This window comes from Cavia porcellus, unplaced genomic scaffold (assembly GCF_034190915.1).
Source record: "Cavia porcellus strain 051 isolate PalLab524CR breed Dunkin Hartley unplaced genomic scaffold, mCavPor4.1 scaffold_4, whole genome shotgun sequence".
Classification (NCBI taxonomy): domain Eukaryota; kingdom Metazoa; phylum Chordata; class Mammalia; order Rodentia; family Caviidae; genus Cavia; species Cavia porcellus.
The window spans coordinates 47,783,339-47,855,253 of record NW_026947487.1 but is presented as its reverse complement, the minus strand read 5'-3'; the positions used below and the strand labels follow the sequence as shown (position 1 = coordinate 47,855,253).

Sequence of the window (71,915 nt, the reverse complement as noted above, 5' to 3'; positions counted from 1 at the left end):
CACCTGCCAAGCCTGGCTCCGCCTTCCCTCCTGCATCCAGATGCCAGCCCTGTTCTTTAAGACTGGGCAAAAAGAAACTGGGAAGGGAGTGGGCAAACTCATAACCCATAAGCACAACATCCAGGATATCCATCAGTGACCTCCACGTTCCTACAAAGAGCAAGAAGTTTGAAACAACAAAAGCCTTCCACTTTTCCTCTCATTGCCCAGAAAATGCCTTTTACTTGAGTTTTCAAGCATTCTCTTGGGAGAAGAGAACCTAGAAGTGGTTGACCTAGAAATAATTGAGTCTTGCCAAGATGCCTGAGCCCAGACATTAGCCAAAGCCAAAAGGGACCTTTTAGGACCATTTATAACTAGATCAATATGTCAAGGGTCCTGCCCTCAACCCACTCAAGTTTTAGTGGGAATCAAAAGATCAACCCAGAAAGGAAACAGCCAGAAGCGCAATGGCTGGAGATAATGTAAAGAGATGAATCTGTTTTCTTGTCTTCCTTTCCCTTCCTAAAATGGTCCAAGACCACGCTAAGAAGATATACACCCTGGACATGTTTTTATTCTCTATGACTAGCAGAACGCCTGGCAATAGAAAATTCTCCACTATGATTATTAAAAAAAAAAAACTCACTCAATGACTGAATAGTTTCCTAAAGGCTAGAAAAGGAGTAGAATAAGTCTATGCCATCCAACCAAATGATGCTCTTTGCTCTTTGAAGGGCCCCGAGAGAGATGAAAAATATATGCCATTAGCTAGAGATGTGACTCGATTTGTGTGGTGGGCTGATACCTGGTGGTCAGCTTGTAACACCAGAGGAACTGAATCAGCGTGGTGCTGAGCATGCATGGCCCACCAGAGGACTGTTGCCAAGGTAAAGAGAACTGGAGAGGAAGAGGTAGTGTCATTGGTCCTCTTGTTGCCATTGGTTCTCCTGGAGAAGCTTGTCAAGTTTCTTCCCTGATGCGACCTCAGCTGTTCTCATTATCGGTGGAGTATGGGACCTCGTTGTCACTGAGGATGGCTGTGGTACTTTTGGGAAAGCTCTGGTCCTTACTCTGAGCGTCATTTCCTGAATCCAGTGCTCAACCCTCAGCCCAATGGCACAGCTCCTTCACCCCACTGGTGTAGTCTTTCTAGGTTTCACGGCTGACCTTCAGGCCCTCCCAGTGCAGATCTGTGAAAGAGACCTGCACAGGTCATTGTCACAGGCTCTAGTCTTCAGCTGGACTGTCATGGGATTTCAAATTTCCTGCACTCTTTCTTCTTGTATTTAACTCTTGAGCAACTGTTACAAAATGCTACTATAATTTTGCATCCTGTAGGTAACTGTTTTTCTTGCAATCCCTGACTATACTTTTGCATCTACTCCACGGTGAAATGCTTACTAACACCTACGGTAAACCAGGCCCTGTGCAGGCGGGCGCTTGACCACTAAGATAAAGCACATTGCCTCTGCCTCTGTGAGCAGTCAGTTCAGTTAAAAAAGGGAGACTCCGCTACAAACAGATGTTAAAGCTGCTGCTCCAAGCTACAGCGAGGGGAGGATGGGGGCTGCATTTGAGCTCGGTCTCTGTGCACCCATCAGGGACCCGGATGAGAAAGAAAATGAGTCACAGGAGAGTGGGAGCTCGCAGGAGAGGAAGCAGCTCTATGGCAAAGGATGCTAAGGCCAGTAGAGGATCAGTTTGATCACCTCGCCTCCCCCACCAGGGATTGGCAGAGCACAAGCCAGCTGGTGGTCACCGCGGTGTGGCCTGGGGTCTATCTGGTCCCTTGCGCCTTCCTCTCTGGCCCTGTGCCTCTGCCCCGGTCCTGCTTGCCGTGAACCGAGCCTCTGCTCTGCCAGGCCTTTCCACCATGATGGTCTCACCCTGGAGCCAGCTGACTGTGGACAGGATCCCCTTGACAGTGTTCACCCAGTTACACCCCTCTGCTTTGAAACTGTGGATAGTGGTCTTGGTGTCCCAGTGACACAAATGCTGACCCACGTGGGTAGAGGGTGACAGAGGTGAAAGGGACAGAAGGAAAGGAAACAGGACCGGGACTGAAAAACCTGGACTCCGTTGTTTAACCAGGGCCTGATTTAACACGAGGGTGGACTCCAGCCTATGGTGCCAGCACACAGGCGTTTGCAGGACAGAGGTAACCTGACCAGACTCCGTGAGGACAGGTTTGCCACTCTGGTCAGCACAGCTCCATCCTTTTGTTCTTCATCCATTCCTACAGGATCTTCTGGAAGCTTCTAAGGAGTGTTTCCAGATAGCCACTATGACGTTTGTTTCTTAAAAAATAACAAAGAGGAGCTCCATATCAGGGGTCACCTATGGGATACAAACTTCAGCAGAAGAAGTGAGAGGAGTTCAAAGATCTATTTATATGTGAGTATGGTAGTAATAATGTATTTTATTCTTGAAAATTGCTAACAGAGTGGGTTGTTAAGTGTTCTCGCCACAAAAAAGGACAAATGTATTAGGGTAATCCCATGTACCTAGTTCATTTCACCATTCCACAGTGTGTACATATGTCAAATCAACCTATTTATACACAATAATTATGAAAATTTTTATTTGGACAATTTTTTATTTTTATTTGGAAAATTTTTTATATGGACAATTTTAAATTTTTAAAATACAGCAATGTATAGGAAATGGGTCAAAGTAGAAGAACAATGAAGTCGGGAAGAATGTCCGCAAGTGTGAGCCGATTTAAACTTTCCCTCTTGTGGGTATTGGACGTGCTTTCTTTAAGGGCAGTGTTGGGGAGGTAAACCTGGTTAGCCTGGATGGGATTCTGAAGTCTGAAGGGAAAGAGGTATCTCTGAGGTTCCTAGCCAGGGCCACCGAACGGCTGATGAAACGCTTATTGAAAGGAGACTACACTCTCTATTTTTAACTCCAGAAAAGAGACCCGTGGCTCTCAAAATAGTCTCAAAATTATCCGTCATCACACTGAACTATTTATATGCTTAAAGATATGATCAGGATATGTTCCCTGCATCAGAAAAGAGCCAGAAATACTATAATCCAGAGGGGCCTTGTGGAGATCAAGGGAAGTATTATCTTACAATGTTATAATTTCACCCAGGTGAGGTCGCGTTTTCTGGGCTACCCTGGAATTATGGGTGAAAATACATGTCAGTGGTAAAACCCCCAATCACTCTCTCTCCATTTCCTGATTTTTAATGCACTCCCAATTTTACCTTACTAGAAGGAGAGAATATATTTGGTCTCATTAGGAAAGCTTTGGTTCAAAATGAGCGCAGACATTCCAGGCCCAGACATGTGGAACCAGGACAGGAGAGAGACGCATGTTTCTGTGCGTGTGAGGCCATGGGTCCTGCATCACCATTAACCCCTCCTGGGCCTCGGCCTCCTCAGCCTTGAGCCTCGGGGACCCACACCTGTACATTATTCATTTTGCCTTGAGCACCCAGAGAACGCATTTTCAAACTTATGGGCAGATGGGTGGACAGAGCTGGGCTAATAGTCAATGCCCTCTGCAAAATGTACCTGAAAATCACATTGCCCAAGCTTCCCCTCGGGCACTTCTAACACTCAAAACCAAATAGGTTTTTCAATTTTGCACTGAAGTTAGCAAGTACTCTGTTATGCAGGAGTTTCTTTCAACTCCAAGAGGAAACGGTACTTGTAAAAAGTTATATGTGATTTACATATGATTTTGCACAATAAGCTCTTTCATTTGGGTTTTAATCAGTATCAAAATGAGAGAGGGGGCAAAAAGTTTACTGCTTCCTAACTGATTTTAGTAAAGGTTTTATTCTATGTCCTCACTCTCTTTTCTTCCCCAAAGCCAGGAAATTAAGGATAAAATGGGAATTAGTGGTGTTTATGTTACCAATGCAAACACAGGGATGCCCAGCTACATTTCAATAAGGTTCTCATACTCGTTTTAATTCATTCATGATGTGCTCGTGCAAAAACCCTACATCCTTGCACCATTTTCCACGTACAAAGCTCCTTGAGGAGTGGGTAGTCTGTAACTTCTTGTCTCCAAAGAGATTCTTAGTCTTTGCCTGTATTGACTTGAATCTGTTCCCATGGAACCTATCACAGAAAAAGCTTGATTTTTCTTATTGTTTTGCTAAGCGACACCAACCAGGAAAGCCAGACAAATGGACTTCACAATTTCCTCTCCCTCCACTGGAACCATTTTCTGTCTTCCCAGCTTGCTGTCTGAAAGCTGCCAAAGGGGACGGGAAGCAGAAGTGCACTTAAGCCCCACAGGAATTGCCCCTCACACTTGTGTTTTGCCTTGACTATCAAGCAGGACTTTTTCTAATGAATTCTTGTAAATATAAAATCTTTGAAGAAAGCAGATGCACAAACGAAGCATCCTGCCAAGTAGCACCCTGAGCAGAAGATAGGCCGACTGCTGGCTCCGTCTGCCCTGTACCAGATTTACCAGTGGCCCAGAATTTCATCTTCCTGTGCCCTGCACTGAGCGCTTTAGGATCTAAGGCCCAAGCCACAGATTTTTTGAAGTCTAATCACAGCTCCCTGGCTATACTGCTGTTAGACTTCTAAAATGCCAAACTAGCTTGCTAGCGTGATTACAAGTTTCTACAGTGCTTAAAACAGGAATTTCAACCTCACTCCCTTTTGGAGTCAGTAGCAAAGGTATCTTCCAAATGACAGTCATGAAAACCTTGAGAATTCATTATTAAATTGCTTCCAAAAGAAAGGAAAAAGAAAAATGTGATGATCACACAATGTAGCAATAGTCTTCCACCTAATAAAAAGTAAAATCCAAGAGAACAAAGGCCACACCAGCAGACAAGTCCAGACTGGGAACCAGCGCCATGCAGGGGCCACCACCAGACTGGGAACAGCCAGTCTCCAACCCCTTCCAGCACACAGGCTAGCAAACAAGAAGTACCAACCCCTACTGCTAAGCCATGGGCTAATGCAGAGAAGCACAGGCTGTGGTGATAGCTATTGAGGTGAAACGCCATTGGAAACCTGTGGTGCTCTGGTGTCTCACTAATATTGCAGGTCTAGGGCCAGTGGTCTGATTGTGTGTTCAGAGGGTAACAGCAGGTAGTGCGGCATCTCGGGGGGGGATCGCCTTCTAAGGGTTGCAGCCATTGTTGATTACCTGTGGTCTTGTTTTGAGGTCTTATACCATTTCCATTGTTTTCTTGGTTTGGGTTTTATTTTCTTTTGTTTTGTTTGATTATGTTAAATCCAATGTCAGGAGAAGCTATTTCAAGGATAGCAAGATATATTATGGTAGCAATTTTAGATTTACTATTGGCTTGTTTTGAAATCCTTTATTATATTCATTGTTTTGTTTTTATTGTTTCTATTCTATTCTGTCTTGTTTGATTTTTACTGTGTCTGAAATTATCTGCAGCTATTTTGAAGACATCAAAAGGACTTATGGTAATTATTGTTGATTTCATAATGTTTTGAAGTCTTGTGTCTCTTACACTGGTTTGTTTTGATTGGTTTATTCTGTTTTATCCTCTTTCAAATAAAATTAAAAAGTTAATTTAAAAAGTAAAATTTAATGTATGCAGATATTGGCCAAGATAAAGGAAAGAAGTTAAGTCTAACGAAAGCTTCTCACCTAAGTGGTCACTTTTATTTGACAATATTTAGCTTGTGAACAATAAATTAATTTAACATTTCTCTGCACCCGTTTCCGTAAAGGACTTGGAAGAGCTTAAGAGAAAATGGTAAGTTGATTTTTCAAGAGAAATAATCTTTTTATAGGGAATTAAAATTTAAAACTATATTTTAAAAACTTAAAAGGCTTTCCCCAGAAATGTCTTGGGGCCTGTCTTTTACTTGTGGCTACGTTTATCAATAGAAATAATGAATATGGTAGGAATCTGCCTCACTGACACAGGCCTGAGGCCATGGGTGAGGGTTCTCAGGGCTCAGATGGTCTCAGCCATCTCTCAGTCCGCAGAGGGCCAGGGCCCTACAAGCGGGAAAAGAATACTAGGTACTGATGGTAATGCTACTGCCTGCCTCAGACCAAGAATTCTCTGCCGTTTGTTACAAAGCCAAACAATGCTTTAGAGCTCTCGAACAATCTAAAGAGCAGACCCATGCTAAGACTGGTATTAACACTCTCCACACTGAAGAAAATGGAACATACCAATTTGTTCTTGATCTTAAAAAAACAAATGAGAAGTATAATATTTTACACCAGCGTTGCCACTCATACATGTTTCCATGTGAAATGTACACGAAGTCGGGAAATTCAGCTCAACTAAAATAGGGGCTTAAAGATGCCAACTTCTGGCCGTGTGCTACTTTGAATTGTAAGATTTCAGTGTTGAGTTGCTAAGAGCTCTTTCAAAAAAGCAAAGTTCTAAAACAATTTTGTCACTAATACTTAAATTGAACTTTCTGGAGAAAACATAAAAGCTTTTAAGACATTATTGATGATCACTTTCAAATTCCCTAAATGACTCTATAGACACAGGAAAATGTCCAGAGCCAAATATGAAGTTCATGTCCCTTAGAGGGAGCCAAGCTCAGGTCATTCCCCAGCTCCTTGCAGATGACTGTTCCCTCCGACCTATTCCATAATCCTTGCTTGTGTTTGAGTAATTTCAGCAGTTATCAAAAGGTAAACACTAGACCCTGAAATTGCAAGACTAGTAAGTGTTTGAGTTGACACAGGGCAGGAATTTCCACAGGAAATCTAACATTTTATATTGTCCCTGGATGACCCTTCCATGCACACCTGTGGGTTCCAACACGACATTTCCAAATGAAGTCAGAATCTTGAAAGAACACTTCTTAGTCCCCACCATATCTACAAAGTGCCTTGTTATGTTAGCAAAATAGTAAAAATATTCAGAAAGAAGGCTCCCCACTGGAGACCATGTCTGCAGCAATGCCTCAGGCTGGGGAGACCACGATTTAAAACATAATATTGAGGAACCATGGTGTGTATTAGAAGGATAATTAAGATTGCAAAGGTAACATCAGATGACAAAAGACTGGAAAAGAATTGGAGAGGTTTAAAATGAGAGACATTAGCAGACAGGCTGTCTTCTGCTTTTCTCGTTGCAATTTTATCAAAAGGGTTTGTTTTGCATAGGAAAGGCATATATTTTGTTAGTTACAAGAGGCGAGCAGGTTTTAGCTTAATATTAGGAAGCCCGCTCTTCTAATTAGAAGATACTGTTTTGTCAGAGTTAGAGCCCTTCTCCCTGGAAGAATTGCTGTTCACCATCTGTTAGCCATACTTTCACACTAAATGAGAGAGTAGACTCCTAACCTCTAAGGTAGCGTTAAATTCCAGGTTTCTAATCGTCTATCTGTTAAGTTAATTCACAACATACTTAAAAGTTGTTTTGCATGAAAATTCTGAATCGTTGCTGGAGCCAAGAGTTTCCTCTAACGCAATGCAATAAACCAAATGTACTTGATCTGATGCCAGGAGACATCCATTCCCCTTAGCTTATAGATTGGGTCACTGATAAAAGCGTGAAAGCATGGACCTGAATGTTAGATTTAGGTTCCAGTCACTCTTTTACCATTTATAACCTGCTGTTACCTAAGTCTCTTAAACCTCACTAAGCTTTAATTCCGTCATCTGCAGAATGGGATGATTTAGTTCATGTTTGAGAATGCTGTCCACAAGATCATCGTGAATGTACACAATGAAAATAATGAACTTGGCTCAAAGAAAGCCTGTGTTGTACACCTGGATATTTTACACACACACACACACACACACACACACACACACACATGCAGGCACGCACGCACACACACATGCACACCACTCTTTTTCTATTCTTACTTTTCATTTTAGGTAATCATAGATCTGCATGTACAGTAATTGTAAAGCACAATGCTGACCATCCCTTTTACCCACCACACATACGTTTTGATGTCACTCAATTTTATACATTGTTAAGCCTTGTCAGTGTTTTGTCCTCCATCCAATTTAGTGACACAGGCAAATGCTGGAAATGATAAAAGGCTCTGAACTGATGTGGCTGTCACAGCACAGAGACCCTCAGAGCCATACACCCTGGAGACCCCTACGGGGCACAAAGCTTTTCCCTTTAGCTGCAACATCATTCCTGGGGACGCTGCCTTTGTGGACAGCACCTAGCCAGGACTTCATGACCACTGGATCCCCAGTGCTGACGGCCAGTGTCTGCAGTTCCTGGAAATGGTTGAGCTGTGGTTTGTTGAACAAAGGTTGCAGTGTGTGTCTCACATAGTAATACTCCAATTTCTATCGATTAGTATTCTATCTATCAATTAGTATTTCAGTGCTAGAGGGAGGTAAATGGTTGTTTTCCTCCAAAAATGATTCTTCCGTATTGGCTGAGCTCCAGAACTGTATCCTAGAAGATAGCTGAAGTTACTTTCAATACAGTTGAAGTCTTTCATGTGGAAAATTCTCCATTTAGCAATTATATGCATGGAGAAAATTTGGAATTCAAAAGTGGTTCAGTAAATTACAAGCCAGGAAGAGCACAGTAACAGCCAAAGAGAAAGTCTGGCTATGATTAGTCACAGACACCAACCCAGTATTTCCCCAAAAATGTCCGATCGGCAAAATTTTGGGGAGCATTATATTAAAAAAGCATAGATTTCTGCACCAAAATGGGGCTATGTCATCCGCTGTTGGTTCTTGTTGAAAGCGTCTCTATACAGCCTTGAGGCAGTTCTGCTTGACACAAGATTGAGAACCAATGCTCAGAATCACTGCATTTGAAAGTGACAACTGTGTCCACCCAACATTGAGAAAGAGAGAACGAGGAGCTCCCTTCACCCTCACCTCCAGAACTTCCCCATCACCTCATGTTACAGTTGTTTCACTGTGATGAAGATGATGATGATGAAGATGAATTCTAATTTCTCATGGAGACTTTTGGTTGAGGATGCTATAAAGTTATTTCATAGAAGAATATGATTTTAATTTATCACAAGTTTGGAGAGAAAATACATGATAGGTTACCATTGGAATATTTTACATGCACCTGAAAAAATGTCTCACTGGTGCCAGTCACCCTCTAGCCCACCATGTAGGTGGCAACGGGACAAACAGGACGCTTGCCTAGAACAATCTATGGTGATGAAATCGAGAGCTCTTCTTAGGTGAGTTTCTGCCTGCCCTACCTCAATTTTGAAAAATTCCTTTGTGCCAGCACAAATCCACCAATGCTGTCATTATTTGGCTTTATTAGAACTTTGTAAACTGGGAGCCAAATCTCCAGGGCTACAAGCATCAATGTATTGTTTAGTTAAGAGCCTGAGTATGAAATTTTACATACCATTGAACTAACATGAAGTATTACCACTGTCTGTTCTTTAATAGCTCACATGCATTTTGTATTCCGAATCCCCGATTTAAAATTTCAAGAAATTACTCTCTTACTTTTTCACTACAAAATAATCTCTCCAAGATTTTTCTTACATCCTTTTTACAACATAGACTACATATATCCTTGCTTAAAATGTCAGATTGAAGTCTTCAAAAACATACATAAACTTAAAAGAATGTTAAGTACAAACAAAAAGTTTAACCAGTTCCACAAAATGGTGAATAAAGTCATAAAGGGTGATCAAAAAAGCGGTGTATGTTTAAATAAATTTTATTTTATATTACAGTAAAAGACGTCACAATCAAGCTCCCTGTGTTAGTTACTTTTCTTGTTGCTGGGACAAAATACTTAATACTCAAAGTTAAAACAGGAAAGGTTTGTCTCTCTCTCTCTCTCTCTCTCTCTCTCTCTCTCTCTCTCTCTCTTTCTCTTTGTCTGTCTGTCTGTCTCTGTCTGTCTCATATATCACATCCTGTCTACTGGACTAGGGCAGTGCCAATCCAGTCAATGGACTGGTACAACAATCACCTACCCTTAACCCCAGCACTGCACCACCAATCAATCACATACTCTAGATTCAGCTGCCTCAGCAAAAGGCCCACCAAAAACTGCATAAGACTTTGGGGGGACATCTAGACTGAAGCCATAACACCCCATCCAAACACTTCCTTTCATTTCAAATACATTTATCCTGTCTCTTTGGCACTTTGGGAGGCAGGTCTTTTTTGAGTGTCTTCAGGAGGTGCAGCCCATGAGTCAGCAAATACTGCTGCACTGAGTGCTCTCCAGTGGAAAGGCAGGCTCATAAAAAACATAATGTCCGTCCTCATCTGCCTTACCTGGCACTAGGCAGCAGCTGGTTCTTTGCCAACATCCTAATGACCACAAAAGATAAACCTTTTGGATTCAGGACATTCAGCCACAACAGCTCACCAAAGACATTCACAAAAAAGTACTTCAAGCATTGCTTAGAACACTGCAAGAGTGGTGGGACACGTGTTCAAAGTAAAGGATAATATTTTGAAGTGGGTTAACAGCAACGCATCTTTTGCTAGAGCAAATTTCTGAACTGTAAACATTTGTTGTATTTTTTTCAATCACAACACGTATCTCCCCAGTGCCTGGGAAGGATGGCACCTGGCAGGATAAGTCACAGAAGGCCTCATGGAGGAGAGGGGGAAGACACCATGGAGCTTCAGACCCAGAGGACCGGAGAGTTCGAGGAGACAGGGCAACAGCTCTGCAGAGCCGGCTCCCCTGTGTCTGGAAGCCCACACCTCACAGGACTCACACTGAAGTCTGGAAGGGGCGCAGGTCTCAGCCTGGCCCCCAGGGCAGCAGCCTCCCCTGGAACTCAGTAGCAGCCCAAATTCCTAGGCCAACTCCAGGCCCAGTGAGTGAGAAGCTCTGGACTGGGGCTCAGCAAGCGATGGTTTTAGGAAACCTCTGGTGATTCAGATGCATACTCAAGGCTGAGAACCATAGATCATAAGGCACAGCTGTCTCTCCAGATGTTGTCTCTCCAGCTGTGAGCTTTAAGGCCTCTCTTCCCACCTCAGATTGGTCTCTTCCTGCTCCATCTGTCCATGTTGTTCCTCCTTTCCTGCTACCCCACCTCAGACACACAGGTGCACACGCACTCCCATTTATGATCAGCCAAACCCCAGTTACAGTGTTCAGAGAAAGAAACTAGCCCCTCTTTCCTTCTCTGGACTCTTCATTTCCTGATGTGCACCTACTGAGGTGAGGGGCAGAATCTTAACAATGGCTGGCTAGGAAGCAACACCACCTCCGCAGCACGTTGTGCTGTGGTATGTTTACCGCTCACCATTCTACATATAATTTTTAGTAATTCAGTTCACTTGTTTAAATCACTTCTTTTTATCTGCATTTTTTCGTTCAGAAGGGAGAGGTTTATTCTACAGACCACTGGGGCCTCTGGTGGCAACTGCATGTAATTTCTGACTGGGATTTTTATTCTGGGAGTTTTAGGGAAAGGACATCCACGTCCTTAAATTTTCACCTATTTGATAGAAACATGAAATAGTATCAAAGCAAGAATTTTATCCAGCTAGATCAAATCAGCCTCTGAGGCAAAATTTCTCCCAGTGTTGGCTTTGGTGTCTTGCATGTATCAGGCTGCACACAGAGTGTGCACATCAAGGTGACATTAGCCAAGTGGAGTGCACACGGTTTTGCACTAAAATGATAACGGTGGTACACACACACACACATGCACACACTTCTTCCTCTATGATAAAATCATGGGCTTTGAATTTTAAAAAGAGACAGCTAGGAAGCTCGGGCAAGGTGGCACATGCTTGTAATTTTGGTGTCTGGAAGACTGAGGCAGGAGGATCACACATTCAAACACAGCCTGGCCAATTTAATGACTTAGTCAAATCCTATCTCAAAATAAAAATAAATTTTAAAGGGCTGGGGATATAACTCAGTGTGAGATACCCTGGATTTGATCTCCAGGACTTTAAAAAAAAAGACAATCAGCAGGCTTCCGGTTCTGTGGCTTAACACAAAACCAGCTGGGAACACACACACTGAGAAGGGTGCCTGACAGCTTGAGCCTGCGTCCCTCCCTCCTGGCCTTGGTAGAGACTACACTGAGCCGACACTCCCCTCAGATGCTTTGAACGCGTCATTTAAATAGGTCCCTCCTCCGGGCTCTGGAACATTCCTTGGCTCTCAGCCGACCCTGGCTCTGGGGGTGGTCAGCCCAGGATGACCCCCTCCAACACCAGGGTGGCAAATAGCACTGCCCATTCCTGCGTCAGCTTACAGCTGTCACCTGTCGAGCGCTTTGGCCAGGCTGTGAAGCTTACTCTGCAATATCCACCTGCCAGGGGCAGGGCCTGTCGTGCCCCAATCTCGGGCTAAAGGACACCTACAGCCATCTCTCCTTTGGCAAGGACTCTGCTGCCCAAAGCACCGTGGCCTTGCAGCCTCCTCATCTGCAGTCTGCTGCCTCCATCTCAGTTCACCTGTGTGGCCACCCCAAAAGATGCCTGCCTCGGAGGTTCGGGGGCCCACTGTCCTCATTCATCCCCAAGATTAACTCTGCTGATGCAGACAGTCTCATGCCTAGTAACAGGCCACAAACACAGCACCCCCTGTAAGCTGCCCGTAAACATATCAGATGCGGTTCTCAAGTTCAGCCCCATCCCTTGGCTGTCTCTTCTGCAGGGTCACCTGAGGCCACTGTGAGCTTCATTCACTCCATCTAAGGGTTCTTTCAAGAAAAGACAGTTTTCACTTGCTCCTCACCAAGTCCTTCCCTTGAGGAGGTCCTCTTCATCCCGCACCCAGCTGCTTTAAGATCGACGTCTATCTCTACATCAATTTGTCTGTGTGTCTAATACGCCTTGCAAAGAAAAATGCATTCAAGCCTTTGCCGCGTGTGTGCTTACATTTATAACATTGGACTCTTGACAGATTCTTGATGAAGAGGGGTTCATATCCCCAGGTGCATCTCAGGTGCATCCATCTTGAGCTAATCTGTGCTTGGGAGGCAAACAAAGATGCTATTCACTAAATCAGCAGCTCCCCTTTCACTGGGATCAAGTTCAAACTGAGAGTTTCCTTGCAGAGCTTAAGGGGAATATTCCAAAAAGAACACAGGCTGCAGTGCTGGAGGGAAGGACGTCCCCAGGCCACCTGTCACCTGGGGAAGATGCTCCCTCCCTGAGCCTCAGAATTTTCAGATGTAAATGAGGCAAACGCCTTTGGAGTGCTGGGAAGATTCTGGGAGATGCTGTACTGTAAATCACTAACACAGACCTGCTAGCGCTGGGTATTCCACTGACGGGGTTATTATTCCAGCATGCTTTGACAGAAGCCACAATTTTCCCACTGAGCACTTCAAACAGGCACTCTCCTCAGCCTTTGAGGCGCAGCAGCATTCGCTGCTCCTCTGAAGCATCTGACCCTTCTCTGCACTCAGCCTTCGCCCTCCACCTCCTCTACCTGGGGCCTGGGGTAGGTTAGGTGGCCCCTGTCTCCCAACACCCCTCAAGGCTGCGTTTGCTGATGTTGCTCAACTGTGCCCTTGATTCCTCTACCTGTGTGCATCTTCACTGAAGTACAAGTGCCCAGGAGCACTCGCTATGTCTGCAGGCCTTGGTTGGCACAATGTGGGTCAGAAAGACACAGGGAAGGAAAGGAGGAAGGAAGGAAGGAAGGAAGGAAGGAAGGAAGGAAGGAAGGAAGGAAGGAAGGAAGGAAGGAAAGAAACAAACAAACAAACAAACAAAGAAACAAAGAAGGAAAGGAAGGAGGGAGACAGAATAAACTATTAGCCAGTTCCTTCAGGAAGAAAAAGTAAAATCCAAGGAAATTAACAGCTGCATTAACTATTTTGTATTCTCATGAATGTTTCCTTGAAAAACAAAATCAAGGCCAAGAGTTTAGTTCAGTGGCCCAAGCACCTGCTAGGAAAGCGCAAGGTCGTGAGTTCAATCCCAGGTACAAAATTAATTAATTAATTATAATTAATTTCAATTATAATTAATTATAATAAAAACAAAATCAAACAGAACAAAACAAACATTAAATCTGTCCCCAAGAACTCTAGTGTCCCAAAATGCTGCATAGAATTACTCAATTTCTCTTTCTGACCGTTGTAAACTGTGCTTATCATGTTTGATATCCTTCTAATTCTTAAATTGACTTAGTCACGGAACTCCTAAAGAAGGAGCATGTCTTTAGCTGAAGAGAGTTAATAATTTACTAGTTGCAAACTGTACTTTTACCCTGAAGACCAAGTGGGAAAAAAAACATTACTCACGTTTTTTAATCTAAGAATTTCATACATTTTTATGGCCCATCCTTTGAGCTTATTTATGACTGTTTGTGACAAAAAGACTACTTTTTCCATTATGATTTATACTCTATCAACAAAGGAAACACAGGGAGAAATAAGAAACCCAAATTAAATCATGACACTAGATAAAAATCTCAAATTAAATCAAGATGCTAAAAAAATTGACGGTAAGGGGCTGACTCGTCATTTAAAATTAAAACAAAGAAGTCTTATAGACATTAATGACTGTGAACAAAGAAAATTTCAAACCAACCCTACAAAATCTAACATTTGCCAAATTTGTAAAAATCTACATCTTGTATTTTGGATATCATGAAATAAGACTTGAATATAAAATATTTACATTTTAATCTGTTTTTGCCCCTGCATCTGTTTGAAAAAAATCCAGTATTTTTGGTGTCATAAATTGGCATCGGTTGGCAACAGTACTTTTCTATACTTTCCATTAACACTAGTTACCACAAACTTGACCTAGATATCTGTTTTCATCTTTTAGTGACCCCTTTAAAAGTTCCTTGATGGTGAAAGCCAATTCTAAAACTTGATTGGATTTCATAGAAAGACAATTGACTTAGAAGAAAGAAATTGAAAGAATCAAGAGGGAAATGCCTGCCCTTGAGCTTGCTGAATGAAAGCATTGTTTATGATGGAGGCCAAGGGTTAGTTCAATAGAATAAGTCGTCAATAGTGTGTGCTTAGCAATCTAAATACTACACAGCTATCCACCACCTGAATAAAAGATAACACCCAGCTTAGGAACCCTTAATAAGTGGAGTTAATATAACCTCAGAGCTAATTAAGGACAACCATGGTCACAGAGGACACCTGGTTCCACTAAAACTACCATCTATTTGTACAGAACATGGCCTTCCAATGTGCATGGACCTTGGAAGCTGAGCAAACACTGGCCACAGACTTACAGATAATGTGTTACACTTCATTTCTCACCACGCATCCGAAGGACAAAATCTGGGCATGGTGCTCAATTGTGAGTCACTTCCTGGCTTCCTACATAAGATAAAAAGAACTGGGTCCGCAGACATAGAGACAAAATGCCTGTAGTTTTTAAATTTTGTTTTGCATATACCCCCAACACACACATACACGCACACTTGTCTTAGTTACTTTTCTTCTTGCTGAGACAAATACTCAACACCAAAAGTTAGAAAAGGAAAAGTTTATTGTAGCACAACCAGCTCCAACGCACTGCAGAGCAGAAAACAGTCCACAGCAGGCAGAAGGCAGCAAAGCACCAAGTTGCAAGTGATGGCAGCAGCCTCCCTTCTGTCCCTTGTATTCTATCCAAGCTACCGGCCCTTGGGGAGGAGTAGAGAGGTTGCCCTCACACCCAGAGTGGACCTTCTCATTATCTACATGCAGAACTATATCAAACCAATCAATGGACTAATTTAGTAATCACACACTTTTAATCCCAGCATCACATAAGCTACAAAAGACCTATCTATGACCACATGAGGCTTTGGGGGGACATCTAGACACAAGCCATAACACTTTTGCAACTGCAATTACTTTCTCCTCCATTCTCAATTTTGTTTCCCATTACTGCCATATAATTTGGTTTAAAAATACATATACTTGACAATTTTTATTTCCTCCACATATGGATTTCCATGAAAAGCAAATTAAAATAAAGTATCAAGAAGCATCCTATACTAATTTTCTCTTAGTCCTACCAAGAAGCTTGCTCATCTGGTTTGCTTAAGGTAGACTGAATTTAACCCTTTTATACTTACAATCCAAGGTTTCTTGGCTTGTTTTCAAAGTTAGTGCATGCAAATCTCTTCTTGTATCAAAACCGTATCCAGGGGATGTGTTTCACTTCCAAAGGATAGTTGGAATTATTTATCTGTTTACAAGCAAATGACACTGCTTAAAAAAAGTTAAGCCTGCCCTGTAAAGATGGGGCATTCAAAAAGAACACCAACCACCTAAAATTTTAGGCCTTAAAGCAAAACAGGAATCTTCTATTCTATTTTGTTGCTTTCTTTTTCTTCTCCCACAACACTCGTTGGTTGCAAATCTGTTAGAAAATAACCCAGTGCCACCCATTCTTTATCCTAAAAAACAGAACAGAAGGTGAATAGCAGGAAAAGACATTTTAAGTCTGGTAGTGAAAAAGTGGTAGAAGTGAAAGAAATGTATCATTAAAGTCTATAAAAGAAGAGCCTGGAACTCAAAACTCTTGGCCCCCTGTTGTCCTTCTCAGTGGCTGACCTTGCCCACAAGTGGGGCCATCTTCCATGAAGTATTCACTATGTACCTTTCATAAAACCTGGACCATCCACATGCCCATCCTATGGAATCCCAGAACGTTACCACGAGAAGTGGACTAGGGTTTTTAAATAACATAATCTGACTTGTTAAAAAAAAAAGATACAAAAGCATAAAAATTCAAAGTAAAACTCCTTTGGATTGAAATTCACAAATCAATTCCTATTCACATAAAAAGACATTGTAAGACAGAAAGACAATTACATCTTTTGAAATTCAAACCTAGAAAACCATGGAGAAACTGCAGCAAAAGATAAAAGAGTTGATAAGTGCTAGAATGCAGTGAGACATATGAGGCCTGGCTCGCACGGGTGGGTGTAAAAGTTTGCAAGTGATGCTATAAACAGAATAAAACAATGGAATGGAACCTTGCGTTTGACAGACTGGCTGCTAGGGAAAGAGGGACTTGGAAGAACCATGTGGTCTGTTCAGAGCTCACACTTTCATTAAAGAACACTTTATCCATTCTACTTAAAAATAACTTAGAAATGAAATGCAAACACGCTTTTCACAGAAAAATCCACGTGTTTTCATTTGTTATTTCCAAGGTCCATGCTGCTGCACCCACATAACTCAGGCACTGAACATCTTTGAGGCGACTTTCGGGAATCTGAGGACTCTATTAGCCAGCTCCAAAATCAACTGTGGCACTAAACTCCTATCAACAGGTATGACTATAACTGAGGAGAGGAACAGAACCTCAAAAGAAACCCCCAACCTGTGTCTAATCTCTTAATGTCCACGTGCCTCAGGACTGACCTTGTTATGGCTTGTGTCTACATGTCCCCCTAAAGCCTCATTCAGTCACAGGTGGGGCTTTTCAGAGGTGGCAGGACCTAGAGTATGGTGCTGGGATTAAAGATGTGTGGTTATTAAATCCATCCACTGATTGGTTTGGCACTGCCCTAATCCTGGCAGCCTAGACAGAGAATAAAAGAGGTGTAAGAAACTGCTGAGGTCCCTTGCTGCTTTGCTCTGTTCTGCCCATCGTGAACTGCTTCTCCTCTGAGACACCTGTCTGCCATGCCACCCTGCCTGGGAACCAGCTGACTATGAACTGAAACCTCTACAAACTGTGACCTAAATAAACCTTTCCTTCTTTCCACTGTGGCTGTCAGGTATTTTGTCTCAGCAATGCGTGAAAAGTAACTAAGACGGTCCTCATTTTACTGTTCCTCACTCCCTGAAAGAGCTTCACAAATTGCGAAGCTCTTTCTAAGGTGGTGACCCTCCGGCCGTGTCCTGTGATGCAGCCCGCATGCTTCCAAGTCAGCCTCTCATGCACTCCACACCCAGTGTGGCAGGAGGACTGGGGCTCTGGCTTCCAAACCTACCTAGAGCAGGCTGATTCCCCCACCTCCTGGGTAGATTAAGCTACCAGCTGCTACCCTGGGCCTGGGTAGCCGCCTCAGCCTCCAAGCTGATCTTTCAGCCCCTACATGTTAGTCCCAAAGAGTCTACCTGAGTGGTCCTCACTGGAAGGGACATCATGTCACTCCTCCATTCAGAACCACCCAGTGATGCGTCATCTCACTGGAGGAAAGCCACAGGTCTTTCAGTGGCTTCAAAGGCCATGGTGAACACTGGCATCTTTCCCAGATCGCCTTCAGAGTGACCAAAACACAGCTGTTGGAAGTGCTCTTGGAAGACAGACCACAGCTGTCACCACCTTCAGAGATGGCCTGAGCGGGCAGGTTGCCACATCTAAGGTCAAGGAGTCATCCCAGGACTGCAGCATGGATACCACATGCAGTTACCCACACCCGGACACCTCCTCAAGGTGAGACCACTTCAAAAGGCCACTTGAGGTCCACTCTGCAGGGGTCGGCTGAATGGCTCCTGGGCCCATGCTGTGACTGGACCCCTACTTCCCTCCTGCTTCCTTCACTCCTGCCCTTAAGTCTCCATCCCAAAAGCACTGCCAGCAAATGGCCTGCATGTGCACTCCATGTCCTCACCTGCCCCTGCAGAGTCAGCTTGCAATAAGGCCATCCGTGATCCACTCCCCACGCCTCTCTCTCGCCAAACCCCTGCTCACCCAGCAAGCTCTGCCTTTCCCTACAGAGGACAGGCGTGGCTCTGCCTGGGGTCCCTGCCCAGAGCTGCCTCTGCCTGGAACCCATTCCTCTCACCTCCTTCCAGTTCTGCTCAGGTGTCCCCCTTTCTGCACAAGTCAACCGTGATCCACCTGAGGAAGGAGCAAGAGCATAGTTCTGAGGAGGAGCAGTTCTCATTTGCCCCATGTATTTGCTTATGTTTCTGGGGTATGTTTCCTTTGGAAGAAATGACAGTCATTCTCTAAAAAGGAGTTTGAAAACTGGTGTTTTAAATGCACAGAGACAGACCAGGCAGGAGTACAGGCTTTGGCCTCACACAGACATGGGCTTGAGAGGGGCCCTTAGGCTCTTCGCCTCGTTTCTCTGTCTCTGAAGAAGGAGTGACAGTGTCACCTTCTCAGAATGGCTGTGAAGATTAAATGACTTTGCATAGGTAACAGGCTATGACAAAGAGTCATGTAAAGCTTAGATTTGTTGCATCATGGTCCAAAGGAAACCCACACGCCAAGAGCTCCATGGAGGGCACCTGCAATTGGGCATAGACAGGGTCCCAGGAAATCACCTTCCCAGTCAGTGATCGGCAAGCAGAGAGGACGATTCCTGGAGAAGCAAGTGTCACGCGGGGCACAGTGAGCCAGCCGGTGACATTGCACAGGAGCTGCCAAATAGAACAGTTCAGGTGGTTACAGCACAAAATCCCAGCTGTTTGCTCTTTTTTCATGGACTTCAATTACTTCAGACTTTATTCTAATCTCTGAGGCCCACATAGAATTTCAAATCTCTGGTCTATATATATGTTCATCAGAAGAGCTTTAAACTTTAAAACCAGCCATATGCCTGGTTTTTTAGATTAGAGGCCTAAATCTTTTCATGTACTTTCAACCCAAGTTTTTGGTGTGCTTTTTTTTTTGTCCATTTCTGTAAAATAAATTAACTTTACTTGATTTAAAAATAAGACAATAACTCCTCTAACATCTCAGCTATTCTTACGTGGCTCCCATCCATTTTTTATCTAGTAGTGTGAAATGTCCTTGTCTACAACCTCAATTCCCATGCTTGGCTGACTTTAAGAGGTCAGACAGCGCCCCAGCCTGCCCAGCAGAGATAACAGACCACCTACAAGCTGGCACCACCGGAAACCATGAAAGCACAGCACCTACTGTTTCTCCGTATCTACCTTCACAGATTTATCTGTGGATCTTATGATAGTCAGTTTCTGTATTTCCAGGTAGTGAGCCAAACCTGTGTTTAAAAGAATTGACATTTATTTTGGAGATGTCATTGTTGAAGCTACGATTTTGCAATTACACATTAAAGGAATAATTGTGCAATTTTTAAATAATAATAATAAACAGTTCCAAAAAAGGGACAAAGACAGAAGATGATGACCCCACAGTGCAACTTTGCTGAGAATTGCTACCCCGTGTGATTAGAAGATCTAGGGAGCTGACAGAGATCGACTCAGCCCAGCCACAGATGCTGCTGTCATATGTAGAAATATCACTGCCTAGAGTCACGTAAATTTGGGAAACTTTCTGTTCTCATAGTAGACTTGTGTGTGTGTGTGTTTCCTCTTGGGAAAGTCAGTAGTACACCAGATTATTCGGGATTTCTTTAAGTAATAATCTAGAAGTTGCTAAGTTATTATATGAGGATGTTACGCACTTCTCCGGTTTTTCTTCATAGCTTTATACAACTTAATATCCAGGCTTGGGAAACTAGAGAGTTCTTCCAGGTCAAACAACTCCTTAAATCTATCTACGAATTTATTCTCTTTCTCCAACCTGAATTTCATCACCCAGAGGATGACGGTAGTTTCTTTGCACAGATGGTCAAAGGTAACGAGGAGCTCCTCCAGGAAAGGGTGTGCATAGACAACATCCGCTGCCAGGATGTAGTCGAAGTTATTAACAGACCTGGGGAAGTTCCTCTCTAAAGCGACTCCCCAGGAGAGTTCTCTAACCTGAGGCAAATGCTTGCACTTCATTTTGGTGTTTCGGGAAATATTGTATTGCAGGTTTCCAAGTAATTCAGGTAAATCCGTAGCAGTCACATATGCACCTGCAAAACAAAGTTTGGTAGAACTGGTAATCCTTACAGGATAAAGTCAAGCCGTCAGGTTTCAAGCCAATATGCTCTTGGCATTTCTGCACAATTGCTGTCCTAAAGAAAAGGCTGGTTGGGGCTGGGGATTTAGCTCAGCGGCATAAACACCTGCCTTGGAAGCAGGCAGTCGTGAGTTTGATCCCCGGTACCGATAAAAAGGGAAAAAAAAAAAAAAAAGGCTGGTTAGCACAGAAAGATGACCCTTTCACACACATGCTAAAGCAGCTCTGTGCCTCCCCTTAAAGAAAAAGAAAAAATGATATTTTTACACACTATGGCATTTTTTTTTTTTGGTTCTCCTGGTCTCTTGTCTTGTTTCCATTTGTTGTTGTTTTCTACTTAGCTATTATATGCTAGGCGAAAAATAACCAAGAGAAGGAGAAATTCAAAATATTTGGTCCTATTATTAGAATAATCTGAAGTCACTGAAGAAATAAGAATAAGTACTTGCCTAAAACAATTTTGAGCCTCATTTGTTCCAGATTGAATGAGTGTATGTTGAACAGGAAGTGAAAATGAGGAGATACTTTTCAATGCATTACATTAAAAGTATGATGCCAATCATATTTATGCCGAGGCTTTCCACTTGAACACACTATAAATGTAAATTTGCCCACCAAAAAGATGGCATAAAGCCAAACAGCACAGATACAGCACAGAGTGCTCAGACGAAGAAAGTATAAACAGTTTTTAATTATAAGTGAACAGCCATGATCATGCTTTGGCACAAACTTGGCAGGAATGTTATTTGTCCTTAAAGTGAGCTTTGAGTGTGAGAACCTGGTAATAAAGTAGGAGTAGCCACTACTGTAACTTCAGACAGGCACGGCATAGGACAAGGAGGACCTGGAAAAGAAGTCTAGTTTGGCTTGGGTCGAGGTAACACTCATTGGTTAGCCACAAGGTCAAGTTTCTCTGAACCCTGACTGAAGTAGTATTTTTTTTTTGAAACATTATAATGGTAAGGAAATTTGCACATCATTGGTGGAATCGTGAAAATGCGAGCCTTCACATTCCAGTGTGAAGTAAATCTATAGTTTTTGACAAGTCTTTTTAAATTCCAAGATAAGGAACACACCTTGCTCAGACTGAGTGTAAACTATCCCACTGTTCTGTTTAAGATCCTGTTTCTAGAAAGGTGAACATCACCCCTGTCACAGTACTGACTAAGCACACCTTGATATTTGCTGCATATCAGATAAACACACCAAAGAGATCAATTCTTTTTTAATAAACAAATGATTTCCCATGACACAAATTCTAGTCCTGGGTCAGAAGCCTTTCAGTACGAATCAATAATGCCTCTGGCTCTACTCACACTAAGTGAATTGTGACCCTGGAAAGCACCCTCAGACTGGAGAAATTAACTATATATATTTGTATGTATATTTGGGAGGATTTCCAGGGCCTGCATCTCTTCAGTGTTTAGCAAGTGGTTATTCCTAAAACTTGAACTCCTCTCAAGAGTTTAGAATGCCAGGTGTGCGCTTCTGAAGATCAAGGAAATCAAGACAAATTTGGATAGTGCCTGTCAGAGACGGCAGCTAAACTAAGGCAATGAAACAGATAAAACAAAGAAAGGCAGAGCCAAAGCAGGCCCAGGCATCCAGAGAGATGATCACAGGGCCAGCAGGAAAGGATGCTGATGAGAGAACGAGGAGCCATAAAAAGGAATTGGAAAGAACCGTGAAAAGAAATCCAAGAATGAGCACCTAAAAATAAAAGCAAACGTGATTTTATGCAATTTCTAACACTCCTTCTCTATTTAATAGATTCTTTTTCATAAAATCATAGGACTTCAAAATTCAAAAGTAATCTACAGCTACCTATAAATATTGAATTCATGCTAAAATCTGAAGTCCTGTACCCTGAAATCAGCAGCAATAGACTATCAAACCCTAGTATTCAGTAGGGCAGGCTACACATGCCTCTAATCCCTGCACTTGGGAGGCTGAGGCAGGAGGATCACTCCAAGAGTTTGAGGTCAGCCTGGGATTCAAAAGCAAGTTCAGTGCCAACCTGGACTACATACTAAGACCTATGTCAAGAGAACCAAAAGCTTAGCATGTCACACATCTCCTCTGCCAACCAGGATACTAAAACTCAGCTCGCATTTCTTCACATCAGGATGGTGAGTTAGCCTTCTGTAGGATGAACTAATACAATTAACAGAAATTCTGAAAAGAAACTGGTAAAGTGATTTTAACACACAAAATTTCTTAATGAAACTCATTTAAATAGTCAAAGAGATACAAATAGGCCTGGGTCGTAGGACTTTGGATAATAAAAGTAATTAATGACATGTGACCATAAACTTCTCTGATCCTTGCCTCATTCAAATACACCTACTTACCAAGCAAACTTGCCACAATGGAGACCAGCCCAGTTCCTGCTCCAATTTCAATCACGTATTTGTCAACCATATTATACTGTTTTGCATTTGTTTCCAGGAAATGGCATAGAACCAGAGCCTATGTGTTTGGCAAAAATAACAGAAGGAACAATCAAGCTCTATTAAATAAATATAACACATGTGAGCCAGGGTATCTATTTGCATGTTCCACACTCTTGCAGAAAGTTACCATAGCAGTACATCCTCAGCCAGGTTTGTAGTATCATTGGGAGGAAGATGAAATAACCCAAAATACAGAATTTAGCTGCTTAAGTTTGATCAGCTTTAAGGCAGGTAACTTCTAATAACACTAGTCATTTCCGAAAAGTGTGTAAGTTTGAGTGAGGTGTGAAGGTGGATCTGCCGCCCTTTATGGAGCAGTTGGTAAATGAACGAGACCTTTGATAAAGTTCTGCAGGTGAGACTCATCCGGATGTCACTGGAATTGTTCAACTCAAATGGCACCCGTAAAACAGTGAATAAAATGTTTACAATCTTCTAAACTCTCATTATTGTAAAAAACAGAAAGAGTAAAGAATTTTTACTTATCCTACAAATTATGATAGAAACAGCATTAATTGGTTGGAGAAATTTCCCAAGAGCATGATTTCAAAATATGACTGTTGTTTGAGATCACAGAGTAAAACCATGCAGCCTGTGTTCTTCCTCCAAGTAGAACATGAAAAAGAACAGAACAGACAGGAGAACAACTGGGATGAAGCGAATTTTGTACGAAATTATACCGAGGGCCAAACCACAGCACCATAACTATCTGTGGCTTCAGTGATCCGAATCTCATGCCCAACAAAATGGAAGCCTTCCCAGGGAGTGTTTGTTATCAGGGCTGGGGTAAAACATCTTGCCATGATCTCGGTGACCACCTGCTTGTCATCACGGTCTTCTCTGGTCTCTGAAAGGAGAGAAGGGCAATGGTTGTGTTAGTAAACCCATGAAAGAGAAGAGCCTGATGGAAATGCAGCATTTCTTCGAGTATTCTCTGACTTACATAAAATAAAATAGTGAGATATGCAATTTCAAAATATCTCACCATATAAAGTAACATTTCATACTTCAGAAGGTCGCCACTGTTCTGATGTTTATGAGAGTTTATACCAACGCTGTCCATTTTTGCAATGCTCAGTGAAACATACAATCACTGATACACTTTTTAAAGAAATAAGTTTTCAGAATCACAAATCAGATTGCCTAGAATAACAGAAAGATTGCTGATGGTGAATGAGATGGTGGCCATGTATCAGGACAACACAGTTCATTGCCAAGTATCTATGTACTGGACAGCAATCCATTCCTTGTGACTCACTTTTATGCACACCAAAGATATTTAAGACCACCCTACAATACAACCTTGAACCATGATTATTCATTCTAATAGTACTGTCTTGAGAGACCTCGTGTTACCTTATCATCTGCAGTATTTCATAACGTTAGTAAGCAACATGAATACCAGTTACTCCAGAAATTCTTAACACGGTGGGCCGTGCAAACACATAGTAATATTTCGGTTAATTGTTACAACAACCTGGTGAGATGGACATTCTTATTTTTCACTTTCACAAATAATGAAGCTAAGACTGAGACAACTGTATTAACTTCATCCACCTTATATAACTTATAAATGTAGGAGCCAAAACTTGAGCTTCCTTTATGGTTGTTCCAAAGTCTTCCCTATAAAGTAGTTGAAAGTTTTAATTTAAAAAAAACAACTGATTGTCCCTAAGAATTTATAGATAGTTATGCAAATTATAAAAGATTCAAGAACCTACAACAAATGGTGCTGGGAGACAAGAAAATGTGAGTAGAATAGCACATTACCTCTACATAGCACTCAAATATTACTATTATTGTTACTGTTATTGCTGTAATCATTATCATTTTGATCATGAAACTGAGACACTAAAAAAATGACATAAGCAAATCTTGCATTGTGTGGTGCAGGTTTAAAAATTCTGCATTCAATAAGGAAAAGGGAAACCACAGAGATTGAAGCTACTCAGGAATGGCTTCATTAAAAAGTTTGTCTAAGGTTTAACCTTTGATCTATCACATGATTTTCACCAATGGAGAAGTTATTTTTCACATCAATCCTTAGAACTCATTGATCCTTCCAGTCCTGTATCTGCTGCCCGAGATCAGACTGGAGTCCTACCAGCTGCTTCTCTACTCTGCACTCCTAAATCCAGGCTTAGGGCCTTCTAGAAGAGGAGATAGAAAATAAAGACCGACTATGAATATAAAGAACAAAGATATGAAAACTTCCTTCCAGAAAGGAAGAACAGATTGTAATCTCAAAGACTCATTTCAAAACTTAAGCCACAGTAACACTTGTTCTTCCATTATTCCATTTCCCACTCAACAAAACACTACCGAAGGCAGTTGAGTGTTGAGGACAATGCTGGGTGATGGGAAGGTGACAGCCTCCCAGACATGATGCTGACCCTCCAGAGAAATAGAAATACATAGTTATGATTTACCTGGAGCCCAGCAATGTATGATATCTCATAGAATCCTCATGAAGAAAAATAGTAGGTTAGAGGTAAAGTCAGTTTTTGCAAAGTATCCCTAAAGCATTTGGCTTTAATTCCCACCTGCAAAGACCTTTATACCAAAGTTAGTGGTCTCCCATTCAAGTAGTAACCAAGACCAACCCTGCTTAGCTTCCAATCAGACAAAATTGGGCATATTCAGGACCAGAGACCCTTCTAATTAATGGTGTTTTCTCAATTTTGTGCTAATAAACTTTTTTGATGATGGTTTGGCTTACTGATGATATTAAGATATGGTCACATTTCTAAATAATATAAATGTGATGGAAGCACTGAGTATTTCAGAAAACAAAATGTAATGCCAGGTATTTTGACAGGCTGGATTGAAGTGAATTGGGCCCAATAATAATAAGTAAAGACCACATTTAGGTAGTGTTTATCAGCACTATTTGGTACACGGCAGGCAGCTTGGACCATGAGTCAAAAATACAAGTGGCTATCAGAAAATCCAGTACACCCATGCTATGTTAACACTATAGTTTCTAAAATGAGTGCAGTAAATAATTTTTTTTCAATTTTGTGCTAGGTAGAGCATATTGGTGATCCCACGGGTCATGGGAGAAGCTCCATCTCAGAAGACTCTAAGAAACTGAGAAAACCTGAAACTCAGTCCTATGAAGACAATTTGAGTATGTCCACCAAAAAAAAAAAAACAAAGCCTGGAAGGTAGACAAGAGATTTAACAACTTGGAAAGATTAGGAAACAGAGGAGATTACAAATGCATGAGTGTATTGTTTATTGTGTGTGTTGGGTGTGTGCTGTGTGTGTGTGTGCACACACACATGTGTGTCCTACATAGGATCCAGCCAGAAGAACCCCAGCTTAGCCACGGTCCCGCACTCCACTCTCACATTCTCTGCGATAAGATGCCAAGAACACAGAGAGATTAAAAACTGATATTCCTCAGAAAAGCCATTGCTTCTAATACGTGTCACAGTACTGTTCAAATGGCTGCAAGTATTCACATTCAGGAAGAGCCCCAGGAACCAAATAATATTGGTGATATGTTTTTATTTGAACTTTAACTTTCATTTCACTGTATGCACTTGGTGTATGGAGACCGCAGGCAGGCTGGGCGAGGTGTGCTGCGAAGCTCTTTAGGAAAGTTAGAGAACATTAATTGCTTCCTTGACCTTTAAGTGGCGATGCCCTCTTGGGCCACCTTGCCTCCTCCTTGTAAATGTAGCACTTCTTTGACAAGTCACCTACCGTATCGGGGATTAATAGATGTTAGAGTACACCAAATCCCAGGAGCATCTCCCAAAGTTCCAGTCTTTGATAGAAAAACTTTGCCAGTGAATATTTACTGGGACAATCTGACATCTTTGACTTTGCATGTTCTTTTAAAGGTTAGTTGGCCAGCTTAATGCTCCTGTCTTAACAAGTAGGTGACAAATGAATTCCTGGCTTTTGACTCTGTCTTTCTGAATGAACAGAGCTCCTCATTTCTTCTGATAATGACCACATCTTTAACTTCATAGGGAAATGAAGTTTTAAAGTCCTCTATGTGAATATATTGTAATCATTGAAAACTACATATTCTAAAGGATCTTGCAAGGCATTTTATGAAACAACTATAATCACTACTAATTGCATATAATCGCTTCTCGGCCTTTTGGCTAAGATCAAGTGTACTAATTGCATATAGACTCTAAAAGCACAATTCAATCAATTATATATGGTAATTCAAAACCAATTATACTCCTAGAATGTTTGGTATCAGACAAAATATTATCAGGTTCAACAATTTGAATTGATAATATATTAGTATTCTTTTCGCATCTAAGTACTATACAAACAGTACAGGCATTGCATAAGAAGAAACCCTCATGAAAATTAGCATAATTTTTATCACGAAACCAAAATGAATTGAACTCAGCTACTTAAAACAATTTGTTTAAAGAGGAATATGGTCTTGATAAGCTCACAATGATAAAATTGTTTCTTTTGAAGTAATCTATGAAAGTTAAGACAAAATTTTCGTAACAAAGAAAAATAAGCAAACTTTGTCTGGATACAATGTGTGAGAACTTAAAGTCAAATATGCAGGCACTCACATCTATACCATTATTCTCATCTTAAAATATTGGCTTCTCTTTCCCAGCATGACCTCCTGTTTAAACATTTTGAAGCAATCATTTTAATACAGTAGTAATTATTTAAATCAAAAGGCATGTTTAATATTAACTATTAGTGTTAACACCACCATTTCAAGGTTAATAGCAAGACTCTGTCACCTAGAATTTCACAGAATGTACACACTTTTCAAAGACATTCCCAGAGTAGCCTTATTGTAACAAGAGGGCGAAATCTATGCTCCAAACACAATCTGCAAAGAAAAGGTTCTCTAAATTGTGTGCTTAATTATTTTCAGAGTATGGGCTTGAAGGCTGAAAATATTAATTCATTAATTAGCAGACAGCATTTGAATTTTAGTTAAGATTTAAAGAGCAATATCCTCCAAAATTAATAACATGGTACAATGGAATTATAATCTACATTTTAAGGGATAATTTTTCTACTGTCTCATTTTTTTACCACTTAGGTCTCATGACAATTAATGAAAACTAAGTAAAGTTACACACACAAAAAAACTGGATTTTGGGTTCCCTATGTGAAAAACAGAAAATTCCTGAGTCTGTACTTTTTTTAAAAAGCTGGCTACTCTGACTGTAGCATATTATTTTACTGATGAATTTTTCAATATTATTCAAAAGGTTGTAAATAAAACATAGTCAAGACATAGAATTACAATTATGTTGCTATTTTGGGCTTATCTATTTTAATGCTTCTTCATGCAGAAGTCTTAACATCATCTGCCTGCTATCCCATCTTTGCTGACAGTGATTTAAAATCTACCAGGTGCTCTTGTTCTCCTGAGAACTAAAGGCATTTCAAGTATGACGTGAAAATTAGCAAGATTCTGCCACATTATGGTGATGATTAGCTTCAGGAAAATTCAACATGAATTTACTTCAGAGCTGAATTGCAGCAAGCCTTCAAAAATAGAGGCTCTGTCTATATTCTTCTCCTTTATAACTTTAAGGTCAGTAAGAACAATAGTAAGCAGAAGGGTCAGAGCTCAGAAACACACTCAAAAAGGAGGGAGTAGTCTTCTGACTCTTCAATAGCTGAGACAAGTGAATTTGAGCTCCTATCTGAGGGCTGTCATGAAAGCCTGTCAGCAAAATTCAAAGTGAAAACCACTCTGCTAAGTGAAAGAGATTGTCAGTCAGCCAATCTTCTGTTCAGAGATCACTGTCATGTGCTTTGTAGAATTTCCTAAAGATTAAAAAAAAATGTTTGAGATATTTTTAGATTACTAAAAGGCCAAAACTGACCTGAAATATACAATTCTGAACACCTCAGCAAGTCAAGACTGTGGGCCCTTATGTTGAAATGAATTCCAGAGAAGATTCCACAAATACTTTTTGTCTGTCATTCTGCTTCATTTCAGAAATGCATAATCTGTAACTCATCATGTGAAGCAAACAATACTATACTTCACGTCTCTACAGGACCAATATAATTCATCTTTTATTGCTACTCCTCTGGATATGAGTAGAAAGCAAAAAATAAATAAATAGTAACCAAAGTTACCTAAATTAGTTGCTCTTAGATTTTGCTGCTTGCATCATGGAAGGAAAGATATTAACCAAATGACAATGATGTCTGGTAGGTATTAAGCATGAGCAGCTCACATAATTCAGAGAGGAACCTTTGAAGGGTCGCTTGCTCTTAGGGAGCTATGAGGAGATCGAGGTGCCTCTTGGATCTCTGGAGAAAACCATTGTGAGGAAGCAGGTTGAGACCGCACCTCTGTAAGGTGAGCAGTTCACCATGGAGATTGTTAGAGGAGGCCCTGGCTTTGACAGGTGTGATATTTAGGAACTACATCTTGTCTCAGTCCCTGAAAGACATCGAGGCTGGGAGACTGTTGTAATTCTGGACAAAAGACAACAAGAGTCTGAGCGAAGGTCACAGCTATGAGTCAGGGGCCAAGGAGGAATTCGTGTGCTTTTGGGGTGGTGCCCCCCTACACACATCATGGGGACAGCAAATGCCATTCAAACTTCAGATTCAGGTGTGGGTTTTAAACTTGTGAAGTAAATTGGTAAATATAAGAGTTATTTTTATTCAATACTGGAACATTCGCCTTATTAAGTATTTATTCAGGTTACTTTTTAAACATTTAAATGCGTTAATGAGTGATTCTCACATCAGTAACTGTAGATGCTATACAGTCCCCAAATCAGTTCAAGGGATATGTTGCTTCAGTGACAGTTTGATAGGTTTTCTAACTGGAGATAAAATTATTCAAGTAAACACTTCTTCCCATAGTAAGGCAATATTATCCATATAAGCCATGTTGCTCATTAATCCAATTCTATAAAATTTATAAAAAATCCTCCCAAGAGATTTTTATGTGATGTCCTAAGCAGAACCTTACACAAGGTCCTAAAGGAAGTCAACTGCCTGGTGACCACAAGTACAAGATCATCACTAATGAGCAAATTAAGTCCAGCCAAGGTCCTTAGATACATTTATTCACTGGCTCATTTACTGAACATCTAGATGCTGGGCCGCGAAGACAAACCAACATGTAAGTGCTAGAACAGTGGCTTAACTAGACAATGTGAAAATGGGAAGTCTTACAATGGGAAGTCAGAGAACTCAACAAAGAATTATCTGAACCTTCATGATTATACATTTGTCAGGCGAATCAGGTAAGAATGACCCACCACCCATAGAAAATGATATATGCAAAAGCCAGCCAATTTTCCAATTTGGGAAACTCTGAGAACTAAAATGTAAGATAAAGGGGCGGGGTGAGTAGCATGAGATAAAATATTTTGTGTCATTCAATTAAGTCTCTATTTTATGCTATAGGAAATAATGAGGCACTGAAGCATTTTAAGCAAAGACAAATGTGACAAGATTTGAATTTTTAAAATGTGGTGTAAGCTCCATTGCAGATAAAGAAATAGAGAGGGCAAAGAAAGTTAGCCCAGAGTGAGACAACCAATTAAAGGCAATTAACAAGACAAGAATGAAGAAATAATAAAGACCAGAAGCAAGACAATTGGCATTAGAAACAGTGAATGAAGGGTAGTGAAACTTTAGAGAGGTAAAAGCAAGAGGATGTAACAATGAAGAATGGGAAGGAGAGGGAGGAGAATGGAATGACGCCACACTTCTGGGCACCCAAGGATACATAGAGAGAGAAATACAGGTAAAAGGGCGAATCTGCAAAAGGATTTTGTATTAATCTGTGGCACAATGCACTGGCTGTGAAAGTGGCCACTCAGCTTCAGAGACCCAGCCGCAAGACACAAGTTGCCCATCAGTGCCAGCTGCTATAACTCACTTCCCCACTGGGACCGTTGACTGAAGCCAGTTCACTCCACCAAGCATGCTCTTTTAATGCCCCAGTTTTGCGGAGGGCCTCCCCAGTGGCCTATGGACACTTGCCGAGAACTCCATAGCAGTTGGATTTCTCCCAATCTTCCCATCCTCTCTCCTCACCTAGGCATGATACCCATGTTGTAACCTGAAAGCTCCCCCTGCAGCCTGCATCTTCTTCCTCCCTTGTCCTCCACATGCCTTTCCCCAAATAAATCCCTTGTATGCCTGATCCAATTTTTGCCAGCGCTGGAACGGCCTAGATCGACACAAGGAAGCAGGCGTGATGTCAAATCAGCAGTTTAAATGGCAGATTGGGGCATCACTGTGCAGAGGAACACCTGATCTTGAGTACAGGTGCTCCAGGCGTAGCCCCTCAGGAGAAGACTTCCCTAGCACGCTGGGCTGCATGTGCTAACAGCTGAAGTGGAGCTGTTGGCACAAGGAAGGCAAACACAGCATACTTGAAATTGTTCCTTTGGATAAAGCTTTAGACAATGTGGATTATCATGCAGCCTTGGAAACACAGAAAGGAATTTTTAGTACTCGCCTTAGTGCAAGTTTTAATCTGTGTATACGTAAATGACATGTTATAATTGTTGGATCTTCAAGCTATGCTGAAATGTGACAACCGAGCTCTGGGCTTGTTCCATCCTCTTCAAACACAAGATAGTAAGTCTGAGAGTTAGAACAAGACCAATCAATATCACTCAGGACTTGAGAACACAGTGTTCCTCTTCTTGGGAAAAGTTTTGCCGACACCATGCCATCTGTGCCTGCTCCAGGATCACGTACTTAATTCCTTTAACACTGTGCTATTGAACATATTTTTAAAGCTCTAATTGGCTATGGAGATGATTATGGGGTATGTTTGTTCATGTTATAAAATATTTTAATACCAGCTCTGTTGCAACCTTACCTTGAACTTCTTCCATTTCCTTTGTAATGTGCCAAATTATCATGCACACAGTAGAAACCAAGAGTTGTTACTAATGGTAATGATAATGATGTAATTTTATGCATAAACCACCCAGAAATTACATATTCACTCAAATTACCTAAATGGCTAGATTCTCTTAGTGATTACAACTTACATCGTCAGGTTTACAACACTTGCTGCTGTAGAACCCTTGGTATGTGAGCCAGGTAGGCTGCCAAGCTCGGGCATGGGCTCAGATCTCTGTACCTGAACATGCACTCACTTAGGTGGAAGCTACTTGGTGTGGCCAAAAAGGGAAGAAACCGTGCTGCAGCTCTTACAAAATGTACACAGTGAAAAATATGGGGTGGGGGGAAGGGGGAGAGGAGGGGAAGGGGTAGACAGGGAGGTAAGGGAGAGACGTGGAGAGAGAGGGAGAGACCCAAAATAATTAAATTTGTGTTAAAACTCTTCTGCAAAGACATGGTAATTCTTGAGTCTACGCCAAGAATATAGGTATTCACTTTCAGTCTCAAACAATGGATATAATCATATTACATCTATACTGTGTCTTAGCCATATTCAAGGCTATGTGAAAATGGCGTCAATTTCAAAGAAGTAAACCTGCAGTAGAATTCAAACTTAAATTCTCTTTCTATCTAGAGATCAAGTTACATTATGTTTTGCCTCTAATTAATAAATCGACTATAAACACATCTCAGGGATGTTTTTATGGCCTACATTCATTCAGTATTTTTACATGGAAATATGTTTATCTCTTGCCAGTTTCTTATCTGAAATGAAATAATTTAGAATTTAGAAATCACAATCATGTATTTCATGTATAGTGCTTAGGAAAGAATCAAATCCAAGGAAAATGCTAAATACTTAGTAAGTCTATATATTTAATTTATTGTCTGTCACAATTACCTGTAACAAGTCATCAGGTCCACTGGTGTGATAGTGGTAGACGTTAAATATTAGTGGAGATGTTCGAGGTTAGGGTGCACAAGCCAAGACATAAAATATAATTACTGAGAGTCCTGACCTAATGGTTAAGTAATAGAGAAACAATGTTCTAGCTTATGTAGTCATTAATGAGCACTGCAAAAGTAAGACTTTACAGTCTAATTATCATTTATCTTAGAATTGGTTGAATTATTCTCTCTCTCTCTCTCTCTCTCTCTCTCTCTCTCTCTCTCTCTCTCATGCACACACACACACACACACACACACACACACACACACATTTACCTTCTTGACCTTCTGGATCCATCAAGTGATGAATTAATGGGTGGCTATATTTTGATATTTTCTTGATCATTCCTTGAGAACTAGGGAAATAATACATTAAAATATCAAATAGCAATAATTCAAAATATGTATTGAGTATTTACACTTATAAACTTCAAACATAGCTGAAAAAATATATTAAAATATTATATATTAACAAAGCATGACTTAAGGAAAAACCATGTACATATTGTCTAGTATAAGAAAATACTTAACAAAGGTTTCAGAGTCAGAAACTTTGAAAGCTTCTGGAGAAACAGAACAAACGCCTCACCAGAGACCATCTCAGCTGTCATAACGAGAAGCATCTTCATCACGTTGACTGCTAAGACAGCAAGTCCAAAATCTGAGAGGTGGCTTAAAAAAAAAAAACCCTGGAAAGAAGCGGGTTCTGTGTGTTGTGGTGAAATTTGTAATCTCAAACAAATCTTCCCAGCCACAGATGCAAAGTTCACTTGCTCCCACCCATGCGTCATTAGCAAGTCTGCAATGTCAAACAGTCCAACCGCCAGATGGTTGCCAGGGTTGTTGCCTTTAAAGAGTCCGTGCTGTCCCAGCAAACATCTAAGACCGAATAAATTGCTCATTCCATTCAAATAGGCCATCAGAATTAGCTAAAATGAGCTGTTATTTAACTTCTGTCAAACAAAACTTGTCTGTACTTCTCAACTTGATGTCAGAGAACAAATAGTCACTGTGTATCATAAGTGAATATCACAGTTCTTTCCTCCAAAGATCCCAAAACACTTTTCATAGCTAGCACGTTTTTCTTTCCAGCATGCCTCTGTAAGTTAGAAGCAAGATCATATTTTGTACAGTTCGCAAACAAGAAAAACCAAAGGTTAAATAACATCACCAAGGTCACACAGCTAAAATAATAGCCAGACACACATTTCGCTCCCAATTTAATATCTCTTCCGTTAAAGAAAGCAATATTGATTATACCTGTCTTCCTGAAGGCCAATATTTATTAAATGTTAAGTCTGGACATACCTAATGGGTTAGCTGAGTTCAGGAAGATCAAAAGTTATCTCATCCACTTTTGTTTTGCTGCCGAGACCTCTGGCCGGGCCTGAAATGAGAGCACCAGAGCACACAGCTTACTACTGTACACGCTGGCAGGACACTCAGGCAGGAGGGAGCAGGGTCCTGACAGCTGCAGCCTCAGCGCTCTGGTCATGCAGAGTGAGGCTGGAATGCGTGTGACTGAGGGGACTAAAGAACGGCAGAAATATTCCATCCGAGTGTCTCGTCAATCGAGCCAGAGCTAATCGGCAAATAGAAACCATTCCGGCAAGTGAGAGAAGACTGTTTGGAGGAAGCGATCCAATTTTTCAACTTCAGTGCCAAGAGTTATTCTAAGATCCCGTGGCTATGACGTCCTAAGAAATGGAAGCCAAGGACACTTTAATGTCACCTGTCCAGGTGTGAACACTGCTTTTAAAATCCAGGATTCTCAAGGATTGCTGTGCACCCAGGAATCAAATTACCATGATTCCTTCCTACTCTGACTGGGCAGGCTGGAGGGGGAGGCATCTGCACACCTGCCCATGTGTAGAAGTGTGCATCGCAGAGCACCCTTGCAGCCAAAAGCATCTTCCTTAATATAAAGCTCCAGCCAAGATTGCAAAGTTAAATGGAGGAGTGTGAGTTCAAAACTACTTTACACACACCGTGGTGTAAACCCAAAGCTGAACTGAGATTGCTTTAATGTACCGGATGGGACAGGAAGCCTAATTTTAGTTTCTTCTGTCAATAATGAAATTTGCTTAGTATGTGTCTTGACTTCTTTGTCTGTAAAACAGAGAAATAAAATGTACATGATGACATATGTGGGGTGAATATTGCAGGTTTAAAACATTCTACAAAGTACAAAATTCTCAACAATGCAAACTATTATTTAGAGGAGTTGATTTTGATCAAAGGAATTCTTTAAAAACAAGAATAAAAAATTACTTGATGAATAAAAATTACATCTTTTTCAAGGAGCTATTTGAAAGATCATGCAATCTTCAGCACTGGATTTCTTAAGAAGCAGAATCTCTAAATCAGTCATCTTAACAAATATCATGACAGTGATCATTTCAGACACACTGAACAGTGGAAAAACTATATAAAGATTTCGTCTTCATCTCTAAGCACCTTAGCAGAACTGGGCTTCATTTATAAAGCAGAAAAACAGGTTTTTGAGTACACCCATACACTCATGCACACACACACACACACACACACACACACACACACACACACACACATATACACACACACACAGGTGCTTCTATTAGTATTGAAACCGTCAAGGAAGCCAAGAATTCCACGCATTACTGGGGACTGCTGGTAAAGGGAAAGAAAGGAGGCTGCAGAGAGGACAGCTGTGAGGGAACCACAGGGCCTCAGGCAAACTCACCGTACACGGGAAACAAAGGGGCTGGCAGTGCAACCAGGAATCGAAGGCCCAGGATCCCAGAAAGAAGAACAGACAAGTAACCTGACGCTCAGCACTGACCTTAAAGCATTTGCAGATTATGCTTCCTATCATAAGAGGCTAGTTTTCAAAGTATGGAGGCAAAGAGCAGAGCCAATCTCAGAAGAAGAGAGAAACACTGCAGAATTGCAGCTGATTGTTCTGCAAAACCAGTTTCTAGGAATAGGGAGAAAATGGAAACTGGAATTTTACAAACACCACACAGCAGATTTGAATCTGCTCAGTCCTGCCTGAGTTGAGTCCTGCCTTGCTACCTGTTAAAATACCTTCTGGGAGCCTCTGTAGAGGGAGATGAAGAACATTGACAATTTTGACTATATTATGTCCAGCATGGAGTCAAAATTTATCAGGCACACTAGGAAATCCAGGTATTGCAGTTATTTGATATAGACTTAAAGTAACTGTGTTTCAAATGATCAAAAGCATAAACACAATTGCAGCAAAGAACTAGAGTCCATAAAATGGAGCCAAATAGAACTGAAAAATAATGAATCAAAGAACTCAATATATGGGCTTAATGGCAAATACAAGGTGATGAAAAGATTAATGAGTTAGATAATTTTAGAGAAAAGACAGGATGAGCATGATCTAAATAAGTTAAAGGTAGCTTAACTTGCTTTTTGCTCTTCTTTATGGTGGCATATATATATATATTTATATAAAATTTGTTCACTTATTTGTTGATGGGTACATGGGGTGCATGAATAGTGTCACAATAAACATAGATATGCAGGTGTCTTCTGTATGCTGGCTTCGTTTCCTACAGATAAAGAGCTAGGAGAAGAATGAATCATATGGTAGCTCTCTTTCTAGTTTTTTAATTACCATTTTCCAAGTCAGTTTTACTAATTTATATTCCCACCAATCGTATATGTAGGTTCCTTTTTCTCCACATCTTCACGAGATTTTTCGTAAAGCCATTCTAACGAGGATGAGGTGGATTCTCAATGCACTTTTAATTCGCATTTCCCTGATGGCTAAAGACATTCAGCAGTATTCACATACTTATCGACTGTGTGTACTCCTTTTGAGAAGTATCTGTTTAGAACAAGTGTTTGGATGTGATTATTCTCTTGGTACATTCTTTCTTCAGTTCTTTATAGATGAGGAATGATCAGACACTACAAAGGATGGCTTTTTGTAATCTATTATAGTAAAAGACATATTACTATTATTTCCTCCCCACAATACTCCCTTTCACTTTATACACACTGATTCCATTACCCTTGCCACTTTGTAGAGCAGCTCTAGAAGTCTTTTGTGTGAGTGTGTGTGTGTGTGTGTGTGTGTGTGTGTGTGTGTTTTAGGTGTGTTGCTGTGGCTGCCTTGATGTTCTGAATTGATGGGAAACGTTTACCTCTGTGGTCATTTTCACTTTGGGCAAGAGGCAGAAGTCACAGTGCCAGAGCCAGTGAATAAAGGGGTTAAGGGTACCTGTAATGCTTCTCTGTGATAGAAATTCCTGCACACTTCTGGTCAGAAAAACAAGATCAAAAATCTACAATGACTGCTGCTGCCAAGTGTCATCCAGTAGAAAGGCAAGCTGGTAAAAATACTATCCAATGTCTCTGGGTTTCTCCAAGTGTCTATGCACTACTGAACCCAACAATCTGCCAGTCATTCACGTCAGCAGCACCTCCTTTAATTCTGTGTAATTGGAGTGCTGGTTGCCTTGTTCCATCACCTTGGAGAGGTCTCCTACATGCATAGATCTGGCAAAGTAAATACCTCTAAACTTGTTGCTATAGTTCTAGATTTTTCTTTGGTCATCAGGTTAAAAAGAGAACATACTGTACTAGCAACCTGTTCTATAAATATCACATAGCATATGCTGCTCATGATCCAGTCTATTTCTCCCTTCTGCCCAGACACACATAACAAGTAGGAATTATATTTCTGAGCACAACTACATATCGCCATATGTTCACCTCACTTCAACAAAAAAGGAAAAGGGATTTTTCTAGTCCACCTTGATGGAAGACATTCCACGTGACCTGAACTTCTTCTTCATGCTTCTTCTTCAGCAGGTTGAATTAGGGATGCAGTGGCCCACAGACAATTCAAATAAAACCACCTAGGCAACAGCTGAGCTTAGAGCTGTGAAGGACCTCGTGGTGGCAACTGCTTCACAGTGTCAGACTGGCCCAACTGTTGAGTCTGTATCTTGTCCTGAGTATTTGTGGGAGGCTAAATTTAAAGGCAATGGGGTAATTAATCTCGTGGAGAAAATTGCAAGGCAACTCAGCATTCAGGCTGTGGTATGGATATTCCTGGCTGCTTTCAGCCATTTGCTGATTGTGAGACCATGAGCAAAAAACAGAACAGAAAGATTTGAAAATTTTGCAGTTTGTCCAGAAAGTAAGTACTTGTAAAGTTGGATCTGTGTGAAGTGTGATGGCTGAAGAATTAGCACCATTAAAAAGGCAAGTACTGGCCAAGTACAGTGGTACATCTGTAATCTCGTATTCTTCAGACTGAGACAGGTGGATCGCAAGTTCAAGACCAGCCTGAGGGGACTTCATGCTGAGATAAAAGAACCCTTGAAAGCTTCTCAAGAATTGGTGAGATCCCCACCACCACCACCACCAAATCATAGATTTTGCTTTGAGAAAAGAGCATCACAGCATTCTTTTGCTACAGGGCCACCTCGAAAGTTGTTTCCCGAAGACTCATTTTACTGAAAAGCTGCCCAAGCATTCAGAGGCTACAGCAACCATGATCCAATTGGGCTCAGCTACTGGTAACACTGACAACAGACCTTGCAAATAAATATCCACGTGGTGTTGGTTTTGTAGGCAGGCAGAAAGAATTACAGGTGGTGAGCTTTCCACTAGGATTTTAAAGGCAGCCCTAGGAGGCCAAGCAACGTGTCAGAGTCACGGTGGGCAGTCCCCACGAAGGCGGTGCATGAGGCTGTGCAAATGTGACCGAGGCTGCAGTCAAGTGATGCCAAGAACATGGAATATGTGCCAAGGAAAGCTGCAGCAGCAGGGCAGCCCAGAAGGCCACATGGACAAGGCCCTCTAAGTACTTTGGAGCTCACGTCACACTGTCATGCACCCCAGATCCCAAACATGGAGCTGTGGTTTCAATGCTTGTCTCACTGGGTTTGGGACCTGCTTCAGCCCAACACTTCCTTGTTACACCCCCATTCCTCCCTTTTGAAACGGGAATGTTCACCCTGTTCCACAGCACCCTGGGAGTCTGTATCTTGCCTTTACAGTGATGCAACAGTGAAGAGTTGCCTTGAGTCTCAGAGGGAGACTTTACACTTCTGAGCAATGCTGGAACTGTGGAGACTTCAGGAACCATGGGAAAAGACTAAACGTACTTCACATTTGAGAGCAGGAGTGGACTATCATGACTGGGATCCAGAATGTGCCCCCTAAAGGCTCATTGTATTGTAGGCTTCATTGCTAGAGAAGTGACGGCTGTGGGAGCTGTAACATTAACAAGTGGAAAAACGGTTAAGCGCCCAGCTCAATGGACCTACTAGGAGACGGGCCTGACTACATGAGGTAGATCATTGGGAAGTGTCATTTCCAAGGGTATGTGTGTCCCTGCCCTGCCTCTCTCTTTCCCTGCTTTCTGGCTCCTGCTTTCTGTGTTAAGCAGCGTTGCTGCACCACATACTGTTCCAGCCTTGATACTGAGATACAAGGACCCCGCATGGAGAGAAAAGATTCCTTGAAGTCCTCTCACGAACTGGCCAGACCCCACCCAACCAAATCACAGCCAAACAGGCTGAAGCCTGACAGAAGTCTCATCACAAGGCCACAGAACTGCAGCTACCCAACCACGGACTGCAGTCTCTGAAACCATGAGCCAAGATGACTCTTTCCTGCCTTTAAGTTGATTTTCTTTTTTTGTCACAATCAAAACTAACAGGACTCCAAAGACAGGGGCTCCTGGGCTCAAATGGTATGGCAGTACCATCCTTGGCAACCAGTAGTTTGGGAGGAGCTCTCAAGGGAGGACTTAGCAGGAGCAATCAGGACACCTGTGCCAACAATAATGAACTCCTACAAGTCAATCCTGACGCGGGTGGACATCTGCCAGCTTAACTACAGGCCTGCACCTCCAAATCCATTTACACAAAGTCAGCTTCCGACAACTGAAGTCACCTAAAAGCCAATGCTGTTACAGAGGTCCCCCTGCAGTTAATGCTCACAGATAGTAAGATGTATCCCATTTAGGTTTCTTAACTGTTTGCTAAATCCACAGCGAACATATTCTTCAAATACGAACATATTCTTCAAATATGTTCCAGCAGGGAGGCTTCCTCCTGCTATCCTTTTAAGTACAGCCTGAGGGAAAATGGCAAGCAGCACGGAGCAGGAATTTACTTAGTTGCTAGAACTGCCACTATTGCAGAGTGAAAAATACGAGTATCTCTCTTCTCATCTAGGGGTGAGTCAGACAGAACGCACATTGAGAGTAATTGCCGATCAATACAAATTCTGTTTTGTTTAATGTGGTCCGAAAGCATCAGATATTGTAAGATAAAATCATAAAGAGAAAGCCTGCAAAGGCAAGGAAATACTCAATGAAGTAGAAAATACTAGAAAAACATAACATGGTGAAACATCATTGTAAGTTCAGCAGCTACTTTTTTCAAAAAATTCACACACACAAAAATTAATTTTATAATATCCTCACAACCAAATTCATTACAAAATGTCACCCCCACATAATCACAGGAGTATGTCTGAATTAAGTTTTCCTTTTTCGTGCTCTTGCACGTCTCAGCCTCCCCTTTCTCTTCCCAAACACAGGCCTGGCGGTCACCAGCACAGCCTTGGGCTTCTCTCCACCCTCGTCGCTAGAGCTGCTGGTGGTCCCATCTCTGTCCTGCACGGGCACTTCCCGCACTGAGCGCCGCAAACCTGCAGAGCTGACTCCGGAGTCTTTAGCTTCTCTTCTGCTCTGTGTGCTCACCAAAGGCAAACTTCGAGAATCTTCACCAGAAGATGTGCCCGGTGACTCCGAGAGGTAGATCTTCCCCAAAAACCCTCCCCGGCTACCCTCTTGGCTCGATTCTGAAACTCGCTTTCTCTTCAGGCTTGCTGCCTCTTCCGCTTTCTGTGCCCGGTTTCCCTTCTGAGCTTTTTCTTTTTCTTCATCAAGGATCTCGGACTCTTTCTCCATAGCAACAGAAACTGCTTCTAGCTCACTGGCTGCTGCTTCTCTTTCCTTCCTCAGCATACACGTCACAGCTCTGCTTAGTCTCTGGCTCTTAATGCGTTTGGTCTCCTGTCTCTCCTGCTGAGCCATTCTGAAGAAAGAATCAACTCGGAGCTGTGTCTAAAATAAAACAAAATGATTCGTCAAGCAAGTAGAGTCTCCAAACCGAACCAGCAAGCCCAACCCTGGTGGCTCACACCGGGTTACTAGTGTAAAGAACAGTAACTCGTGATCCCCAAAGCCCTGTGAATTAAGACGGCGAACATCAGTAATTTCTATGTCAGATTTAACTTCTAACTCTAGCAAGTAAGTTCTTACTCCACATCTCAAATGGGAACTCTCTTCAGAGATACTCGAAGAGTAGTAAATATTTTTCTGTCAGCAAATACATCATCTTCTTGGTGGGAATAAAATTTCATAAGTCACGTTGTCTAAGTCATGTTGTCTGCTTTTTAAAAAAGCATCATATACTCAGACGAGCCCACGGTTTATATAGGTACCCTAAGAAATATCCGTCCCCCTTATTCAGCAAATCCAATTTGGGAAGATACTTTTTTTTTTTTTTGTCTTTTTCATTTTTCTCGGTAGCAGGGATGGAACTCAAGACCGCCTGCTTCAAGGCAGGTGCTTATGCCACTGAGCTAAATCCCCAGCCCCTGAAGATACTTTTAAAAATACAGTTACACATGGGAAAATTCTTTGGCCTATATTCAAGCATTAACTGCCAAAACCTAAAAGTAAAGGTTCATCAAACTGAACTACTTTAAATCTCCTTAATAAAATCTAATGCAGTCATGTAAAATTATGAAATCTATGGAATACACAGAAGAAATGTATGCTAATACACGGCAGGGTAGAGACCAGAAATATAAAACCCCACTTATGTAGGGTAAAAAATGTGGGAAAAGAAACTAAGCCTACATATTACCTGCTGTATTAGAGGAGGTACATAAGTAGTTTAATTTATTGCTTTACTTTCTAATTTTGGAGAAATAAGCCTACACTAAGTCCTATAATAAAAAAAGGGAAAGTAATACGGTGAAAATTATCTGTAGGTAGGAGCCACCGGTCACTAAGACACAGCTTTCATTCGCAGTTGGTTTCCAGTGGATAAAAACCATCACACAAAGAGGAAATTCCCGGAAATGTTGTTTTCTCAGTTTTATGGGGTTTTTTCCTCAAAACTAACCAAACTGAACAGAAACTGACTTAACAGACATGGTTTCATTGCTGGTATATGTCTTCTCGCACACTTGTTCCAGGCCCCCCCCAAGGTGAGAGGGGAAGGGGCTCGTTCTCGGTGAGCAGGACACAGGAGCGGGCCAGCGCTGGCTGAGGGAACCCGAGTACCAGCACTCGAATGTGTGGAGACGCCCTACGATAGGTAACTGCTCTGGACCAGCTGCCCATCGCACCCTGACTATGCTTGCTGTCCCCCGAGCTTAGGAAAAGCCACCTCGGTTACCTGCTGGGCACTCAGCTGCTTTAATACCGGAAACAGAGATTCGTCTGTCTTGGTCCTGCTCCAGCCGAAGTACCGCTGACAAAATGTGCTGGCAGTTAAGACTCGTAAGTGTTTCTCAAAGTTTTCAAGTAAGTGATAAATAAAAAGGTCCAAGGAACCCAACTGTGATTCCACTCCCTGTATCTCCAAAGATTTCATATTTGTAAAGATTAAAGTGTCAAAATACAGTAATAAAAATAGTACTCAACACGATGATCTTGCAGTGTGTTCTTTCCAACCTTCTAATGGAATTACTCAACATTTTAGGACCTGAAAACCTAGTGACTAGAAAAAACAAGGCTCACCGAAAATCAAAACAAGTCTTATATATTTCTTTAAGAGAAAAAAAAATAAACTTCAGTTAGATTAGTTCTATGACAACTTTTTAAACTACTACTCAAATGATCATTTAAGTGCACAGGCTGGAAAAATAGTAATAAAAAACACACGTAAGTGTGCGGTGTCATCTGTGATGCTGTTACTGTCCCCTCCAAGGAGAGCTGAAGAGACAGGGTCTTAGACAACCGAGACAAGACGGAAAAGTGCCCTGTGAGTTTTCAGCCGGGCACGCGTTGGACTCCGAGTCCCCTAACGTTTTAGGACATCAAGGATATTCTCTGATTTTGTCCACGTCGGGTCGGCCCCACAGAAACGAGCCTTTGGAGTCATCCACCACGGGCCTGAGGTAGGCGTCTGCCACCGCGGGGTTGGGAAAGCCAGGGGTGAGCTGCAACTTCCGCAGCTTTTTCTTCACCTTGGTGTCATGAGGATTGGGCCTTATCTTCGGGTTCTTTTGGGCTTCCTGCCACCACTCTCTGTAACGTGAAGCAATCAGACATAAATTCATCCACTGCAGGCGAAGGGCTAAACCTAAAGCTCTGAAATATAGACTCAAGTCCTGACTTAGACACAAATTACACCACATGGAGAACTAACATTATTATTTTCAGTAGTGTTAGCCTCAGGTATAGTGATGGGTAAACATCTTCAGGAGGCTTTCTCTGTACTTGCTACTGTGTTAAATATTTCATAGACCTAGTGCCCACATAAGCAGCTTCCCATCATTATCTTCAGCTCAGGAGGAAACAACAGAAACAGAACAGCTCAAGATTTCCTAGCTGGAGTCGGTAAACTCAGACAACGACCCTCTTCGGAGCACTCACTTGTAATTCTAATACCTTAGGAGTCACAATTTTTCTCCCAGCAGTAACATGGAAATAATGCATCTGCACTGTTTACCTCTGGTCAAATTAAACGATGGATCCAGGAACATTAGGTAAAACATTAATCAAACAAAGTACCACACCCACCAGGGGGAAGCAGATATGCAGAAAAAGAAAATGTAAACAGATTAGTAGAAGAAACTATTTTTCTATGTGCAAGGCAGTGTTTGAAGAAAGAATATAGTTGCTTATTTCCTTTTTTGTATTTTACCCATTTTTCTTTTTTGTTGCTTTCTAACAGTTTTCTTATGGTATTTAAAGGAAACCATGTACTCTTTGGCACTACCTCCCACCAAGAAGGGAGGTGAGGCGGGCTCTGATGGACGGAATAACAGACAGTGCAAGGTGCTGTGTGGGCCTCCGACGATGGATGGTTTCCACGTTCCCTCCCTGTCTCCTGGAATATCTGCTCTTGAAGCAGCCACCCTGCTCTGCAGAAACCCACGTTCTCGAAGAGTCCACAGGGAGAGGCACAGCTCCTCGGTCTCGCCTCCCAGTGACGGGACCACCTGGCCCTAGATGGCTATGTGTGTGAGCCACCTAGGGCAAAACCTCGAGCCCGGCTGAGCTGTTCCAAGTGACAAGGAACAGAAACAAAACACTCCCAGAGGCCCGACTGAACTTCAGAAGCACGCGCAAAATCAATGGCAGCTGCCACCTCAGGCCACTAAGGTTTAAGTTAGTTTGCAATGCACCAACGGAAACCAAAAAAAGTACACCACTGGGAAAAATAAACAGCATCACAGAAATATAGTCCTCACTACTCCGTGCACTCAGCGGAAGCGATTAAAAAACACCTATGTCTCGGCACCACTGCCGGATGCTAGCACTGTCTCAGGAACTCGGTTCCAGAGCGCTCAGAATGCTCGTCTCACTGGTGCAAGAGTGCCACCTGGTGTTGGAAAACTTAATTGCAGTCTTTGCTGTAGGAGCCAAAAGCAAAAAAAAAAAATTTCTCCAGATTTTCCAATACTGCTTCCAAGCATACAAGGCGGGGGGAGGACACACCTATAATCCTCCCCCACTTTCTTGTAAACTTCCATCTTTGAAATAGCAATCATAACTGACAGCCAGGGGAATCTGCCCCACACACTAAGCTTATCTAGCCGAAAACCACTTCTAAAAGCAAGAAGGCTGGCACTGTAAGGTGAGATGAGAGAAGGCTGGGGTCTGTCAACCTGCTCAGCTATGGGGACCCAGGAGAGGACAGTGCTGACCACCGTGAGGAGCGTGAAGCCTCACACAGGAGGGGAGCTGCTGTCACCAGAGTCTGGCTGCCTTTGGGGCTAGCTGAGACCTGGGTCCACGATGTTCAGCTCCCCTTCTCCCCTCAAGAAAAACAACAAGTTATGTGAACATCAGAGACAATTCAACAATAAAAACCTATGAAAAAACCACTGTGAATGTCCAGTAAACACCGCTGGGGCTGTGTTCAGCCTGCTGGCCAGAAGTCTGACCACTTTAAAGACTGCCGGGGTCTGATCAGGAGAACAGAAAAGAAAGCAAGGCATCATGTGAATTTGATTTCTGGTCTCTCACTCTTCCAGGCCTTAATTCTGCATCCTTCCCAAGTCCCGTTCTTGTTAAAAAAAAAAAAAGAAAGAAACTATATATACATATATATACATATATAATTAAGAGTACAATGTACATAAAAAATCCTAGTTATGTAACCCAAAATGTTAAATGTAATCTTTTTTAATCTATACTTTATAATTTTTCTATTATGTATTTATTTCACTTGCATAATAAAGTTATTGCCAATTTTTCAAGTTATTAATCCACAGTGATCTATGAGATACCAAATAAATTATCCACGATATACAAATTTCTATAAGAAAAGTATGAAGGGGCTAGGTTTGGCTCAGCAGTATAAACACCTGCCTGACAAGCGTGAGATCATGAGTTTGTTCCCCAATACCAAAAAAAAAAGATAAGTATGAGTAGAGAGACTTTTAAAAGTATTACTAATCAGAGACATTGATAGGCATGCTAAGGCTGGACGGAGGTCATTACAATCATTTCTCATCCTATTTCAGTGGTTCTAGTCACCATGTCTTCAGAGAATGTCCTTGCATTTTCTAAACACTGCAGATAAAATTGATCACTAAATTAAATTAAATCAGTTACCACCAGAGTATTTCATCACAAACTGCTGGTCAAAATGCCATCATAATCTTATGAATACATTAAACACCATGGGTTGCACACTTCTATTAAGTATAATTGTTGAAAAAGTCATATATATTTAAGGTGTACATAATGGGGTTTTTTTGTTTGTTTTGGTATCTTGGATTGAACTCGTGGCCTTACGCTCGCCAGATAGGCACTTATAACTCTGAGCTAAGTTCCCGGCCTTACAATATGTTCTAACATACAAACCATACAAACCATTGTGAAATGATTACCGTGACCAAGCTGATTAACCTACCCATCACCTCATCTATTTATAGCCATTCTTCATTCTTTCTAATTATGACATCTGATAATAGCACAACTCAAAAAATACTCAAACAAAAAGCAAAACATGCTCAGCATCTCATTCCCAGGAACAGCGGAAAACAGTGAAGGCCATTTGCTGACACGGCTGTCCACCAGTGGTCTCTTCCTATCTCTATACATTAATGCATTTCTGAAGATAAAAACCTGATGAGGCCCACGATACTGTTTTATAACCCACTGTTGCACTTAATGGAATACACTAGACACTTTTCACCTTGATTGCAGAAAGGTAGGGGACCTCGAGGTGGGTGGCGGGGGACAGAGAAGCAGAAGGGATAAAAGGAACTAAGACGTGCTCTGGTCAGGCACCAGCTCCGCATGAGCAATGGAATCATCGTGTACTGCAACTAGTACTAATAAAAAATAAAATCTGAAGAAAATAGTAACAACAGGGTACACTTTAAGGCATGCAAATTATATTTCAAACTTTAAACAAAAGATGGCATCAAGGGCAAACCTGAAGAACGAATTCTACTTTATTTTCAGAAGTACTGGTACTGAACCTCACATCTTGTGCATGCCAGGCAAGTACTGTATTACCAAGCAAGGCCCTGGCCCAAGCACTGCTACTCCACAGACCTATGCGTAACTCTCAGAGTCTCCACACTCAAAAAGCTGTACGCAAATCTACAGCCAATGCTGGGCTCTGGACAGCGAGAGATTCTACCACTGGCCGTGCCACAGCATTCACAGGGTGAGGAACAGGACAGCAGCTGGATGTCGAGCTCCTGGCCTTCTATTTCCACATTCTTTTCTGGCTCACTTTTCTCAGATGCTACCCACACAGAAGTAAGATTACGCTCATTTCTCCATCTCCACAAACATGAGGAGCTTCTGGTAGGCTCAGATCTGACACACAGAAGCTACTGAGTAAATATCTGAGTGAATGAACTGGCAACTCGGATGCTGCTATGAATACACAGGTACTGTGAACTAAAGACAGAAACTGAGTCTGATTTCATGCGTACTGCAGGAACCTCAGCCATACTCCTCGTTTTCTCAATGAGTAGGACTGACGACAGCTCATGAGTTAAGAAACAGTTCCACTGTAACAGAAGATTCCCCCACCAGTACACTTCGGTTTCTTAGGTGCACAGATGATGGTTCCTGCTCCAGTTCTGGTTGTTCTTGCCTCTCCGAAACTGCTGGTCACTGTGCTCATAGCTGGTTACCATGATGCACACTGTATAAACCAATCCCCAGCTGACAAGCCATTCTGCCTCAGTATTTCCTGCTTGCTTATCTCATATAAGCCCTAGACCACCAGAGATCAGGACCTCGTATTCTGGGAATGATCCCAACCATTGAACATCAGTGTAAACAAATCTGCCTCCAAATCCTGGGTTTTGTTTCAGTGTTTCTGCTCGCTGTTGCATCTGGCGCACTAGCCAGGAAGACCAACCAAGCTGACCTCTTTGGTCACTTTGTGGCCCTCACAGAGAACAAGGACTTCTCCAGGTCCCAATGGGAATGTGTGCCCTTGGGATTTCTCGAGTCCCCTCAAAGGCCTGGAGGAGGATTCCTGGCGCCTCACTCAAGCAGCTTACAATGTACCCTAAAGAGAGGAGGAAGCAATTTGTCTATCTGCCTGCCTGCCTGATTCCCATAATACCCCAGGGTTACCCTAGTTAGTCAGTCTGTCTGTTCTGCTCAGTTTGAACAGAAGAGCTTGGTCAATTCTTGTTAATTAAGGCCACTCTCAAGGGTTGGAATATTTAACCTCTGGGTGCCTGCTGAACGACTGTGTGAGAGGAATGGCCAGCATAAGCAATAAGCTGCTCCGTATGTGCACCAAGACTGGGAAGCGCTGACTGAGCCCTGGCCTGCAGTTCCATGGCAATCGATACAGGGCAAAATGGGGGCACAACACACACAGCAGGAAGTCAGAGATGAGAATTAGTTAAAACCCACAGTTCCTGACTGCAAGAAAAAAAAGGCTTTTCCAGAGTTAAAAGTGAAACCAAACCACTCCTTGCATCTAAAAGAAAAGGAAGAAAGAAGCCCATCCTTCCTGAGAATTCCACCTTGGCACCCCATCACCACCACCATTGCTGCCAACACCTACAGCTTCACTCTCCACTCCCAACTCGCCTACTTCCAGCCAACTGAACTGGCTCCAGCTGGCCACTGCCTACATTTGGCCACAGAAGTCCTCCCACTGAACCTTGTGCTTCATGGCTATACCCAACCTGGTGAGACAGCATCCTCTAATGCCCACCTGAGGTGAATGTCAACAACTCTTCCTGAGTTCCACATGACTGAGGAAAACCTGGACTGTCAGCCCTGAAGAATGAGTTGCTATAGCCTTTCCTAAAGGTCATCCTGCCAAGAAACCTCAAATCAGTCAAGCGCTTCACAAAGACGTCAAGAAGAGGGGGAAAAGCCTATCAATCACTGCTACCCAGAAACCTGATAAAATAAAAGCAGCTCATGTCCACAAGAAAATCCAGTCTGATAGACAACCACACCCTCTGTCTATGAGTTATGAGGACTATAGATACTAAACAATAAACGCCCATTCAGATTAAAAAAATAAAAACTCTCAAAAGCTTCAACGTCGATCAGATTGCATTGGTCTGATGGGCCCAGACGAGGCCAAACTGGGCTCTGTTCTTTAGCTGGGCCACCAGGAGCCCATAGCACCTAGGACTCTTGCCTCTTCTGCCAGGCACAAATTTGCAGCCTGGGCGGGGGGGTGTCATCTCTTGTGTAAGCCAGTACCCATACTGCTTGTGGGAAGAGAACTCCTTTTCAAATTAAAAGCAACTGTTTCTCTGCACCAAGTCCGTCAGCCTTCCTCTCATTTAATCCTGCACTCTCAACTTTGACCGTACTCTGAGAGGAAGATGATGCCTGCATCAGCCTGACACAGATAACCACAATCCTAAAGTTCTCGAAACTCTCCTCCCTGAGGTACAGATTAAGGACTCACCTCTGGGCTTGGCCATCAACCATACCGTCTCACCATGACCTCCCCCTCAGTGCTGTCAGATGTCACAGGAAGCACAATCAGGCATGCAGCACACATCAGCCTGACAGAAAGTTGATCACCTTGGGCAAGGTCTCTGTGCCATCAACAACACAGCCTTTCACTCTGCTGTTCCCAACCCATACACCCCTTTCTAGACTGTTTCAGATTTAAAAGATGCCTACCTCTGCTTGCCAGTTGCTCCCATAAGCCCCTTCACGTGGGAAAATCCTGAGATAAAAAGTCAGCTCACTTGGACTTGATTGTCACAAGGGGTTAAGAACTTTCCTACTGTTTTCAGGGAGGCTCCAACAACAGATTTGGCCAAGGCCATACTTTTTCTAGGCAGTTTCTCTGTCCCTTCCCACTCTGTCACAGTCCCCCGAGAAAACAGTATAGATGTAAAACTGCTAAAATATACCTCTCCTGCCTGTAAAGCCAATTCAAGATCTCCAAGATGCCAAGTTGCCAATGCCACCACAATTATCTTCCATATATGTTGCTCAGTCTTCTGCCACTCATAGTCTGCTGTTACACCTTCCTGGACCTAAAAAAGGATGCTTTTTTCTGACATCAGTTGGCTCCTGTCAGCCAGCTTCTCTTTTTTTTTTTTTTTTTTTTTTTTTTTTTTTTTTTTTTTTTTGTCTTTTTCCTTTTTATCGGTACCAGGGATCGAACTCACGACTGCCTGCTTGCAAGGCAGGTGCTTATGCCGCTGAGCTAAATCCCCAGACCCCAGCCAGCTTCTCTTTGCAACTGACCTGGGCTCAACCTCCCAGAGTTCAAAAATTTGTTCCCTCTTTAAAAAGCATTTCTGATTAATGACACTTTCCAACTGTCTTCTGGAAAGGCACAAAAGCTCTTCTGCAATATCAGGCAGAAACTGGTTAATAGAAAGAAACTCTGCAAATTTCTTAGGGCTGCTACAGAATCTCACTTCTATAGAATCTGGATCCTTGAGCTCACAAAAACAATAATGCTCACACAGACTGTCAGCCCCTGGGGCGCCCAGTGGCCTTCCTGTGCACATACCTGGATTCAGTGCCTAAGGGCTGTCTCCTCACTTTGCCTCCAAGCTCTAACAGCCACTGTCCTTCTGATCTCGAAAGCTGACAAATTCACTTCAGACTGAGACCTAACTGTCTAGGTGCCACATCCGTACTGGGGTGAACTGTTCTAAAAAATAGATCTCCTGACACATGCTGAGCACAGCGTGTTGACAGATGAAAGTAGCTCTCTTAACAATGAAGTCCCACAGCCGAAGTACACTGTGGTCACCTTGAACAAAACTATTTTGGCCAGAACTCTCTTGTGGGGATGATGCTGTTTGAAACTTGTTCCTGCTGCTGTTTGGAACCTGTCACCAACAACACAAAATAATCTAGTCCAGAGCCGAAGTCTCCTCTGGGGATCTGACTGACTAGAAGCATCAACCCCAGCCAGAAAAAAAACTTTATCTGGTAATCCCAGAAGATCCATTTTAATCACAGCCACAGCCACACCCACCATATGGTCTTCAAACCCAAGCCACAGTGCTGGCACCTGTATCCCTGTAGCTAGCTCAGCTTCAGGGTCTGGTCACTGGCCCCAACCTCCCATTCCCTCCCACACTGAGAAGAAGTATGTAGAGCCTTGCATTGAAAATCATCCCTACACAAGGCCTACCTTGATCACTGGCAGTAAATATATTCCCACATACACATATAATCCAGGTACATATTAACAACTCTAACTTTCAGAAATCCAGCCTCAGGTCTGCTGGAAAATTTACCTGGACAGTTCTTCTAAGGCTCATTTTAAAGAGATAATGTGCTCCATTCATGCTCTGGTCACTATGGATGCTGACCAGTCCATGTAGGGTTGAAGCCTGAAGACATCATTCACAGGATAGCTCCATACCTCTCACCTTGACTTTTGTGTCTTTTCGGGCTGCTTACTCCAATCATTGCTCCCCTGCCCCCTGCTAGCTGTGTATTTTTGCCTTAAACTCTGTGGATGGCTGCCCCAAGAGAATATAACAATCAAAAACTTGACCAAAATCTGATGACTGTCCAAGACATGGACACTCTCCTAGGTCAGATTAACTCCCTCACCCCTGAGTAATGTCACAGAACAGACAGCCTAAATTATGTCTCTTCTTAAAAACAACATAGGGAAAAACTCCACAATAAGATGATTTTAGGGAGCTGGCTAGGGTCCATCCTAGGTTCACTGACAGCTTCTAATTGGACCTTGTCTCAGATGATCACATGTAATATGCCCAGATTTGCCGGGGAAATTAAAAGAGGGGAAAAATGTGACAGAAGATGGCCCTCACCAGTGTACTTCAGCTTCTTGGTTGCCCAGATAACAGTTCCCGTTCCAGATCCAGATGCTTCTATATCTTAGAAATGGCTGGTCACTGCAATGCACAGCTGGTCACTGTGATGCACACTGTACAAGCCAATCCCCAAATGATGAGCCATTCTGCCTCTGTGCTGCCTGCTTGCTTATCCCATATAAGTCCTAGACCAGCTGAGATCAGAACTTGAGATCCCGATCAGTGATCATCAGTGTAAATGAATCTGCCTCCAAACCCAGGTGTCATTTCAGTATTTCTGCTTGCCATGGAACTATTAATCTGAGTATTTATAAAAACACATGAATTAAAGAACCAAGAAAGAACTCACGAGAATTTTAGAAGGGGGTCCAGACCATGTCCTGGGAATTCATTGAGAATCTCCATGGCAGTTATACAACCTACGGTTGGAATCCCCTCAGTGTAATCACTGCCAAGCAAGTAGGCCAAATTTATTAATTTGTTCCGGTCCAATCCTAGAAGAGTAACCATTATTACTGCTAATACTTACTTGACAAAAAATTTTATACCACATTTATAACCACTTCATTGTGTAAACTATATATATATACAGATACAGATATATATCTCCTCATCCAAGAGCCACAGATAGCTCTTTTCTGATTCAAAAATAGATTATTTTTAAATGGAATTCTACTTCATCCAGTGTCACAGCTTTAAATTTCTGCTACGTGCTGACCCCAGCGTTGGCTTTATAGCCTGGACCTCTCTATGCCACAGTCACTGATGCTCAGCTGCCATCCCCATACCTCTCGGGGACCTCAGTCCCATGCATCCAGACCTGAGCTCTTCCTCGCCTGCTGTCCTACTCTGAGCCATCCTCAGTCTCCCCTGTCTCCTCCAAGGCAGGGCCACCCTGCCAGGTGCTCAGAAGCTGACTCCTCGTCGCCTCCCTCTTCTGTACCCCACACCCCACCCACCCAGCCCCTTTCCCTAGCACGCATCACCCTGACTTTAGTCCCTCCGCACTCTGACATTAACTCCTCCATTTTCCTGCCCATACGCTGGCTTCCCTGTTCCCCGGGACACACCACACAAGCTCCTGCCTCAGGGTGACGTACCCCTCGCTGAGCTGCCAGTCTACAGCACTCGCTCCCCACTGCCTTAAGACAGTGGGCCCTACGGTCACATGTGGAGAAGGCCCTTCTTGGAAATGGCACGCACATTCCCACCATGGCTCACTTCTCTCCTTCCTGCTATATTTTTTCTGTAGGATGCACATTGCCAACTATCAAATGATGACCAATGTGCCTGTTTATCGTCTGTCTCTCTTACTAGACTGCCTCAGCCGCTGCTGTTTTCCCACTGCCAAGCATGACTGGCACACAGGAGCCACTCACACAACCGCTGGCTAAAAGGAAAAACAGATGATCAATGCCACAACACTGACACAGGCCCGAGAGCAGGCCAGACTTAACCTGCTTCCTCCCTCTCCCACCCCGGTCTGCTCTAGAGATCTTGGTAACTGGTCAACTAACCAGCTCAGGTGATCAACCACAGAAAAAGCCAACAGGTACTCAGATTTTAACTTTCTAAGTCTAATTGTTAAAATCCTATTCCCCTATATAAGCCATTCTTGAGAACTTGTATAGATCCACCATTTCCACTAATGTACCAACTTAGCTCCCCAGGAAGCAAAATATTCATGTGGCAAATAGCACAGGTACGTTTCAGGAAGTTCACACAATTCTCACCTAATTGGTTGTGAAAGTCCACGTACTGATAATACTCTACAAACTTGTTTTTATTAAAAAAGTTCTTGTAGACATGTCTAGCGCCAAACAGCCAGATATCACTGTCTTCAGTGATGGTTCCCGAAGTCTGATCAGTGAGGTCCAGGATGGCGCACTGGGCCTCTGCCTCCATGGGTGCCTGGATGTAGGGAACGCCGAACAGGCGCAGAAGCTCCTGTGGGACAGACCCATGGTGATCCAGGAAGATGCAAGACGGGCCTTGGCCACAAGGGGGCAGTGCACTACCGGGGAAGTCCGGCCAACACCCCCTGCACCTACCTGGCTTTCCAAGAACATCTGTCCTGAGACAGTGGACGCGATCCGTTCTTGCTGCTGTTTCTGTGCGCTGAGTGAATTCTGTTGCGCTAAAAGGTCACTCTCCAGGGATTCCAGCTCCTCCTAGAACATGATGTTTTGCATTTGTAAGTCTATTCATCCAGTTAGGATCCCTGGTCACAGAAGCCTGCATTTTATCACCTGACACTTCCAGCAACCCTTCCTCCTTACCAACTATTCCACTTGGATTTCCAAGCACAACTCTGCCGTTTCTTTTGAGTCCCCTCACTAACTCACATGGAAAGGGAAATCTATCCCAGACAGTAACCTACACAAAATGGAGAAATCAACAAGAAGGTGTACTGCGAAGAGCTAATCAATATTCAAGAAACAGCCTAAAAGTCAGAAGCTGCTTCTCCTGGCTTCTTTACCAATAAAGTTAAAACACAATGTCACATCGTTACCAAATCAATATCTTGCCATTCATTGAATGAATCATCTGCATCTTTCTCAGCTTCTTTACGCGGCTCAGTATCTGAGTCCTCGCTTCCTAAGCTGTCCTGCAGGAGGCGCTGGGTGTCGCCCGCAGGTTCTTCCTCCTCTGTTCCTCCGGGTTCTTCTTCCTGCGGTTCAGAGGGACTACTGGGAGCTTCGGTGGATCCAACCTGAAGTGTGTCGTCACTGGTCACACTCTGCACTTCAATGAAACTCCCTGCACCAAAATAATCAGTTTACATCCTCGACAGCTGACATGGGATATCCTGAAACTACAGAACTGTCTGAAGACTCTTGGAAAATGCTGTACACCAAAAGAAAACACTTAAATAACATGCTACTAGTAAACCAATTTAATCAAATGCCTGTAAGTTCAACTAGATAACTGCTTTTGAAAATAGAAACCAAATGCTCAAAGACTTCAATACTTGCTTTATAAAAAATATCTGTTCTAAGTTAACTTACATTGAATTCACAAGCATAGAGACAATCTCAGAGTTTGTCCAGTGTATTTTAATGCTATTTTAGTATAAAGACAGCAAAAAATAAAACTGAAAAAACCCAGTTAAGTACTCAGGAGAAGCAGCTCTTCTTCCTCTGCTTTCCTTCCCTCCTCTCTTGTCCTTTCTTTAAAAATAAGTATTGGTTCCTTTCTTTCCCTCCAGTGGAGCAGGTAGGTAAGGCCTATCTGGCTGGATTCAAGAAACAATTAGGACACAGGCAGGGGCTAGGGCAAAGGAGGAAACAGCGTGATGGAGATAAGTTTAAATACAAAGAAAGAAGCCCATAAGCAAATATACAAAAGAATATGGGGCTCCCACTGTCAGGAAAATGTAAAAAGATGGAACAGGCTAGAACAACCCCTGGGATGTGAGATTGAATCCTAGGTATCAACATGAACTCAATAATCTTGATGTAAACAGATACAAATGTGTGTGCTGTATTGTGCATGTGTGCACGTGTGTGTGTGTGTGTGTGTGTGCGCGTGCGCACGCGCATACAGACAAGTTTCCCGGCTCACAGTGAGCACACCCAGCACCCAGCTCGTGGTTTACAAACACCCTGCTGCACTGAAAGAACCAGGCTGCCGCTGAAATGTCTGAGAACAGGGCTGGGACAGGGTGAGTACGAGATGAGCCCAGGACATCCTGGTCAGAAGCCAAGGAAACGCTCAAACTATAATGTCAAAATATGTCAAAAGCCACAGGAACCAACGTAGAGCAGCCCCACTGGCCAAGCTCAGACAAAAACAGCAGTAAAGTGAATTACGACACTGTCAGAGTGTAACTCGCTGAACAAAACAGGAATCCAGAGCCCTCACTGATTAAAAAAGAGAGACAGGAAAGATCTTCCTTAGATCAGGGTGCCAACTGGCAAACATTTAAGGGATGATGAACTGCAAAACCACCATCTGGCAACCACCATGACAGTGATTAATTCAGAAAAACGTGGTCAGTGGGATGCTAAAACGGCGGGGGGCCTCACCGCCCCAAAATCTCTTTCCACAAATACTCATGGCAAAGGGGCAATAGGAACATCAGAACGTAGAAACCTGATAGACATCAGGACACAGGGTGTGTGTGTGTGTGTGTGTGTGTGTGTGTGTGTGTGTGCTGTGTTTAGAAAGAATGACAACCCACAGACAGAGACAATAAAATCAGTGTGCAAAATGCCAGCGAGTTCGGCATGAAGGAACCAGACTTTTCTACAATATTCTTTCCACATTTTAAAGCTTGCCATTAATTCAAAATAGAAGTGGTTTGGTTGGTTAAAACCTACAGCTTTGCATTCTTCACTTGGGGACTCCTCTCCCTTTACAACAAAACACAGTAAAGCAGGGAAGACAGGGTTCTACTCCCCGCTGGGTCAGTGGGAAGTCACTGCCCTTGCTGCCCGGTCCCTGTCTGTTAGAAGCAGGCCCGGGGCTACGCGGGAGGGTCTCTCAGTCCCAGGGAGACAGAACCCTGCCATCTGCACCTCGGAAGGGGGCAGCACCTACCATCAGATTCGCTCTCTTCAGAGTCCATTCCCAGCGGCTCCAAGGACTCTGGAATGGAAATGATCTCCCGGCCTGCCGCTTTCTCTTGTTCTTCGATGGTTTTCAGGAAGTTCCCGTGTTCCTTAGCACTACACGGCCCTGCATCTCCTAAGCGGGCAGCTCCCCGTGAAGGGACATTTGCTGTGTTTTTCTCTTGTAAAATCCCTGTGCCAGTGGCCTTCGAAGCAGGACTTCGTCCAGCTTCTGTCTCATCGTCGCTTGAAAGAGTGGAGGTCTCCCCCCGACTCACAGACAGGCCGAGGTCCATCTGCAGTGTGGGCTCCCCCCCTCTGGGCAGCCCCGGGGCATCACCGTGCGGCCTCTCTGTGGGTGCTAAGGAAAGAGGACCTCTGCTCCCCTTAACCGCAGCCTCGGCACTGGGCTGAGAGGCTTCCTTTGCGGTGTAAGTGGGTGACACTGGCTTTGGAGAAACAGGAGATTCACCTCCCTGACCATCGAGAGCACTGCGCAAACGTGCCACGTCCGTTGCCTGGTCTGCAGGCTCCTCTGCAGAGCCCGGGCCAGGGGCAGGGGGCCCTGCAGTCACCAGCGCTCCCCCTCCAGCTAGCCCCGTAAGTCCTTCCCCACGTTCCTCGCCAGGACACTCCCTGGGCTCGATCCTCACTGCCGGCTCTGCCACTGGCACGCTGTCCCCCACACGTGGACACACGTCCTCGTCCTCGTCAAGGGCTCTCTGGATTGCCCAGAGTGTCCGAGGTGACATGGAGCCGTCACCCGCGGGGGCCGGAACTCCCCCAGCACTGTGCTGCCCGCCGTCCAGCTCATCTTCCGAGCTGCCCCCCAGCAGGGCAGCCTGCAAGGCCAGCACAGTCCGTGGAGAAGGAGGTGCAGCCTCTGCCGCCTCCTCTGGCTTCGGCTTCTCATCAGGAGGTGACTTGGGGTCAAAAGATGTGCTGTGCATTTTGCTGGAAGAAGGAAAAGACTCTGATCCCGCGGCTGCAGCCTTCTTAGTCTGAAGACCTGAAGAAAAATTAAAACGTTTCTCACTACACAGCTTTAGTGTGACACCACGCATCTGGTAAGCTGGACGAGACGCTTAAACTGCGTTTAATAGTGAACTGAGAGTCAAGTCATTAGTTAGTTTTGAAGTAGGGTGGCACCATAATAGGTAACCTGTTAACATCTCTATATAATTACTGTTCATAAGCAGAATTCCACAAATAACACCAGAGGCTGGAGTTTAGCACACTCTGAGCCATGACGGATCGCTGGTTTTTAACTGTCAGACCAATGATGCTGCCAGGTACCTTTTATCAGGATGTAGTGTGAGGTGTCCTCCGAGACCACCCGCCTGGATTCCACCTCCTTCAGGAAGCCCCCCTCCTCTTCATACTGCTTCTGGATTTGTCCTGAGTGCTGCTGGTTCATTTCCTTCTGGACATTTTCTATGTGCTGGTTTAGATAGTTTTTTTTAAGCAAGCCTTTGAGCTGGTACTGTGAGAAGTCATTGGACTCCTATAGGTAAAATAAACAAAACTTGTCTTACACTGAATACAAATAATAGTACCACATTTCCACCTCTTTCCTCCCAAAAAAATAAATACCTCCTTTCCTTAGTGGTACTTCTACAAAAGTAAAAGTTGAGTACTAGAGAAAACTGTAACTACCTTTTAAAAAAATATTTTAAAAACAGACATAAGCAAAAGAATCATAAATGCTGTCCATTTAACCATATATTAAAAAATCTGCTCCGAGCATGTATACGTGGCAGAACCATCATAGCTGATTAAGCTCAGTCTTCCAGAAAGCAAGTCCACGCTGCTGGCCCATAGAAGACCCCCCATAATAGTCACAGCTATCAGAGCCACTGACGGTAACAGTTAACAGTTATAAAGCACTCCCCATAAAGGGCTTTCTTCTAAGGGTTTTTATAGAAACTACCACCATTCATTCTCGCAATCATTCAATGAGACACATCGTTATAGCCACTCAAAAGCGAGTGCTAAGACTTCAATCAGTGAAGTAACCCTAAGGTCTGGATCAGAAGGAGACGGACCTCCATCCTTGGGCCTCTTTCATTACCGTCATTACTGTCATTATCACTGCCTTTCACCATCACTGCTATGACCGACACCCCAATTACACAGTGTGCAGGGGTACAGAGTCCCACCTGGGTGACTCAAACTTCTCTACTCCATGGAAACTACAGACCCAGTTAGATGCCAGCCCACATTACCCAACTGTCTACCAGCCCCAAGACACTATGGCTGTGGAAAGAGAATAAAGAAGAGAAAATCATTAGGGGCTGCCCTCCTCCACCCTTCCCAGTCATGTCTGCATGGCCCAAATTCTGCTTCCTCAGGTATTACCCAGACAGCCTTTGTGCTAATAGAATAGAATAAAATAAAATAAAATAAAATGCCTGACAGATGGAGCCTGCAGTTTTCCCCTGAAACAAAAATGAATACACTCCTATAAAATCAAGACACAAGAACACCATTTCAGTGCACCTTAGGATTTTCGTGTCTTCACCATTCTACATGGAAAAACAAGGATGCGATGGATACTTTGATCTTTCTGGTATCAACTTCAAAAGTATTCAAAAGCTTTCAAATGTTTTTTTAAAATTTTAAAAAAACACTACGCGTCATTAGGAATAAGGCTGCCAAATTAACACACTGTCCTGGAGTGGGTCAGGAGAAACTGTATCAGAAACACAGGTGGTGGTGACAGAAAAGGAAATAACTCCTTCAGTAGCATCTAAAGAGGGTGAGTAATTCACGGTGGCACGACTGAGGAACTAATGCAAGGAGCACAGAAGACTCCACACGCCACCTGTCCAGCCTCCTGCAGCTGCGAAGCTCTCGTCGGGGTCCTAGTTAAAGAAACACTATCCTCATGGTCCAGAAAGAGGGAAGGGAATACAGAGGCCCAATGGCCACTCTACAACTACAGAAGAAAATATGCGTGCAAGATCAAGGCCAGGACCTTCTTTTCTGTGTTTCAATTTCACCACACCATCTGCTTTTGTAGACAATGAATGTTACAGTTTACAGTTAGTTTCATGAACTGAAGAACTGAACCATTCATCACATACCAGGCATGTGAGCGATTCTGAGCTGAAGATACAGAGGTGAGCAAGACAGGCCCATTCTGGCGCTGAGACGCATACAGCAACACTGTGGGTCCTCCCAGAACACAGAGAAGAGACCTCATCTTAGGGCATCGGGTGGGTGGTCAAGATTTCTTTGAGTGAGTTTTTATCCATTCAAACCCACAAATAAGGATGCACCATAGGATCTGTGAGACACACAAATGCTCTCTACTGGAAACCGAGATATTATCTAAGTCCTGCTTATCAATTTACTCTTCTTGCTAATGAACAGTTTTGGTGAGGTTCTTAATTCTAAGCGTTAATCTACACGTGCATGTTACTGAATCTTTTACCTCCGGCATTGCTTCAAATAATGTCCTCCTTCGCTTGGTGAATTCTTTCATGTCGGTCAGGATTTCATGCTTCACTTCCAGAGGCAGGCTGCTGAAGTCCTCCGACTCGATATCTATGGCCTGAGGGTTACGAAAGAATTCTTCCTGTAAAGAAGAAACCATAATGATGATGCTGTGATGGTTGTATTTTTTTCAATCTGAGGAGGCACCAGAGGGAAGGAGCTGGGTGGGGGATGCATCCGTTCATGCATGCATGAATGAATAACACTGCACCTCATCCCCAAGGGCTGGGCCTCTCCTGAGGTACCAGGGACCTGTGCAGAGTGAGCAGGAGGAGGGTCCTGACCTCCACAGTGGAGAAAGGCTCATGACCAACAAGGAAGCAAATAAACAAGACGAAATCACATGGGTTAATCTGGTGAGAGTGACTAGGAGAACAGGAAAATATCCAAATGACAGAGAGGTCCCTACTAGAAAAAGGACCTGGACGCAGGGACCAAAGACCACCAAGAAAGCTGACTGGGGACAGAGAACCCTAAGTGGAAGGAACAGCAAGTGCGAGGGTCTCAAGGACTTTGCAATGAGCTGCATCCCCACCCCTTTTTTGTTTTATTTTGAGACAATGTGTTGCTAAGGCACTAAGCTGCCAGGCTGTGCTCAAACTTGTGATCCTCCTGCCTCAGCCTCTCAGAGTGCTGGAATTACAGGCCTGCGCCACCATATACTTGCTTGTAATTCAGTTGCAACTGGAATAGTGCAATAAACTCTGCAACCAGATTTGTGGAAAGAATTAAGTTCATGAACCAAAGTACCACTGTAACAAAGCCTGCTATCACCTGCTGCATTGGTAATAGGGAACCTTAGCATTAAAGTCCTGGGCACATGCACGCACACACACACACACACACACACAAAGCAGAGCCTGAGATGCAGGACCTTGAGATTTTAGCTAAGGTAGTTCTCACCGGATTGGTTAAAACAATATGAACAGGGCTGAGAATTTAGCTCAGCGGTGTAACTGCCTGGCTGGCAAGCACAACGTCATGACTTTAATCCCTGGTACAAAAAAAAAGGTAATAAAATACACCCAACATGGCAGCCATGTGGGCTGGGAAGAGAACCAAGAAGCCAACTCACACCCTCCTATCTATGAGCCAGCTGGCTCATCAGCTAGGAGACAAGAAGAGCACTGCTGCCTCCCACCCCGCCCCAGTAAGTACCAGCTGGGCCAAAGGAACACAGGCTGAGATGATAGAATCTGAAGCAAAAAGAAAAAAAGCAAAAAAAAAAAAAAAAACTTTAATGCTTGTATTGTTTGATTGACTTTGCGGGCCTAACGCTGATAATCTGAGCATCTATTCAGAGGATAGCAATGTATAATATAGCAACTATCAGGGATTTTCTTCTGTCTTGTTTTTGAAACATTGTTCTCACTGTTCTGTTTTGCTCCATTCTATTGTTTTGTTTTATTCCCTTTGAAATAAAAAAAAATTTTTTAAATAAAAATAAAAAAATAAAGTACACCCACATGACATACCATTTACTTATAGACGGTATGTTTTCTGTATTCACACAACCATGCATTACTAAGTATTTATTGGTTCATCAGTTGGTTGATTATAAAAGAAAACAGTTTGGTCGTACAGGTGTGCATAATGGCAAATTCTGTATGTATGTGCAATATACACCAATATACACATATAAATAAGGCATTTATATACATATAAATAAGGTACACACATAAAAAAGGTATGCCTTTATTTTTATTGGAATCTTCATAAATTCACATTACCTCATTGTTATCACTAATTTTCATGCCATTCCCTTCTAGTGGGGTTTTTTTGGTGGGGGAGTACCAGGGATCAAATTCCCAACCTTGCACTTGCCAGGCAGGCACTTATGCCATTGAGCTAAATCCTCAGCCCTAATGCCATTCATTTCTAATAACAAAAAAATTTTCAATTCCAAAATTACTTAAATACCTGCAAAACTTGCTTCTGATCCATTCTTTCTTGCCACGCTTTTTCATCTTCCTCTTCTGAACTGAAAGTCAAGCACATGTCTGATTTTAATGACTGCTCACAAAACTACTTCTAGAGTACCAGGTGCTACTAGTTACAGGGCCACAAAAGTAAGACAGCAAAACCCCCATAATCGTAGTGCTGCAGCCTGACAGGGACCATATGTGGGGAAGCAGTTAGAATACGGCCTCAGAAAAGGAAGTTACAGTTGCTTTGGTACAATACGGAGAGGCACTGCTCCCTAGTTTGGGGAATCATGAAGCTTTCTGGAATCTCAACAACTACTCTGATTGGAGTCAGCCACAATCAGTGCAAGGATCTAGCTGAAGGGATGGAAAGGTTCACAGAGAAAGTTTTCCCATCAGAAGAACTAAGTTCGGTAACTATCTGGAAACAAAGAAATGAAAACCCAACCGCAGACAGTATGGAAAACTAAGGGACGAGGTGAGAACACAATTAGAGGCTGGAGTTTTAGCCTAGGGAAATGAGAAGCTGGGAAGGGTTTTTAAAAAGGAAATGACAGTACCAGGTGTGGTTTTCAAAAATATTCCATCCTACAAAGCAGAGACTGGACGTGTCAAGAAGAGGCTACTGCACAAGGGGTAAGACCAGGGACAAACACAGAAGTCCGGAGGCACCTCCAGTAAGCTGAGAAATAAGGTGGTGGCAGCGACAGCAGTGAGGAGAACTGGACTCATGCAAAGCCTGCTCTGTTGGGGAGTCCCTGGGAAAGCGGGTCCGGGGTGCTAAGGACAAAGACAGGCTGTCACGACTTTTAGTTCACCATGCACAGTTCAACAAAAAGCTGCTGACAGCAGCCAGCCAGAGGAGGAAGCAGCCAAGAGCAGCCAGAGAGCCACCGAGAGGGGGTCGGCAGCATCACACAGGGCAGGTGGACAAGTCAATGATACAGCAAAAGGACGCTGGGTGTGGAGTTTCAGGATGGTGGCGGGAAAGAGAACACTAGGCAGAAGCAGTAGAGGCAGTAAGTACATGCAAAGCGTGAGAAAAACTAAAATCCAAGTCTTCCTGCACCTTAAACCCACAGAGTCAGCAGAGGCTCTTTGGTAAGAACAATGAATCTCGGATCACCAACACACAAGGCCAAAGTGCAAAATACTGCAAAAGGTACAGACCACAGGTCCTTCAGCTGCACTGCTACATTCCCTCAAGGACCCTCACGTAGATAAAATATGAAGGCTTAACTCCTTGGAATACCACAACGATTACAGGAATTTTCTTCTATACACATTTACCTGTGTTTTTCCTCCTTCTGTAAGGGTGGCAAAGCATAGATGTCCTCTCTGTGAACTTGCGTGAGACTAGGTAGGGCTTCATTTCTGAAAAGCACAGGTAACTTTACACAGAGATTTGATGCAGCAGACTTTAATCAGTGACCCTCTCCCATCGGTTACGTGAACTCTGCTCCAAGGCAGGGCTCTCCCTGGACCAGTGCTGGGAAGCTGGCAAGTTCAGCCTAAGGAATTCACGGGGGCCACAGCCACAACTGCTGTCAGGAGCAGGAGCTCCACAACAGCAAGAGGTCGGCTGCGCAGTACAGCAGCCTCAGTTCAGCCCGCAGCACTGCAAAAATTACATACAGAAGGGCAGGGGAGGACACGCGAGGAATACTACAGCGTTTATCTATTAGCAAACATGACGCTTATGTAAGAGAGGGGGTTCACAATTTCAAATTACCAGGTCCAATGACACCCTACTTACTTTCCTAGTTTCATTTTTTATTTTCCTATCAAAAGTTAAAATAAGGGAAAGAGAATCACACAAAAATGAAATGCTTTCAAATTAGTCTCTAAAACTAACGTCGTTTTCCTCTTGCCTTTTGCGTTTGAAGGTAGCTTTGATAGCCTGTCTTTTCAAAAAGGTCTGCAGAAGCTTCTCTGTAGTTTTTCTGGAGTCACTGGACGCTAAGTCCTTTCTCTGTCTTCTCTTCGCCTGAAAACAAAAAACATGTAAGATTTGACTTCAAGGCAGTGTGGTCTGTTAAAATCATTTCAGTGGTTTTCTTTTCCTGCAAATTTGATTTGCCTAAATTTCCAGACTATAGTTGTATCAATAAATGTCTTTGAGTTTATGTTATACGAAGGACACCCAGAGTTTCTATTACTTATAAAAGTTTGAGAAAATAGTAATATGTTTTATTTCTGTTAAATATCTTTTAATATGTATGTCACCAAAAGTCTTAGGCACATCATCAAGTGTTTTCTAAAATTACTGTATTAATTTATTCATTGAGCTGTAAACTGATCCTGCTTTTTATAAAAATTCATTACTGGTATATAACTCTGTCCCTCAACATCCAAGATTCTGACAAAAGAACTCCTAAAATCTATAGAAATATCATATAAGACATGTCCGATTTGGGATAAACAGACATTTTTGTGCTTACAGTTGAATGTAACACAAATCACCAAGATGTCCTTTTCTAATCTTTCCAAAATCTATCTGATAAAGACAATCCCTCAGATCACAGAAAACTGCAACATTCAAGTCCAGAGGCAACAACATCCAAGTTACAAATTCTTACTTTTACCCTATGCCCCACTTAACTAAATACTTACTACATGCCTGGTCTGATTATAAAATGATCAGCTGACATTTCAACATACACAAATCTTATATCCAAAATGACGCAATCATCTCAACTGCTTGAACATTTATAAAAACTACTCTCAGAACAGTAAAGAAATTCATTCCCATTTTTTTCCATATATCCAATTAACTTTCTGGATAACCCGCATTGGTCATCACTAGGGCCACGCGGCACTTTTCCTCCTAAAACTCAATGTACCTTTAAAAACAAAAGGCTTGAACCACTAGGGATATTCAATCTCACATTTAGGGGAACATTTCCTACATAGGTTTCCCATAATGTTACAAGCAATGGAGGCATAGTTAGAATGAACGTGAAATACCCAAACAGATTCTACAGGGAAAACTCTCAAGTGTAAAAATTCTAGCAGTTTTCAGTTACATTTTTTTCCTTAGCCTCATGATGTCTCTCATAGAACACACATATCTTTGTAAAAAGTGAATCTGCTTATCTGTTAAATTTTAAGAAGTAGTTGAAACTAAAGTGGCTGTGTATTAAAACCAGCTGGTTTCTAAAATTCTAAGAGGGAGTGCTAGACCCCTGGCCAGGCTCACTGACAGCTCCCAGCACTGTTCAATCCCCAGCATCACGAAAATAAGATAATGGGCATTTAACTGAAATTCTAAAGAGAAAATAAAACTCAGTGATACGTACCAAGGTCTGTTTCTTCAACAGTGGCGCATCCCCATCAAACACAAAGATTGGGCGAATCCGAAAAAACAAGAGTTTGCAGAGTCGATGGAACAAAGTGAGAAGATGTGCGTTTTCGATGGAGTTCCCCTGGCGGTCTCGGACTCCTTTCAGCGCTTGGTTTAACCAAATGCTAATGTCTGAGAGAACCAGTCAAGGAAAACACACAAGAGTTTCTTCCCTGTCCCTCACCATTTCAATTTCCCGATGCGGATGTCCCCGAAGCTACCAAGCAGGTACCACCGCTCACCTGAAACTGAACACCGTCTGGCCCTGCGACTGGACGCCAGTCAGCCTGGTTTCAACCGCTGCGGTCTGCATACTGAATCTTAACACTAGGCAGCATAAACACGGCCTTCAGAAAGGCGTCACAGCAAAGAATCACTTCTTCTAAAAATTAGTAAGCTAGTAACATTTTCCTGGAGGACAACTCTGCAATTCATAGCCAAAAAAAACACCTTAAACAGTGTCATTCTCTTTTTTCCTATGAATTCCACTCCAGGTATTTATGCTCAAGGGATCATTATGATGTATCAATAAGATGTATGTATAAGAATATTTGTTTATAGTGATGAAAACATCAAAAACAAATAAATTAAAAGCTTTAAAACAGGTTTTTTCAAGAACTAAATTACTATCTACTGACTTGCTTGAATGTCAAAGCGTTCTTAAAAACAGAAGTTGCAGAAACATGTTTAGCAACAAGGAAGATAATTCAAAAAAATACTTCTAAAAGAAGTCTAATGGGTCACAAAAAGTGTAACTTGGGCCAGGGGTTTAGCCCAGCAGCACAAGCACCTGCTTGGCAAGTGCAAGGTCCTCAGTTCAATCCCTGGTACCAAAAAAATAAATAAATAAATAACTTATACTTGTTTTGAAGTCCTGTAATGCTCCCACGATCTTGTTTTGACTGATTAGACTCTGTTCCATTCTCTATGATAATATCAAGTTTGAGGGTATAGGCAACTACTTTGAAGGCAATAAGATTCACTAAGTTGCCCATTCTGGTTTGACTGTTGTCTCCTTTGGAAGTCCTGTAATGTTTACAATACCTAAGTTTTATTGGTCTTGTTCCCTACTGTTTTGTCCAACTTTATAATATATAATGAGATAGACTATTCTTTTTAAGGAAACAAGAGACAACTTTGATAACCATTGTTGATAACCTTGTACTCTGTTCTACATCATGTGCTATGTCTATCCTTGGTTTTGACTGACAGCTTTGTTTTCCATATTTGACTTTATTCTCTCCCCCCAAAAAAGTAATAAGAACTAAGGAGTAATAAAATCCAAAAAGTGTAAATTTTGTTGTAAAAAAGAGAGGGGAAAAAAAAGAGCTCTAACGGATATAACAGCAAGTGTGTTTAGGGGTGTTAAATAGCTGACTATATTAATGTTTTTGGATCATTGAACACAGCTGTTTGCAGTCTCTCTGTTTGAATGTCCACTTTGTATTCTTTGATACTGTGATTTGAGCAACTATTTCCAAGATGATAATATGTAATCTATTAGCAGGTGATTCCTTACTATTATGTTTTTTTTTTGTAGTTCTGTATTACGTGTACCCTTACACCGCTTTGTTTTGTTTTGTGTTTTTCTCTTTTTCCTCTTAAATAAAATTAAAAAAATAAATAAATAAATAAATAAATAAATAACTTATAACACATGTAATATATTTTATACAAACAGATCAGGCACTAAAGTACTAAGAGTAATTCTCTAGGCTAAAGTAAAAAACCATTCATATTTTCTTCTTGAAGTTTTCATATATTTTTAAACTTTTCTTAAAAATGCATTTTGTATTTGGCTATAAGGATGAGCCAGGCATGGTGGCGTACACCTGGAATCCCTGCCTCAGGAGGCTGATGCAGGAGGGATGCTGCAAGCTTGAGTCCAGTTTCATAAGGAGACTGTCTCAAACACAAAATGGAAGGAAGGGCAGGAGGACAGAGGAGGGAAAGAGGGAGAAATAATGGAAGAAAGAGCAACCCAGCACCCTGCCTGGGACTCCTGCCCTCAGTCCTGGCCAAGTCCTCCGACTCAGCCAGGCATTTTCTTCACTGATCTCCCTCTGGACCCCCTCTCTCCAGACAGGATAGTCACTGCTCCACCTGACACCTCATGGACACCTCGACGTCACACAAGCCAGCTGCCCAGGCCCCCAGCTCAGCACATGTCACTCCCATCACCTGAGCCAGAACTCTGGGTATCATCCCACCATATGAAATCCCACCAGCTCTGCCTGCAAGCACTTTAAAAGTACTGCATCAGTGGTAAACGCCCTTTCCAGTTTCCTTTGGCCTCTGGCATCATATCCAAAGCTCCTCCTACAACTTACAAAAGCCCAAGGTGACCCGGCCTCTGTTCTTTCTCCAGACACATTTTCAGCCTCTCCTCAAACCTTGGAAATCACTAAGCACCTCCAGCCTCCAGGTCTACCACACACTGTCCTCTGCGTATCTCCTGCTCCGCAGCCTCAGTCTGTGGGTCACTTCCCCAGCCCAGATTAAGAACCACTGGTCTTAATAATATTATTACGTAGTAAGACTTTTTCTAAACACTGGGGCAAAAGTATAGTGATTGTCCCTCTGGAGTTTCCCGTCTAGCAGAGGAAAACCAAGCAGTAAGTGAGTTCCACGGTGCCTGCAGACCACACATGCACACACTCCATCCCTTTCACAGGACTCACCGTATAGCGTGCAGTAAACAGATGGTATTAAATGAGGCAGCTAATATTTAAATAAGTGCACATTGCCTAACTTGTGCTACCAGAAAACACTTAGGCCAATAGACAATTAACTGAGCATATACTACATAACAAAACAAGCAATGGAAGCCTCACTCCTGTAACACTTGAGCTCTCCCATGAGCCAGGCATGTCCAAGTCATTAGGGAAAGGCATCTGACAACACAGCTGCGAACAGAACAGTCCCTATCTTTGAAAAGCTTGCATTCTATTGGGGAGGACAATTAAAAATTAAAGATAGACAGATAGATAGACACCACATTAAATTATAATGGATTTTTCCCATAGAAATTGGTTTGTCTGTGCTTTCACTAGTTTTATCATCGAACAGCTTCAGGTTTATGTTATGTTAAGCACACACAGAATTTCCTATTACTCATACAATGTATTTGAGAAACTACACTAGCTTCTGTTATATGTCTTTTAACACCACTCCAAGGAGCCTAAAACTGAGGTATATAATCAAATAAATGCTTTCCAACATTATTACATTATTTATTACTTACACTGTTAACTTTTTTTATAAAAATGCATGACTTGTATGTAACTCGGCAACTCAATATTCAAGATTCTGTCAGAACTCCTAAAATGCACAGAAATATAACAAATGTCCAGTTAAGGATAAATAGAAGTCTCTGTACATATAGTTGAATACAAAAAATAAGAAAGCATCCTTTCTCCTCTAACCTCTCCAAAAAATACCTAATTAAGAAAAAGCACCAAAATAAAAGGATTAAAAACTAATTGGGAGTTGAAGACTCCTCAGGGAAGGACTAACTAAAGAAGAGAAATCTAGATCCACACCAGTGACCTACAGGAAAAGGGGCAACAAATGCAAATGCCCCAGGGCAGAAGGCATTCCTGTTCAATACCTGCATGACAGAAGAGGATAAATGGCAGGAGCCAAGGTATATGTGGCACAATGTACACAGCTAGATGATTTCCAGATTGTAAAATAGAGATTACTCTAGGGAACACCAGAGACAAATGATAGGAAAACTAGTTTTAATATAGTTGCAACAGCCCACACAAAAATAAATGGTAGTGGTGGTCACCAGAAGTGATTCAGGTCCTTAGAAATAGGAGCTGGCATTATCTGAGATTCACACTGCATTGCATAAATGTTCTGCTTAGGTTGTTTCTGCTTGCTACACTATCATATGAGATGTTATAGCTTGTATCTAGATGTCCCTCCAAAACTTCATGCATTCTTAGGTGGGGCTTTCCAGAGCTGTCTAGACACAGGGTGTGTGATACTGGGATTAAAGGTGTATGGTACCAAATTAGCCCACTGATTGACTGGAATTAACACAGTTCAAGTGTCATCTCAATAGTATTACAAATTCTTAATGTTTTATGAGAGCTTCAATATAAAATGACCCTAAATTTTGCTACAGTTTTTAAGGGTTCTAATAGTTGTCAAAAACTTTTACAATGCAATGATACCCGGAGAGCACTAGAGGGCAACATAGCTCACGGGTTTTAAAATACTTTTCATTTTCCCCAACTTAAGTATCCTTAACAAAACCTTTTAAATACATACAAATATATTTGCATATTATACGGCTGGCAAAAACGGAAATCAAAAAGAATAAAGCTTACACTTTAAAAATTAACTGTGCATCCTCAGTCAATGACTTTACCGAATTGACACACGGGCCAGTTACTTCATTCTCAGACACATGCTCAGAGCTATTACTGTATTTACATAACTTTCTGGTCTCCATTTCGAAAACTCGAATAACCAGTCGAAGGGGTGGGGGATTTATACAACGAATTAAAAAGTCAAAACTCCAAAAACAGTATTGATTTCATAATGAAAAATTTAATACCAATGACACAAGATCAACCAAACACAGGATCGTCCTTAAAAGCCAATCGACAAGAGCTGGGAAAAAAATAATGTAAATCTTTTCAAAGTTTTATCACACGAACTTATTCAAAAGCCACTTTTAAAGGATAAGTTACTGTACCTCTTAAAAAAATAAAATACCTATCAACATTATCCTCCTGCTTAAGAAATGTAAATGGTGAAGACTGCAAATTACAGGCAAAAGCAAAGGTGAGCCATTTGTAGGAAAATGCACCACCTTGAGACAACGTTAAGTGAAATAAATAGGAGACATGAATTTAAATATCTCATGGCTTCGTAAAATATAATAAGCAGCAGAAAGATAGATCTTGGCAAATGGGAAGGGAACCAAGAGATGGAGCAAGGGTGGAAGTAAAAAGAATTTAGATGTGTTAAATCCAAGCACCAAATACCCGAGATAAAAGAAATCATTCTCTACTGCAAACATGTACTAATAAAACAAAAAATTGTTTTTAAAAACCACGGTCAGAATTCTACTTAGTCCACCCGCAGATTCCCACCCGGGATAAGTAAGATTCGCAGTACCGACGGTGCCTGCCCCTACTCCAAACGGCTTTCATTGCAGGAGTTGCTTCGCACTCCCCACACCGAGCTCGCACCCTGCAGATGAGATCAGCAAAACGCAAAGAGGCACCAAGCCCTGGCCCTCAGTGACACACTCAGGGATTTCAGTCCAGAGCTGCACCACCGCAAAGCTGAGGGACAGGAGAGACTGGGGAAACTTCCAGGCGATTCTCTCCGCCAGCGCCGCCTCCCACCCGCAGCGGCGCGCAGGATACCCACGGCGAGCACCTTGCCCTCCAGCGCCTCGGGGCTGACCTGCCGCCCCGAGCTCTCCAGCAGCTTCCACAGCCCCTGGACGCCCATTGGCCGGCGCCTTCCTCGCTAAGCGTCTCCAGGGACCCTGTGCTCCTAATCTGTGTGCTCGAGGTTGCGTCAGCACCCGGGAACCCGGGAGAAACGGCGAGTCGGAAAAGATGACAAGAGAAACCACAGTGGCGAGGAAGGGGAAGCTCTGCCCTGCTGCTGATCCCGCCCCCTGGAAGAAAGAGCGGCCCACAGAGGGCCGGCGGTGGGGAGGAGCAGAGCCTGGGCACGCCCTGCACTTAAGTGCAAAGGTTTACACTGTGTGCTTGGTAGAAGACGGGGATGAGCGCGCAGCGCCAGCTAGCCAAACAGCTGCAAAAGACCCGGCTCATAGCAATGGTATACGCTGGTGGGTCACTAAACGCCTACAGATTGGGACCTCTCGCATTCCGTCGAACAGGACGCGCGGGACGGAAGTCCCGCCTTATGTAATGACGTATATCCACTGCGACTGCTGCGCTGCGGAAGTGAGTAACAGGATTTCTAGTCAGTGTTTGTATCTTGGCGGACCTGATCGCCCTCCTTGTCAGACGCTTATCGCCGTTAAACATAGTAAAAGCATCTGCACAAGGTCTTCTTGTTGAAGTGACGATTTTTACTCGCCTTTTCAGTATCGACTAATGCCCACCGAGCTGCCAGTTCTGAACACTTGCCAAGTATTGTGTTACTCGTAAAGAGACAACAGAGAGGTGGATCCTTTTTCGGTATTTCAGAATTGTTCGTTGCAGTAGCGTGTAATAACTTGCAAATAATACAATTCAGAGTTTTTCTTGAAATCTTTAGTTTTTCCCAGCATCTAAAACAAGTTTCCACAACCTGCGGTCAGAAATTTCAAGAAATTAAGTCCCAGAATAGCTCCAGGAAAAAATCTACCTTGTGAACACTTGGGTCAAGATTCAAATCTCAGCCATATCTTAATTGTAGTCTCTGGCATTGCTGAAATCACACTCGGCCAGAGTTTTCTTCTTCACCTGTAACAGCACAAAACCAATATTGCAGACTTTTTAAAGTAAGGATTAGAGGCAATATATGGAAAACAGTATTAGCTACTCAAGAAATGATACTATTAGCACGCATATTTGTTCACATTTGCCCTACTCTATAGAAACTAGATTCAAACAAAGTTAAAAAGTCGATTTAAAATAATCCTTTGTACTAGAACTACGTCAGAAAAGTGTTTAGCAAAACCATTTCTCTATCTAAATAGATGGTTCATGGTAGCCACATTGATCGGTAATGAATCTGACAGGGGTGTTGTTTGTTTTTTGGTTTTTTTTGGTGTTTTTTTTTGTAGTTTTCTCATGTGTAATCTACAGAAACTGTTCGAGTTGTATTTTACTGAGAATAAAATAACTGCCTGCCTAATTATTGTCTCCTCCCATAGTCGACTACAAATTTATTGAAACCAAGAACTATCTAGACTGTTATATTCCCCTCTTCAGACATAGAACAAGAATTTATAAATGCTGCCTAAATGACCTTTTAAACTTACTCTCCTGTGCACCTTCTACCAGAAGAAAGAATGGCTCTCATATTATGCAGATGTTAGCTCCCATCTTGTTTGAAGCATGTATTTATACTGTGTTTTATGGGCTGAATTCTATACTCTACCAAAATTCATATGTTGAAATCCTGTTACCTGTACTTTAAAGGGTGGTTCAGGTGATAAAGATCTTGGAGGGTATATTTCAGTGTACAGTGCTTGCCTATCATGCTCAAGGCCCTCAGTTCAATCCCCCTTACCA

At 42.6% G+C, this 71,915-nt stretch overlaps 2 protein-coding genes across 6 annotated transcripts; both read right to left on the bottom strand.

Moving 5' to 3' along the window:
* Positions 1 to 15,322: 15,322 nt before the first annotated feature.
* On the bottom strand, positions 15,323 to 34,474 carry LOC100733916 (putative methyltransferase-like protein 21E). Of its 5 annotated transcripts, XR_010046883.1 has the most exons (6): positions 34,181 to 34,471; positions 33,149 to 33,228; positions 23,751 to 23,917; positions 22,969 to 23,086; positions 19,687 to 20,570; positions 15,323 to 19,167 (listed from the first exon to the last, which is right to left on the bottom strand). XR_010046883.1 is itself a non-coding variant. In XM_023560636.2 (5 exons), exons 2-5 carry the CDS (start codon positions 33,216 to 33,218, stop codon positions 20,167 to 20,169), a joined length of 621 nt encoding a protein of 206 aa, XP_023416404.1. In that variant the 5' UTR covers positions 33,219 to 33,228; positions 34,181 to 34,474; the 3' UTR covers positions 15,323 to 20,166. The 5 variants fall into 5 exon arrangements, 4 of the variants coding, with proteins under 4 accessions (XP_023416404.1, XP_012996961.1, XP_063103078.1 ...); XM_023560636.2 differs by having other exon boundaries at positions 15,323 to 20,570; positions 23,889 to 23,917; positions 34,181 to 34,474; XM_013141507.3 differs by having other exon boundaries at positions 15,323 to 20,570.
* A 5,639-nt stretch (positions 34,475 to 40,113) lies between these two features.
* Ercc5 (ERCC excision repair 5, endonuclease) lies at positions 40,114 to 70,326 on the bottom strand. Its single transcript, XM_063247002.1, has 15 exons — positions 70,083 to 70,326; positions 64,649 to 64,824; positions 63,221 to 63,336; positions 62,640 to 62,723; positions 61,345 to 61,405; positions 59,363 to 59,506; positions 57,223 to 57,430; positions 55,916 to 56,935; positions 53,886 to 54,133; positions 53,425 to 53,544; positions 53,107 to 53,320; positions 51,723 to 51,867; positions 42,975 to 43,175; positions 42,322 to 42,406; positions 40,114 to 40,976 (listed from the first exon to the last, which is right to left on the bottom strand). Exons 1-15 carry the CDS (start codon positions 70,168 to 70,170, stop codon positions 40,386 to 40,388), a joined length of 3,501 nt encoding a protein of 1,166 aa, XP_063103072.1. The 5' UTR covers positions 70,171 to 70,326; the 3' UTR covers positions 40,114 to 40,385.
* Positions 70,327 to 71,915: the final 1,589 nt, after the last annotated feature.

What these genes read in the sequence shown, in the direction of transcription:
- LOC100733916 (XM_013141507.3), bottom strand. Translation starts at nt 33,218, where the DNA reads ATGATCAAGAAAATATCAAAATATAGCCACCCATTAATTCATCACTTG. An exon ending in GGATCCAGAAGGTCAAGAAG is followed by an intron (nt 23,918 to 33,148) that starts GTAAATGTGTGT and finishes CTCTCCTTTCAG; the next exon opens with AGACCAGAGAAGACCGTGAT. An exon ending in CATTGTGGCAAGTTTGCTTG is followed by an intron (nt 20,571 to 22,968) that starts GTAAGTAGGTGT and finishes TTTGTTTTGCAG; the next exon opens with GTGCATATGTGACTGCTACG.
- Ercc5 (XM_063247002.1), bottom strand. Translation starts at nt 70,170, where the DNA reads ATGGGCGTCCAGGGGCTGTGGAAGCTGCTGGAGAGCTCGGGGCGGCAG. An exon ending in TGTTGAAGAAACAGACCTTG is followed by an intron (nt 63,337 to 64,648) that starts GTACGTATCACT and finishes TTTTGTTTTCAG; the next exon opens with GCGAAGAGAAGACAGAGAAA. An exon ending in ATCAGAAGCAAGTTTTGCAG is followed by an intron (nt 59,507 to 61,344) that starts GTATTTAAGTAA and finishes TCTTCTTTACAG; the next exon opens with GAAGAATTCTTTCGTAACCC.